This window comes from Strix aluco, chromosome 9, assembly GCF_031877795.1.
Source record: "Strix aluco isolate bStrAlu1 chromosome 9, bStrAlu1.hap1, whole genome shotgun sequence".
NCBI lineage: Eukaryota > Metazoa > Chordata > Aves > Strigiformes > Strigidae > Strix > Strix aluco.
In genome coordinates this window covers 8,809,692-8,881,780 of record NC_133939.1, presented here as the reverse complement: position 1 = coordinate 8,881,780, position 72,089 = coordinate 8,809,692, and the positions used below count along the sequence as shown (strand labels likewise).

General features: G+C 37.2%; 2 protein-coding genes across 7 annotated transcripts; both read left to right on the top strand.

Moving 5' to 3' along the window:
• The first annotated feature begins 20,563 nt into the window (after window positions 1-20,563).
• On the top strand, window positions 20,564-50,939 carry NMNAT3 (nicotinamide nucleotide adenylyltransferase 3). Of its 6 annotated transcripts, XM_074833670.1 has the most exons (7): window positions 20,995-21,115; window positions 25,132-25,245; window positions 30,173-30,290; window positions 31,935-32,071; window positions 41,341-41,524; window positions 45,682-45,791; window positions 50,156-50,939. In XM_074833670.1, the coding sequence occupies exons 4-7, from the start codon at window positions 31,963-31,965 to the stop codon at window positions 50,563-50,565; spliced, it is 813 nt and encodes a 270-aa protein (XP_074689771.1). In that variant the 5' UTR covers window positions 20,995-21,115; window positions 25,132-25,245; window positions 30,173-30,290; window positions 31,935-31,962; the 3' UTR covers window positions 50,566-50,939. The 6 variants fall into 6 exon arrangements, with proteins under 6 accessions (XP_074689769.1, XP_074689772.1, XP_074689774.1 ...); XM_074833668.1 differs by lacking the exons at window positions 20,995-21,115; window positions 25,132-25,245 and adding an exon at window positions 20,564-20,705; XM_074833667.1 differs by lacking the exon at window positions 25,132-25,245 and having other exon boundaries at window positions 20,986-21,115.
• A 255-nt stretch (window positions 50,940-51,194) lies between these two features.
• RBP1 (retinol binding protein 1) lies at window positions 51,195-68,490 on the top strand. Its single transcript, XM_074833674.1, has 4 exons — window positions 51,195-52,211; window positions 52,817-52,995; window positions 64,860-64,961; window positions 68,223-68,490. The coding sequence occupies exons 1-4, from the start codon at window positions 52,139-52,141 to the stop codon at window positions 68,274-68,276; spliced, it is 408 nt and encodes a 135-aa protein (XP_074689775.1). The 5' UTR covers window positions 51,195-52,138; the 3' UTR covers window positions 68,277-68,490.
• Window positions 68,491-72,089: the final 3,599 nt, after the last annotated feature.

The following is a 72,089-nucleotide window of genomic DNA, read 5'->3' as shown; positions in this document are numbered from 1 at the left end:
AAGAGAAGGCTCTGGGGAGACCTTCTAGCAGCCTTCCAGTACTTAAAGGGGGCTACAGGAAAGATGGGGAGGGACCCTTTATCAGCGGGTGTAGGGATAGGACAAGGGGCAACGGTTTTAAACTGAAAGAGGGTAGTTTTATACTAGATAGAAGGAAGAAATTCTTTACTATGAGGGTGGTAAGACACTGGAACAGGTTGCCCAGAGAGGTGGTAGATGCCCCATCCCTGGAAATGTTCAAGGTCAGGTTGAACAGGGCTCTGAGCAACCTGATCTAGTTGAAGATGTCCCTGCTCATTGCAGGGGGGTTGGACTAAATGACCTTTAAAGATCCCCTTGAACCCAAACTATTCTTTTTTTAGATTTCTTTGAATGGAAAACAAGTGGTGATTTTCTTGAGGTGAGGGGAAAGGCCAGCGTGATGAAAAGGTGATGAAATCCTTTACATTTTGGGGAGAATCCCAAGCCAGGCCAGCATGAAAGAAAAGTATACTGCCGGACAATGGAAGAGTTCCCTTAGGATCCTTAGAGCCACCAAGACCTGAGGCCAGACTCATCCTGCTGTATCCCACACTCAGAGAACAGAGATGACAACAGTAATCAGAACAGTGATTCAAAGTCTCTCTTACTCACCCTTATTAAATGCAGCAATATAAAATTCAGTGATCTGTCCTACCAGCTTTTCACAGTACCTTCCTCCACTTTCATATTAAAACCACCAACAAAAAATCTAGAGTGCAAATGGATTAATTTTTTAAGTGTTATTCAGCAAAGATAGGTATTGTGAAATCACTGTTTTCCAGTCGACACGAGCCACCTATTTATGGGCTATCACTATTTAGCTCCTATTGCTGAATTATACTGTGTCATTTGGAGGATTACATCCATCAGTTCCATCTGGTCTTCAACTTTTTTCTGTCAGAGGAACCAGGAGTTACAGAAATCCTCGACAATTATCAAAAGGAACATGAGGCATGAGTTACTTCGCAGTATAAAAATAAAGGCATCTATTTCTGGATTTGTTATAGCTCCAGAGATTATTTCATGGCTAAGGACCTTCATTTCCATTTCTAGCTTGAGTACATTTTCTGTGTCAAACTTCACTTGCATTGCCTCAGAGTATAAGAATTTTTCTGGCCCAGTTCTCAAAGAAAGGAAATTTCCATTGTGTTCTGCAGGTGTTTGGGCTCTGGTAGGACTAGCAACAGGGATCCTTAAGGAATGAGAATTTCATAGTCACTCCAATGCAGCCCCTCAGATCTGATGGGGACTAGGACCCTAGGACTTTAGCCTCTTTAGGCTGAGCAATTTGAGCTCACAAGTACTCCACCATCCTACCCAGTCCTAGGTTTATTATATCACTAGCTGTTAGAGCTCAGCATTCCAGTCTCTCTGGTAATACATTTCTTACCTCATCATTATGTAAAAGCATTAAATAATGAATAACATCATACAAAAATCAAGTTTTAATGTTATAATTAAAAAAAATCATACTAGTGAAAGACCAGCATGCATAATGATTTAAAGAGAGCGTTATGTAGGATTTCACAATGTGAGTGAAACAAGTGATGCAAAGATAATTCCTAACATAACCTAAAAGCAGATCTGAATCTGAGACACCAGCCATCCATCACAGTAAAACAAATGTTCTTCCATTTCACCTGCAAGACCTTGTACAGCTCATATTCCTGCTTGTAGCATACCCCTCTTCCTCTGGTATTTAGCTAACCAAGCTAACCAGAAGGCCCGAGGAAATATCTTATTCCTAGGGACCTGTTTCATTCAAAGTATTTTGACACAACATAGTGAAAAGCAGCAAACTAATGCCTGATCTCACATTAAGTGGAACTGTTCTCTACCACCAGCTGTTCAGAGAGAAAAATTCTTCCTGGCATAGCACAGGTGGCACATACAAAGTGCAAATTAAAGCCGGGGCTTCTACACAGCAAGGGTGGAAGTCACAGCAGTTGTGCTGGCCTAGTGACCTGTGCCCCTGACCTGCGCACAAGAGAATGATGAGCTGGGATGGATGAAAGGACAAGCAAGAACAGGGCCACAGAGCAAGCGTGAGCAGCACAGTGTGCTGCAGCAGCTATGCGAGCTGTAAACAGCACTGGGGCTTTAATTTGGAAGCAAGTTTCACTTCTGAACACATAACTTGTTTCAGTTAAATTCATTTAACCTTTTAAAATCTAAATGCTGTAGTTTTTGATTTAGCAGTATTTTACTATCTGTAAGAGCTATATTTTACTATATAAGAACTATACAGCTTATTGTTAATATTTATTATTCCCCTAAAAAAGCAGAAGCTGTCCAGACAGCTCTTTACAGTCAATACTAATGAAAACCAATCAATATCCAAACAAAAAACAGCTGCTGATTTCAGTTGTACCAGGACAACTTCATATAGGTGAGATTACGCCAGATTCTCTCTCACATCAGAGACATGAAGGATCAGATTTGCTGACATATTCCAATGGTCTGAGCCACTGTGGCAATGCAAACCAGCCATAAACTCTGATTAGCTCAGCAAATATCAAGGACTCTGGCTCCTCTGTATCAAAGAGGAGCAAAGCTGCAACAATATACTGATGCCACTGAGATAACATGCACTTCCTCAACTGTATTGTGGAACTGAATCCAACATGTAGCAAATGTGACATTTGCCACATTTTTTGTGTTTCATTTTTTGGAGTATAGCTGGAACATTCCTTATATTTTCCAGTGTGAGCTGTTCACTTTTGTAGGGCATCTAACTATGTATTTGTGAGACTGTCTTGTTTGCTTCTTTATCTCTTTGGTATCAGAAGGAATTTAGTCTTAGAGAACAAGTCTCAGGGAGACAGGGGTAGGCATACTGATGTGTGAGGGAAATCAAGAAAAACACATATTTTCAAAATATGAGCATGGCAAATATCTTAATAAAGGTCCCAAGAGTGAAGCTGAATCTTAAACTCTGATGTGCAGAAAGCAAAGAATTTTACAGATGTGAAGTCCTTCCTCCTCATGTGCAATGAGCAGTAACATTCTGACCCATGGGAACTAATAGGCCAAAGAGTATTACTTTCTACTTGAGAGAAAGAACTGGTTCTAATAATACCTCCAAAATTTAGAATGCAGAAATGTAACTAAACATGGTAATTTTCTTCAAATTAAAATAGGTTATTTTAATATCTATCTTTGTAGGAATCTAATATCTTTAAATATTCCTAGTATTTTAATTTCACATACATTATTTAAAAGCACAGGTCAGCATATGACATCCTTCCCTACATTTTGGGTTATTTCTCAGCTAGGATAATCTGAATGTTTTCAGTGAGAAATAACTTGAACAAAACATTATGTTGTAAAGAAATTCTGACTTTAAAATCCTGCAATAGACTTTAAGCATAATTAGACTTTGCCTGTTCATCTCTCATAGTAGTTGTTCTACAAAGGTCCTTAGCTGTGTTTATCACAGCTGTTACAGCAGATCGCTAAGGGATGGCCTTTGAAATACCTTGCAAAAGCTTTAAGGCTAAAGCACAAGATCTTCAGTTGAATCTAAGATCAGACAAAACACCACCACAGCACTAGGAACTACGCTGTGTGCATTTTCCTTAAGTCAGCATCTGATCCCAGCTTGTTGAGCTAGTTGTTTTCATGCAGTTTTTGTAACAGCCAAACATTCAGCAAGCTGCAACAGTAAAACACAAGTGGTAAAGAGAGGATATTTCCAATCAAAAATGACTGAATGTACAGGAAGGAGGTGGAAACAATTTCCCTAAGTGATGCAGTTTGTTAAACTGTTTTGGATACCTGTATCTGTAAATGTCCGTGAGAATCTGGATTAATAAAGCAGGAACATGAGCATATTCCAGTTTTCCAGATTCAGAGAAGAAAATTATATCAATCAGCTCAAAAGGGAGGAGACAAATATATCTATATCCCTTATGGCAGGACTGTGCTACGTATGACAACCCTTTGGTATGGGAACAGGGACTTTTCAGTATCAACTGTAAGTGAAGTTGTTAGCAGAATGGTCATGCGCATTTATTAGAAGCACAACATATTATTTGCCTCTTGGAATTCATGGGAGAAGTACATTTGTAACTGTCGTGCAAGAAAACTGTTAGTGATAGCAGTTTTGGGGAGAAATGGTAAAAGACCACACATCAAATAAAAAACACAGTATCTTTTGGTGGTATCTTAGCAGCTTTCTCTATTTAAAGGGAACATTGAACTTGTCCTATCACTTTACCATCCTTTTCCATACTGTTACCACTGTATATATGATAAGACCAGCTCTGGCACTTACACTGAACTGCACAAGCATCTATGTGAAATGCAATTCTATGACAAAAAAGTGGGACTATTATGCTTGTCCTGCTCACTGGGGCAACAGTAGTTTTACCTAACTTTTCATATCACATACTTCCACATGCAAACACCAGAACTGTGGTAGGGAACAGCACATAAGTGACCCATATGGGACTTCATTTTGTAGAACCAAAGCACATCCATAATGGACAAAGCCCCACAGAAGCTAACATGGCAACCCACAACGGGAAGGTTAGCCGTGTGCTCTTCTATTTTGTGTTGAACAGGAGGCTAAATGCCATATACAACAATCACCCCCTTACAAAGTAAATGTATTTTTTCAGACCTGTGTTTCTCATTAATTATCTTGTCTCTGAAGCAGCTTATTATTATGTTCTCCAGTGAGCGAAATCTAGCTTTTCCCCATTTCATATTTTCTTTACTTATGGGCTTTTTGTAACAATTGTATGGATTTCTTGTTAGTGGTGCCAATGTTTCATTTAAAATATTGCTAAAGAGAATTCTATTCTAAACTTATCAAAATCAAACTATACAGTACTTTCCAGGCTAATCCAGTAAGTGTATCTGAAAAGCAAATGATCACTCACTGGACCTTCTCTACAAGTTGCACTACTGGCACAATTTCAATGCTAACAAGGATTTTACTGATGTATAATTCTAACAAACTTAGACATATATTCCATTAAAGACCCTACAAAGAGGCATTCATAATATTTGATTTTTTTAGTGTTTTTTTTTCATTTGCACTTGCAGATACATCAACCAAATTACATTTTTTAGACCACTCAGTCTGGTAGAGAGCATATAAACTTGCAGAAGGGTACATGTCTAGAAAGTAGCTACCAATAAACTTAATCCTACAAACATTTGGTACAATTTCCTACTAATTTTGGTATCAGTTGCTTTAACTTTTCATAGCTTATCTCCTTTTTCAGTACTAATTATAGGTATTGCACACTGCACAGCTTAGGGATGAATATTGAATTATATAGATCCAGATTTCACTGCCTGTTATTACTGCTAAAAGGAATGACATGACTCCATTATTCTGTATTGTGTTACATATTTCACTTCTGTATCTGCTAGTCAAAAACTATTTTAACCCTTCCTTTGGCAAGACAGGGGCAGCCACATTTTAAAATAGGTGCATTATATTTTCTTAAATTTGTTCTTTCTTCTAAGGCCATACTACATAGACCCTTTTACAGATGGAATTTTAAAAAAAAAAATCATTCTTCATGACTACTGAAAGAAATTTTAGTTACATTGTGCAAAATTATTTATATTGTTTACTAAATAAATACAACAGAGGAAAGTGTGAAAAAAAGTATTTCTTACTGACACTGGTGGCATCAGAATGTCATCTTCACACAGAGAAGTCTGTTACTCTATAGCTGTAGGAGTTCTGCAGGGCAAGGATGATCCATTGCCCAGTAAGCTGGCCTGAGACTCAAATTTAGATTTCTATTATTTCACAAATTTTCTATTTACTTTGACCAAAATCACACAAACCTAGGCCTTCAAAAGTTACCCAGATGCTAAAGATTACTTTGGAGCTATCTACCTAAATAATTTTAAGAATCTGTATCCAATTTTTCTTCTCTAAAATGTAGACAGTATATCCTTACCCAATATGGATGTTAAGCTAAAAACCATTTTAAAGATCATCAGTTCCTTTGTAACAAGTGCCAATGATTGATAGGAGGAAAAGTTACCTAGGTTTTTTTTGAAGCATCTCTTTTGAAGATTTCTTACTGTAACTTAAGGGCAAATTAATTTCTTGAATAAAGCAGTACCACTGTCATTAACCTCACTGAATTGCACGTCTTGGCAAAAAAAACCCCAGCTTTCCTACTATTGCTTTGATTCAAATTATTCATGTTTAAAGAAAGCCAAATTAGTAGGAAATATGAATTCAGTTCTATAAAGCAATTTCAGAGATAACGAGCACCTACATCCTCACTGCAGAAAACTTTACAAGAGAAGTCCTTTATTGCCTATCTCGCAATTACTATGTATGGGTTCAGGAAACTCTGGAGGAGAATAAATTAATGTTCATTATGTTTCCTTTAACTTAACTCTCCTTTAATATACCTGTTTCTAGGAATATCATATCCATAGATGGCTGAACTGTTCTTGGGTTAAGAAGCTTTATTTTAGTTGTGAAAAGATTTAAATAAGGTATTACATTCCCTAGCTATTCTTTTTTTTTTTCCTGGGTATTTTGTTGGGAGATTTTTAAGACTTCTTTTAAGGAAAGTCCATTATCTTTGTAAGAACGTCAGGCACATTTTTTCTTCTTCAACACTGTTCACCTCGCTGTGCCACGTCTTGCAAATTGCAGAGAAATGGAGTTGTTCTAAACATGGCACTATTGAACTCACTCACTGCATTTCTATGTCAACATACATTAAAGTTTGGGGGTTTCTTTTTCCTCTCCTTTACTACTGTTTTACTTTAATCTTCTTCCCTTTCTGTAGTTGTTTGACTGTCTATATTGTATACATAAACAAAAATTAGAGGTTAAAGCACAAATGTTTTAACCTTTTTATATATATCCAAAGAAACATTGCTCCTCTCATGCATAATTGTAGTTTTATCTTTAACCAGTTCTTTATTCAATGCCATGCTTTACCTTGAAGGTTCATAACTTCTATCTTACAAAGAAATCTGTCATGGTTTCCACTGCAGTTTACAGTATTAGATTCCAAAAGACTAATAGTCCTGCAGCTGGCACTGAAGTGGTTCACTTATGCAACTCTAAGGGCTTTGTGCTGGCATCATACTCTGCTACCAACAAATACTACCACTGGGAAGAAGGCAGAGAGACTGAAGACGGGAAGGAATGAAATACTGAATTTCAGCAGTATATAAGGGGTACAGACTTACTGTAGCTTTAACAAAAATACTCATGAGCCTCAAACATTTGTAGAAAAGTCTGTGTAGGACAGAAGAAAGAGATAAAGAGCTGGTTTAGTTCATTCTTTTCTTCTCTTGTTCCATAACATTAGCAACTTGAAGAAATAACACTACAGTAATGTTACATCACTCTACATTATGCACTTACACAATCTTTGACCATGCAGGCACCAGGATCCAGAGAGCAGATGTGGCCCTCATGCAAAATGATTAGTCATGGACAACCAACAACAGGGTTGAAGCTCTGCTAAGGTAATGATGCTGCAGCCTGGAAAAGCTCAGGGGATGCTGGGACAAACGGAATTGCTGGTTTGTTTGTTGGTATTACAGATGTCTAAGGGGGACAAAGAAGCAAGCTAACTAGTCTGCTCTGCACATTATGAATATTTTCAGCAGAATTGTTGTTTCCTTTTCTACTTTTCTAATCCAAGCAGCACTTAGGAAATATCTTTTAAAATGGGCTGAATTTCCTTCTGCTGCTGCTGAAACAGCTACTAGTTTACACAAGACTTAGCTTATAATTTTGACAAATTAAGTATGCAAATCCTGATTTTTGTGTCTGTCTTGCTGTATTAAAACACACATGACATTGTGATTGCATGTTTGGAGGAGTTTTCTTATTACAAACATTTCATAGATTAGCATAAGCAGTCATTAGAGGAAACAGTAAAACTGCTCAGTAGAGTAAGACGAAAGTGAACCTGGAAAGAATAATACAGGTAACGCAGACAGGCAAAAACATAAAGCTAACTGAATAGACTTGGGCAAGTTGCAAGCAAAATGAGAGTTGAGCTACAGAGGAAGAATAGTAGTCCTTGCTCACTGGAGCCACTATGTTAGAATACTGCACTGTTTAAACAGGGGATACCGACATGTCTTTTCAGACTCTCTTGGTCTCCCAGAAACAAAGTTTTGTTCAGGGGCAGAACTCAAATAACCACTTTCCCCAAGACCCAAACAGGTAATAAAACCCGTGCAGATTTCATGTTAAGGTGAAGAGTAGTAACTGGTCACATCCTCCTCCCCCCTCTAAATAGAGGTATGAAAGCTAGGGCCAACATCAGGACACACTGTTCCCAAACATCTGAGCCACCTCCGGACTTAATGAATTTGTGAGTGGATCTGTACTTTTTCTTTCAGAGGACATGGTAGAATATCCATGAGAAAGCTTTTGGAACACTATCTCCCTCCTGAATGGCTTTTAATGTAAGAGACAATCATTACCTGAAGTACAACTAGGCAGATGCAGACTTATTCTGAGGTTTATATCCACTGCTTACAAAAATATGAGCAAAAAAGTCTCATTGGCATAAAGGAGCCCCTTCTTCATAACGAGATAGTTTCATATTCCAGACAGTTCTCACCGAATTCTGATCACATTATTAATCAAAAAGGCCCCATAGCTAACAAAATATCCTCTTCTTTGGGAAGAACAAAACAATACTGAAAGGTCAATAGAAGTAACAGCATGAATCATAATAGCAGGCAATTACATCTGCTGTGGTATCAACAAGGTGCTCAAAAAATAGCATCAGAAGTTGCTTGATCAATGACTGGAGCAGAAGGATAAATGAGCTCATCAGTGAAAGCCTAGCTGACTGACAGCTATAGCAAATTCCGTGACTACAGGTGCTTGAAATTCATTACTATTAATGGCAGGTTCCCACTTGGAGGCCTCAGTTACAGAATCCCCAGTGGAATAAATGGCTATGACAAAGATATTTCTTCTCAGAGCTTTGTTAGAACATTGATGCGCTGGGGGTCAGGATTTAATGGCGCGTTATATGTTGAGGATTTGGACTGGTAATTTTAACCACACTCATTTGCTAAGTTTTTGTTAAAAACTTTTGTTTAAAGTCTACTCCATTTGAGTTAACTTCAAGAAGTTATCACAAGATATCATGCTATTTCAGATAGCTGTTTGAAACAGTTAAGCATGACTGCTAAGTATTTCATATCATGAACAGAAACATGATACACCATCTTCTACACAATCATGGCACATTCTCTCTGTGTTTTACTGCAGTAAAAGCTCCCACCTGCATTATCCACTCGGAGATGCATTTAAATATCACATACAGAAATGGAGAAATGTTATCCCACCTCTTTTGCAAACTTTCCTTCTGTTCTTACATATCAAGTAACTCAGCTAAGAATTTTTTGTACATAACCATATAAATTATTCTGGTCTTGAGTGTCTTTCACAAAACAATCCTGCAGTGAAGGTCAGCATGTTTATGGAATACGCTAATGGATTACAGATTGCAGAATGAAGAACTAATTTTTGCTTTCAAATTCTAGCAGAAATTTCTGGAAGAAAAGGTATCTCAGAAAGCAATATATGGACAGTCTCCACTTCTGAACTTCTGCCTCTGAATTCCTCTACTTTCATACAGATAAACTAACTCTAACTTGTAATCTCATTAGCCAAGAAATTCTTGCAATATCTTACAGTTATGCAATTTCTTCTTTTTTCTTTTTGTTGGATATACCAACTTACACATATAAAGACCTCCACCATACATTTCCTGTTTAATATACACAAAATGTCAGTAATAACTGAATATCATCTCACATACTGTCCAGGTCTTTTTTGAAAATTAACTAACAGCAACCTGGTGAAGCTCACTAAGGAGGATTTTTGTAATTTTTATTGAAGCATGCAAATAACTATAATCACTTGTACTGAAAAAAATGTTGGTAGAAAGTATTTTTGAAAGCCACAGATCAGAAAATAATTTTTTTTTATAAACCATGAAAATATATATAGTAATATCTCAATTAACTGTACCCATAATTACATTCAATACAACCGAGAATAAAGTTCTACTAAACCCCACTTGAGGTGATACAACCAGCCCGACACACCTCTTTGTTGATTTAAATGGTGCCTTTAAACATACTGCAATAAATCTGCGGCTTGCCTAATGTTAATCAAAAATATGTACTAGGCCAGCGATCCAATGCATTAATCATGGCATATAATTGCAGTGAAATAATAAACAGCCACAGCCTGAATAATGTTTATTGTTTGTTGGCAATGTCAACTGTTAACGTCAATTGTCAAACTTTTTTTTCCTGAATAAAATCTTTACTATAGATTTAGGTGAATGAACAATATTTAAAATCTCATGCAGGTGACATTCATGAGATTCTTCTCATCATTCAGCAATAATTTACTCACTTTTTTTCTTCATTTTATTCAACCAAATTGCTACAAGAAGAGTTGCCAGGATATTTACGTTGTAACATTTACCTTCATGTGTGGTTCTCAAAAATGTTATTTCTCCACAGAATGGAACACTAAAAATTGGATATAGTATTTCTTGAGGGCAATAAAAATCATGTTGATTACTGCTATTTTTCTAGGTTTGTACATATAACAAGATGCTAAAATTAGCTCCTTGGGAGGGTAAATGAAGTAAAGTCCATTCATTGTACAGCAGAAGCAATAACTTATTTTAATCCCATGTTAATATAATTCTGCCTGGATTTTTTAGAAATAAACTGATTCTGTTCCATTCTGGTGCAAATTATGCACCCTAGGCACGTTCTGAGCATGCCTTGATAACCACAGATTCCATTTTGTGTTTAATAATTGACTATTCAATAGAGCATTGATGCATTTTTGTCTGGAACTAATTCACCTTTGTCTGTGTATCAGCATGAATGTACAGTGAATTACAGATATGGTCTTCAAATGTAAAGGCCATATGCTTTATTCATCTCAGGTTTTTTTAAACTACATATTCATGACAGGCACTGCTTGGAAATTAATATCCTAACTTGTATATGCTAGTATATATACGAAATGATTTATTACAGCAATAATTCATTGAAAAGCACCTTGAACCTTTATCTGGAAAACAGCACCTTCTGTAACAGGTCTGACCTCAAAAAAGGAATTATTCATTGTTGTATTTGCAGAGATGTGTGTGACATGTTGTATTAACAAATAAAAACAGTGGTTAGAGTATTTAAAACACCAAGTTAAAAAAAAGCCACAGACTATTGCTATTACTCGTACATACGAATACCTCTGTGGCAGAAAAGCCAGCATAAGAAAGTCCCCACTGTTCCATGCGAACCTGTTACCCCATCACTGCCAGCTCAGAAAAAAAAAAAAAGTTTGTAACAAAGTGTTTATTCACAAATATGTTCCATCTCACTAAAAAAAATAAGCATCTCCATCACCTCTGTTCTTACTGAGCAATCCTAACCAACATCAATCAGCCTTGATGGTTTTGAGCACAAACTTACTGATTTAGGCCACACAACCCAACTCAATTCAGTCAGTATTAGCAGAGAGTGAAAAATAAGGCTGAAGAAAACAATCTATTAAATTTTCTACAAATTACATTTAATCTCAAGGAGAAAGAGCAGTAATTCTTCTCCATTGGGAAAAATTATCTTTTAGCTGTACAGTAACCAAGCTACTTTTTCATCTTTGGAAGCTGTATGTCTAAAGGTGAAGTTGGTCTACAGTATGATAGTCAAGCCAGCACCTATAAAAGCAATAAATTCGCATAAAAACTATTCACGCCACTTTGCCATAGCTGCACTATCGGCCCAATGGCACTTTGGGACTTCTTCCAACTATAACCAATGCCTAATGCTTCAGCAGTAAAACAGCAATGCCCCGAAGTAAGGTATCAAGTTACTTTTATTCTGATTTGTAAAATCATAAATGTTAACATATTAGCCAGTTACCCAGTTCTTGTAAGACCCCCCCCTTCCCCTGTACACAGTGATAGCTCAGTGATATCCTATGGATGATTAGGGACTATAGGAAGTCTTACTGATTTAATTTACTTATTCCAAATTTGCTTGTCTTCACTATCACCTTGGGTTGCTTCTGGTCACCGGGGTAAAGAAAGATTAAGAATTAATTAGTGAACCCTTCATAGTTTTGATTGCATCAGTCAAATCTGGTGAAAGCTTGCTTCTGTATAATAATTCTATCTGTTACACTACCTTACAACATGTACATACTGACATAAATCATGTTATAATATATGGTAAACAAATAATAATTTAGCATATTAAGGTATTTCAGTTACAGAATGTACTATTGCTTTATCATTATGATTAGCAAGTGTTTATTCTCAGATAACTGCAGAGTATACTACCATTTCAAACATCTCTTGGCAAGCTTACCTTAATTCTTGCTGTCTTCCCAGACATCCATCCCAATTCTTTTTTTTTTTTTAACATCAAAGTGTTCACTCCAAACCATAACAAACTTTCTTCCCTTACTCTGCAGTTATTTATTTTCCCTCAGAGGGTTTAAGGAATGCTTTAGACTACAAAGTACCCCTTATTTTGCAAGATGACAAAGAGTACTGCAAACGTTTTTATCCACCAATATGCAGCTGTACCTTGAGAGGCATTTCATTAAACTGGATCACAGTTTTGCCAAAGCTGTGATAGAAGCCACTATGATGATTACTCTCCCAAGTTCCTATCGAAGTGCACTGTTTCAAAAGCCCCATTCAAAGGGCTGTACCATCACAGCAATAATTCACACTTACAAGTTCAAGGTATACCCAACCAGATACATTTGTTAAATTCTATTTTAGGGCTACCTACAGATCTTGTGTATTCTATTGAATAAACGACCTTTCACTACTGCTATCAAACCAACAAAACAAACCTCCTACACTCTGTTAAATAAATGCTGTTTGTCACCCACCTGTGGTTGCTGATGAGTAAGGTAATTCCTTCACTTATATGGAAGGGATTTAAAGTCTTGTCAGGTGTAAAGCTATTGGCTCAGCTGTAGCAGTGGGGCCGCTGCAAGTACCCCATTATCTTTTAGGTCAGGATCCTGTGTAGATTAAAAAAACCCCACTGAAAAGTCCTGACCCAGGATTTTTAGGAATTTATATTCATTGACTTCTAACACATTTGCAGTGTCTAAATTCCATTTCCCTGAGGGCTGCTGGTTTGCCTATGCAGCTATCCAAGCGTTAAACAGCTTCATTCTTGATTGGATGCTTGTCTGTGATTGTGTCTCATCTGTTACTGGTGGAGCCCTCAACAGGAAAAGTCAATTTAGCAATTTTCTGAAGCAAACAATAACTTACAAGATGTGGACTCAATTCACAGTCCCGTTAAAGTGTTGCAAAACTCCCCAATGATTTTTCTAGATGTTTAATGTGGTCCCATTGCACTTAAGAATATTTCTACTCTTTCACATCTTTCTTTGTTAATAATACCCTTGAGAAGTACCATTGATTCCCAGTGATTTATTTTACTTCATGTTTATTTAACAAGATACGCTCTTTACCTATTTATGTGGTGTGACAGCCCTGGTATGTTGCACTTTCACACCTATATTTCTGTTTTGGTTGGGACTGTGATTACAGATGCATGAGCAAAAAAGACACTGAACATTAAGATCTGAATTACAGAACCTGGTTTTCCTTGATTTTTCTTCAGGACAACTAATATTCATTTAGAACACAGAAAGCTGGGTTTGTACATAACAGTTAAGTTGTCACTGCATTTAGCAAAATGTATCTAGGGAAAACGATAAACGGGGAAAATGCTTTCAATTGAAGACTTTGGGAGATAATGCAGGTTCTGCATTAGCTGGAAAATTACTGACATTTCATTGCATGAGGGATGCTGTTTTCTAAGTGGATACTTCACCTTTTAAAGGGCTTATTACAAGGTTGGCTATATGCTGTACCATTACACACAGATTTTGTCTTTCATCAACAAAATGACAAGCAACAACACAGTTCTAGCTCTAGAGACATTTCAGCTGCTGATGGCTTCTAAGTAGTGAAAATAAACCAGCAGTCTCTCATTCCTGAGTTATTTTATGCTCTTCATAGTTTGGCTCTCTTGGTTCTCTGTATGCAGCCTAAATAACTTGTCAAATGCCCGACTTAGGACTAAAATGAAAATGCACTCCAAAATATGTGGAAAAGGGAGATCAAAACATTCATATCTTTAATGAAAAATAGACCAAGTCCTACTTATCATAGTTTTCTGTCTCTTTTTTAATATGCATATATTGTCAATTTTTAGCACATCATAGTCAGCTACTCTATTTTGCAATAATAACTAACAATGACAGTTACGGAAGATTTTATGGCTCTCCTGAAGGAAAGAATCTTGACACAGCAGTAATGAAAAGAAAAAAAAAACACCTTAGGTCTGCTTTTCACAGAGCTTCATATAAAATATTCTCTGCAAGGGTTTATTTCACCAGTGATCTCTGCAGGAAGAGCAGAGCTACATATAAGTCAGGCACTGCCGTCAGATTCTGATTTGCCTGTGTACGGACAAGCCAATTAGTGACTAGCAATAAGTCATCAGGTGCAATTGAAAGGAATATGCAATCTGGCTTTCCCTTTCTCAAGGGGCACTTATCTTCTCATCTATTGCAGCCATAACTTGAAACTCCTCTGCAGTTGCCATCTGGCACGTAAGTGTGGATCTGGGCCTAAATGAGAAACAATAAAGATGGATGAAAGCCTTGATGCTTTGCACTGCTCAATACTGCTTTGTAAAAGATCCTTTATATTAAATTATACTGAAATCAAGATTTTGAGCATTATATTTATGCTTCATCATATCATTTTAAAGTTTATATAAAACAGATTGAATAATCTTCTAGCCAAGTCATTAAAAACTAGACTGGTGGGGGCTGAGAGAGAAATTCCCTAGCTGACAAAGATAACAGAAACCAAGAAGAAGAACTATGTTAAAAAGTGGGTAAAATATGATATTTACATCACATTTAATTTTTATATTTTAAAGTACAATATTGCATGTTTTTAAAAAGTGTATAAATATGAACAAAACTTTAATTATTCTTTTTTTTCATTAAAACCATATTGTGCATCAATAGTCCTTGAGGATGGCAGTACCAGCTACACAGGAAAGGCAAGCATCTGACTGACATTAAGGAGCTGCAGCTGGCCATAACGTTTTCCACTGCCTTGTGAAATTATACGGCTTTCTAAAAGCATGAGTACCATCACCATGTGGGCACAGAGGGAATTCTCTTGTGGGAGGAGTGACACTGCAATGCTTCCTCAAAACACAAAACCCACACTACTGACCGCTTGTTTGTCCATAAAAATCCTGGTGTACTAACCCTAAAATCAGTTATGAGCAGGTAAAAACTCCCTCAATTTCCTCCTGACACCAGTAGGAGAGGAGAAGAAAAGGAGATCACATGGGGAGAAAAACCTGTAACTATAGTTTGCTCTCAGAAAATAGCAACCAACTCGAGCGTTTCAGCAAACTTGTGTGGCTATGGCAGCAGGAATCGAAGCCTGGATTACCTCCATTACTTAAGAGTGGGGAAATGATGAGCCTTTACAGCAGATAAGCAATAATGAAATCCACATATTATACCCATTTTTCTAGGTTACACAACTTCTGTGTTATGGAGAAGCTATTTTAAAAATTACAGAGCTCCCCAAGAGATGAGAGCTCTCTTTCACAACAAACCTTCAAGGTTTTGAAATTAGTCTTTGTTCTGCATTGAAAGAACACAAAATCCTCTCAGTATCTTTGTAGAATGGAATTGTGTCAGGTACCCAATTTTATGAAAACCCATATGCTTTCCAGTATTAGACTTGTTTTCTTTTCTCTCTGCCCTATCTGTGCAAAAGATCAGTGAGTACTATGCAGTCTAAACTTTATCAGAATAAATACGCCACCATGATACATTTAAATTTTGACTAGTGCTATATTTTAACTAAAAGTAATTTAATTATAATTATTCCAATCATTACAGGACTGTTCCCTGCACTTTAAACAGAATCTTAATGCCCAAAGCTTTGTTCATCTCACATATATCAGTGTAAAGTTAGAAAGGTTCTGTTCAGGCTATGAAGGCAAAGGGGTAAGTTACTGTCATCTATCAGTATAGAAGCAAATGTTTCTTTTCAATCCAATTTCATTCTTGGTAAACAGATGCAAAGTTTACACTTTTCTCACCACACTCTTTTCACTACTGTGGTTTCTGCTCTAGAGACTCCGCTGACTTGGCCCTCCCCGCGTACTGCTCTGCTCACAGGAGAGCTCCTACCGCCTTTCCCTCGCGAGGCCACTGCCCCACTCAGCACAGGGACGCACCAACACACAGAGATCCAGCAAGTGCCAATACTGAATCGCATCACTGAGAGAAGTTTTAACTCTGCTGGTTTGTCCATGTACCACAGTGGGGACATTAGCACTTTGCTGTGCAGTAACTTTGCTGTACAGAAACATGAAAGTACCCGTATTTTTTGTCTTGGCCCATTCTGAATTAGAACAGAGCCATACCAGGAAAACAGGAATGGTTTCCTTTCGATAACAGTATTACTCCCACTTTCAGTTTAGCAGAACTATTACATCTCAAACTTTCAATGATGTAGAGGCTTTAGGTACAGGAAAGCTGACATTTGACAAAAATGATGCCGTGGTTTCCAGTACAGAATAAAATAAAATACATGCAGGTAAAATTCTGTAGGTTACGGAGGAAGAATACAGTAGGATGCTAACATCCATCAACAGATACCCCAAAGAGTTTAAGAATTAAAAGCAAGGTGCCAAATACTTTTATAAAATCCACTTGAAAGAAACATTGCCAAGTTTCTTACATTAAAAATTGATTTTTAAATGATCTTACAAAAATTCTCTAACTGTATATAAGTTGTTGTTCTTACTTCCAGATACAACCCTGCACAATTTTTTGTCACTAAATTACCAAACATAACCGTAATGCTGAGATTTTATCAACCAGTAATACCATTGTGCTGGAAAGGTAATATGGAACGTTATCTGAAACATTGTGCAAACCAAATGAGCTATTTTAACTTCACTGAAATTCAAAATACAAGTAAGTAAAATCAACTACCAAAAGAAAAAGACAAAACAAATGGAAGACAATACCTACCAAGATATAATTGATATATATTGACAGAATTTTACAAACAGTGGAGAATTAAGGAAAAAAAAGATAATAATGCATGGGTGACAGACTCTTTAATAAAAGAGAAAGAAAAAATGAACCAAACATCCCATTCTGTTCACCTGTGACAAAAAACTGCTTTGATCATCACAGGGTCCAAAACAAGCAAGAAATTTTTATTTGTCTGCCTTTCAGTGTATTTTATCTTCTAGATAAGTCTTCCTTGCAGCCAAGTTAAAAAGCTTTATGATTGTTACTTGAGCCCTTTTAATTTGTTTTTTTTTTCTTAGCTTTCAAATAAAGCTTTTCATTCTGCCCTGTCTCTACCTCTACTCATTTATCTTCTGCAGCTTCAGAGGAACATAGCACACTGGAGCCTGCTTTGTTTTGTTTCTGCACTGCATTTTAGCCTTTTGATTTCTACCACTTGCCTCAGTAATAATGGATTTGCTAATGTTTGCCTTTAATTCTCATAGCAATCAAGTAACTGAATGATTTTCATTTGCAGGAAGTTAATATTTTCTTCTCCACCCGTATTTGTAATATTTGATTTAATGTTCAAACTAACCGTAACTGCAGCGTTTATGTAATTTAAAAATAAAAGCTTGTGTATTTACTTCATAGATTAAGCTGAGTGAATGATTGCTTCGTTGTCCAAGCCAAGACTTCAAGCTAATGCCTTCCAATTCTGTTATGGAGGGTATAGGTTAATGAACACTTCCTTCATGTTTGTCTTCTCCACCTCCTCCCAACAGAATTTTTCAGATCTGAACTACACATCAGTAAAGGCCAGATGCCAAGAACTAAAAGATTACGCCGACTTGCAGTGCTACCGTTTTGGCAGATTTTACAATTACAAGGCCTAATTCTACAGCCTTGATGTGCATAACTTATGTAAGATGCAGGGAGCTGTGTGTCTCAAGAACTCCAGCAAATGCCAAATTTTCATACAGCTTCTGATTCATAGCATCTGGAACAACTTTGGCTTGGAATTTATACTCGTAATTTTATACCTTGACATGGGTATTCTAACTAATGTTTTACTTAACAGTAATAGAAGAGTAACAGAATAGTATTGTTGCTCCAAACTCCTACTGGAACTAGTCCAGAATTGAAACCCATGAAAATAAGACTACTGCGATAAAGAGCAGAGGCTAGTCCAGTGATTGCCATTCTCTTTAGGTAATTGTCAGAATGTTACATGATTTTGTAGTGGTAACTTTGTCTTAATTTAATTGCTGGAAGACAGGTTTTAATTAGTTCATCTTTCATAATCATCTAGGAACTTTCCATGGTCGTTTGTTCTCCCCTTTGTAGTGCAGCATCTTGGTGCTTCAGCTCTTGAACACTTTCTTGTCCGATACTCATTTCTTCCCGTATCATCTCTTTTACATCACTGTACTTCAGATACAATTTACAATTTCATCCACTTCAAGAGGGCTCACTGGAGAACAGTTTAGTATCAGACCTACTGCTCCGTTTGTTTACCATTAGCAAATCATTCTAGATACAACTCAGTTCAAAAAGCATTTTATTTATTAAACAGTTTCTTAAAAACTCTAATTTGAAATTGAAAGCTTATATTTAAAGGCAAAAAGCAATAAATGCTTATTACTACAACTATGATTCAGTTTACAACAAAAATGGTGAACAACAGAACCTTGGCTAGCATAGAACAGTTCCCCTGGAGATTATTGGAGCCACATCAATTTGTGCCAACTCCAATGTTCACCCTTAGTTTCCAAGCTTGATGCACAAGATTTAATCTCTGAAATGGTCTTCTTTTTTGTAAATGAAGCACATTTTTCCTTTTATAGGGAATCTTATTTATTCCCAAAACACATAGTAATTTAGAATCTACAAATAAGAGGTTTTAATTCTAGCTACTCCATTTCAGAATAAGCTTTATATGTTTAGTAAACCTGGTCAGCAAAAATAAATAATCCATTACGCATTAGGATGTCAGCTTCATAAAGTTTTTTGAAATGGACTTTTCTCTAAGGGAGTTGGGGGAATTATTGTTTCTGTAACGTTGTAGATCTCTTAAGGAAGATTACTCATACGTACACATTAGTTAATTTCAAAACTGCCTATCTGGCTTTTCACCATTATCTAATCCCATAGAATTTTAAAACTTCAGCACCTATAGTCTAGGTTGCTTATATGTAAGGAATTGTTTGTGTAGTCTTTTTGTCCAATATTTTTCCTGTATTAAATGATGAAAAAAATCACTCCACCACTAACAACAGTATTTCCCTAACATCTTAAATTATAAATTGTATTCTAAAATACAACTTCATGGGAACAGGGTGGGACCAGAGAAGAGCAAGGAAATGTCATGGAGAAATACATAGCCACACAGAGGCAAACAACAATTTCAGCACTGCCCACACTGCCACCTTTATCATCCTGAAGTATCAGCTGCAGGGATCATCTGCTTGTGTGAGAAATTTAGCATTAGGAAGACCCAAAATCACATCTATATATGCTTAAAAGCAAAAGTCATGATACGTTATATACTTACCTTGATATTTTCTTTTTTTTTAAGCTTGTGCTTTGTTTTGGGAGTCTAATTTATGATTTCAGAGTTATGCCTGAAAAGTATATATACCCTGCTCCCTGTCACAAGCCAAAGACCTAAATGCTGGAACCATCCCTTGGCCAGCCTTCGGCAAGGCCAACCAAAGGTCTGAAGCACAGCTAGTGGTCTCTCACATAGCAGTGAAGTTTTATCATTTGCATGTGTATTTCACACAGTAAAGGTGAAAAATACAATCCACGGTCCTTTTATTTTTTTACCACAATGTTAGACAAGAGGAATAGTTGTGCTTCCCTTTAACATTATAAAAAACAGGAGATTTTGGGTAGATTCTACAACTAACCGGTCACATTCTGACATTTCAAGAAACTGAATTTTACATGCCTAAGAATTAAAGAGAATAAGCAAATCACTTAACTCTCTGGACTTCACTTTTTGCTAGAACGTACTTAACGTTTTATGACATTTGTGTATTTTGCAAAATGAGTTCAATAGCTGATGGAAAAGAAGGTGACTCTACAAGGCTATTCATCAGAGAAAGCCGAGCTTCGTTATTCCAAGCCTTTGAGAAAGCCACAAGAACTCACCAACTCTTTTCGGCGGCAAATGGCTCTCGCCACCCTGAAAGCGCAACCCTGCAGCCGCAGAGCCCATCCTTAACAACAGAAATAACAGCAGGAAGCCAAAACTTTGGAACGTCACCTAAGGCAAATAAAGGAGCTCAACCACCACCTTCCCTGCTCTCTGACAAGAGGAGGGCGCCTGACAGCGCTTGCCAAAGGGCAAGTGGCGATGCCCCAGGCGCGGCGCTGGCCGAAGCGGGTGGCGGTGCGGAGCCAGCCCGAGGGCGAGCGGCACTGGAGCGGGCAAGGGGGAGGCAGAGGCAGCAGCCGCCGCGGCAGCGCCGCCCCCGCCTGTCCTGCACTGCCGCAGCGGGCCCGGCAGAGGCCGACCCGACCCGACCCGACTCGACCCTGGCCGCCCCAGCCCCGGCACCCCACGGCCGCGGTGAGGAAGGAGGGAGGGGACAGGAGGGAGGGTGGGGGCGGCGGGAAGGAGGCACGGGGCCGCGCGTCCCTGCGGGGAGGCCGGGGGAGGCCTCCGGTAACCGCCTGCGCTCGGGCCTCGGCCCTCCGCAGGCAGCTGGGGCTCCCCGCAAGGGCCTGGGCCTGGGCCTGAGCCTGGGTCTGCCAGCGCCCCGCAGGGCGAGTGGCGGCCGCGGGCGGGTGTGCCTGGCCCGGGTACCCGGAGGAGGGGGCGAGCGGCTCCGGGGGCGGGGGCGTTTCCTCACAGCCCGGGGCGGAGCCGAGGAGTTCCTGTCAGGTTGAGCCCGTTTGTCCCCGGAGCGCTGTGAGAAGACGTGTAGGCCTTTCAGCTCAGGGGCTGAAGTCTGGTGTACTCTCTACGTCAAATACACGGTAAACCTATCTCCAGGACTATATATATATATATATTTTTAAAATAATAAATTAAAGCTCCCCCCCCCCCCCCGCCAAACACCTACTCAAGTGCCAGTGAGATTTAAAGAAGATGAGAGGATATATGGGGGTTTTATTGGGTTTTTTTAATCTGTCTGGCTTTCATTGTGTAACTTACTCATCTTTCTCCTCTACCTCACTTTAAGAGGTTGTTTACCCCCTTGTGCAACAGCTGTTGTTTGGTTTTATAAATGATCCCTGATGTTTGTTTTCATTAAGCTTTGTAGCAATACAATATACCAGAGTAGTTCCTTTTTCAGGCATTATTATTTGCTACTTAAGTCTAGTTACATTGTGTGATTCTAGCAGTAAATTAGCTTCATGCCTTTAACTTCAGAAATGCAAATTTTAGAATTTAGTGTAGATATGATAAGCTAATTAGTGCTCAGATGATCTAAAAGACCTTTGAGAAGCCCAGAGATATGGGGGGGGGGGGGGGGGGGGGGGGGAGGAGGGGGCACTAAGGACACAATAGGTGACAGTTCTGTCAAAGGGGAAGTTGAGCTATTTGAGGTCTTGCCTTTTAAAATAGCTTAATGAGACAAATGGGATTCCATTGCAGTGATGATTTCTAAAGTCTTAATTCATAAAATGTTTTAAGTAGCTACTGCTGCATCTGGCATAGCCGATTAAATAGGCTGGGTGAAGCTGTTAACCCCAGCTGTCTGCCCTGTCCCTGGCAGGGCCCTATCGCCCTGAAGGAGGCTGCCTGAATCTCAAGAGCCAACTTCACAACTGTATTTTTTTCCCCCATATTGTTGGTTTAGTGCAAGGCACCACTCAAAATGCTGTAGAAGCCCAACTACCCACTAAGCATTAGAAGAAACTAAGAAATTAGCCATATAGGCTTACAGAGCATAGTGGAGATCTTCAAAACCATAAGAAATGCCATACTGTGTTGGACTAATGGCCTGTCCAGCCCAGCGATCGGTTTCAGGCAGTGGAGAGAGGAGATGCAATTTAGGGAAACTAACCTGGCCGCTTGCTTCCCCTTGTATTCCCAGCCACAGCTCCTTCCCTAGGGACACTGTACATGCGTGTATCCTCCCAGTGTATTCTTTTGGCATAAAAAAACCCCAATTTTTTGTTGCTTTCACTGACTGCTCCCTAGGTCTAGTATTGCAGGGAAAGGCTTTGCATTCACTTTATCTAATGCCTTCATCATTTTATAACACTCAGCTGTAGCCTCCCCCAAGCTCCTCCCCTCCAAACCATCCCAGACACTTTTTTTGCCTCTCTTGAACAGTGGCAGCTCCATTCACTTGACCCTTTGAACTGCCCTTTCTGAGCTGAGACCAGCACTGCTCACAGTAGTCAAAACATGGGCCTATCCACGTTTTCTGTAGTGCTAAAAAAATACTCTGTGTGATGGGCTCAGTACTTTTCCTTGTGATGCCCAGCATTTTATTGGCTTTTTGGCTGCCACCAAAAAACAGAGGAGGTGCAGTCAAAGTTTCTGAAGATGGTATAACTGTATGGTTATTAATGTTTATTTTCATTATTATAAGAACTTAAAAACATTTAGGGTGATAGTTGCAATGTGATTGCAGCTACAATTAGGTACCTAATTTCAGTGTAGTTGTTTCAGAATCTCACTTCTTTTTCTTGGGATAGATACAAATCCCTGTGCAGGTGAGATATTCTTAGAGCAAACAAAACATCTTGGACAATAGGCAGGGCACATGCATTTTTGTATCATTTCCTTGAATTGTTTGGTTGTACAAGATGAAGCAAGTAGAATTCTAAATTAATCATTTAATTAAAATATAAAGATAACAAGCAATGTGAACTCTTGAGCCTTAGGAGCCATTTACTTAAACTACCTCATTGCTATGCAAAATCCTCAGTGTTAATAGGCAAATTCATATACTAGTGTAAGAAATGCACATAATGCTTTTCATTTTGATCGCTAAAAAATATAATTGCAAATAGCTTTCTCACTGTCAAGTATGCAACACTTAGGGATACTGGCATGCTACTGAATTGGTGCAGGAGGGCACATGGCTTCAAACAGCAGCTTTATATATTCATTATTAACATCAACTGTTGGGTTGGGTTTGTTGCTTCTGGCAGTAACTAATAGGTTGAATTTTAGAGGAAAATGAGAAGACCTATCATGCACTTAAACTGAGGAGTTCTATATAGTGTGGAAGAATTCCTTCTTGCTTTCTGGAGGTGGTCAGGTAAACCTTGAAGCATAGAAACATAGCCTTAGTCAAGTTTTTCATTTTACCTTAATTCTTTTCTTTGCTAGAAGACCTCTTCCATGTAACTGTAGAGCTAGTGAGATGTTCTTTCCTAGGTACACAAACAGTGTCAGGAGTTAGTTGCTCCTAACACAGGTAGATAGCAAATAGTTATCCCTTTTTTGAAACAGAAAAGTAAGCAGTGGGATTATGGATGTTGATGTTTTAACTTTGGTCTTGCTGGATGTTCTGGAAATCCTGCATTACCCTGTGGTTGCTATATATGGTTATTTTGCATTTCAGTGTTCTTCTGTGTCCAGTAGTACTTTCAGGGGTTTCATTAGTTTGCTACCTTTTAAAACCAGCTGTATAAGAACAGATTTTAGTAACTGAAGATGCCTTCTTTACCACATTGATATCTACCATCTGTGTGCAAACCGTATTTCTGTTACTAGATTTGCCTCAGGTTCTGCTAAATGTATTTTGCTAATTATAAAAAAATTGCAGAAGATGTTGATAGGAAAATCACTCTAAATGGCTTCGCAAAAGGAACTCTTGAAGTTTTAGTAAGAGTTTGTTTTGACAGACAAGTTGGTGCTTTCACTAAATCAGCAGTTTGCTTAAAAATAGCTCCTCTAGGTTGCAGTTCTGCATGTATTCTCTTTTTCTGGAAATCTGTGGATAACTGACTCATAAATGCAAATAGAAGGATGACTATTGGCTACTTAGTTTATCAACTGTAGAAGACAAAAAAGCTTATTCATTAGTGTGGTAAGGACACAAGGAGTAGGAAAGGAGTTGAGTGTTAGATGTTGAGAGATCACTAGGGATTATTGGATAAGTAATTATAAAGATCATACTGCAGTGAATACAAGAAGATGTCAGGAGCTGGTTGTATTCTCTTGACCTTGTTGAAATGCTACAAAAAGGTGCAGGGACTGCTGTTGTGTAATGCATGCTGAGATCCTGCACTGCCCAGCAAACACTGAATGTGTGTAGTTTGCCAAGCTGGTCTTTTTTTACTTATATCCTGCATAGGTCTGGGTTAGTGTAGTATCATCGGCTTTGTAACCAGATGAAACTGCTACAGACCTATGTGTCTAAGCATCGCTGAATGTCTTACGGGCAGTTAGAATGAAATGCCTTTTTTACAAAATGGGGCTTATTCCATGATTTTCCCAGAGAATACAGAGAAGGAATGTAAGAGCGTTCTGCTGTGGTTTGTCTTTATATTTTTACTGTTTAAAGACAACAGATAAATCCGACAATGTCAAAATGTTTAGTAAACACACATATATATGCATGTTAACAGTATGGGAGTTTACTGTTGATGTGCATGAATGGTGGTGGTTTTCATGTTGCTGAGTTGTTGATTATTTTGTAGGATGAGGGTCCAGATTAAGAATATTAAGAAAAAGGTATTTTACAGAATATTACCATGGAAGCATCTCTCTGTCCCACTGTGTAATTCTAGTTATAAACCTGCAAAAACTCACAGGCTTAAAAAATTGTTGTCATTGACTTGAATTCACTGATACTGTTTTGAGTGTGTTGAGAATGCTTTTTTTTTTTTTAAGGTTGTGCTAAGGAATTACTCTGTTCAAATTTTTTGCACTTGAAAATCATTTAAGGTGATACCATGTTCATTATTAACTGGAAATTAAATTTTAGCATGTATTTCAAACTGAGTCCTGTGGTCATTTGATTATTTTTATTTTTCATGTTTTGTCCATGTGCACTTTTTTATGGTGATTTTTTTTTTTTGTTTAGTGCCTTTTGACTGTGGTTTCTTTTTATGAAGCAGAAACAGTGGGGAACGGAAATTAAAACCAGAGAACTAGTTTTTATTTGGAAGAAAAAAAAACATAAAGGGACAAAACAAGTGTAAGTCATGTTTAAGTTGGTTTCAGAGATGTAAATAATGAAGAGGTCTTGTTGGCTTTTCTGTGAACAGGGATTTCCCCACTGATATATCCTGAAATAAAGAAATTGCCGAAGTATCATACTGTGATTTGGAGGATTCTAATCTCAGGAGAGGGAGACAATTCTGCTGAGGCTGCCTTCTCTGTTAGCTGCCAAGGCACTTGGAATTTGGGCCACAGACATATTGCAGTTTTCTGTGAGGTAACTTGTCCGTGAGTAGCTTTGTGGTCACTACCATTGGCTGGGAAAATTGCTGCCTGGACAAAGCTGAAGAAAAAATGGCAAGTACCCCAAAATTAAGCCAATCTTCTATCTTAAGCAAAAGAACCCTATGCATTACTAAAGACAATATTTGTTGTGCTTTGGGCCATTTTCACAGATACATATACAAAAGCCCAGGTGATTTTTATAAGGTTGTAGAAGCTGCTGCTGTAGTGAGGACTGCAGTGAGCTTGGAGGTGATTAGATTTGGGGGTGTCTTTGAAGCTGATTCAGAAACTGTTATGGAACTTGCATTTTCTGACTAAAAGTCTGGTGTGGGGATTGGAAGGGGCAACTTCATACTTTTGATGTGCTGAATCTGATGGAAAATCATGTATCCTATCATACACTTTGTTTATGGCTTTCCAATGAAAGTCAAAGAAATGAAGTGCACCTGAGTCACTGGAATTTAACAATAATATGATCCATCATGTGGCCCTGAAAAAGCTATTTTAGAGGATTAGAGTGTCATATTAGGCTATGTGTAATATTTATGTGCACCTTGTAAAATTCTTCTTGGCTGGGGTGAGTAACTTTTTGATAAGCAAATAAAATATCACCCTAGATTATACATTTTTCATTTTTTCTCTCACCCAGATACTTATGTTCATTATTAAAGTGGAAGGTGGGGATATACAGGTAAATATTTGTCATTTGTGGAAGATTGATTTCAGTGATAGCACATGCTGGGAACTTACTGACTGGAGTAACTTTTGTTATCACAATGACTCTCATTAGTAACTGCATGAGAAAATCTGATATCTCGTCATATTTTTAAGGGATATTTGTGTACTGTGGTTTGCTATGATTTGGGTCAGCTACTAAAATGTACTTTTTATTTTCTGACTTTGAAAATGTGTCTTGCAACCATAACATCTTTAATGTCACCAGGTGTAACTCAGCTGGGCTCAGTGCAGCTACATGAATTTATATGAGGTAATGATGTGGCCTAGTAAAAGAATGGATGTGGGCAGCTTTGAACTTGTTCAAATCTAAATTTCATCTAAATTAGTCTAGATCCACCCTCACAGGAGGAGATAACACTTTTATCCTGTGCTAGGATTCAGTTTATTTCTGCTCTTTGCAGAAATTTTACCTGGAGGGTGAGTCTGCCTCATAGTGTGCACGTATCAGCGTCTTGTCCTCCAGTTTACTAATTTAACAGCTGATGAATCAGACTGCACAGCTCAGCACTCCATTGTGCTTCTGATAATTAATCAGATATGGCTGTAATTACTGACTTTCAGCAGAACTTAACTGTGGTCATCTGTAACGCCATCTATTATTGACATATTGCAGGAATATAGGCAACAGAAAAAGAACTTGCAGGAATTTTATAATGACTTTTCCATCATAAAGTATTTTATATAGCTTAAGTGTGGCCTCCTTATTTGAAGGAATCTATCTGCCCTTTTATGTACCACGTAAAATGCGGTACATATGTGCCACATGATGTACCATACTGTTGCAAGCTTTCTAAACCGCACTCACGTGTAAGGTAAGTGGTGTTTATGAGACACACCTGCTTGGCCAGGGCTGTTGGTACATGTGCCCAGGACAGAGCACACAGACTCAGAAGCACTCACCAGAAGCCGTACACAGTTATTGCATGAAATGGGAACACACTGCAACTTGTCTTCTTTGAACCTTATTCTTATATAAAGGGATCTCTTTCATCATTAAAAACAATACTTATAATGTTCCAAAGCAGAAAAACTTCACAGTCTCTGGTCAGAGCTGTGATTTCTCTTGCTTCCGTTATTTATGAATTTTGAAGACAGAAAAGATGACAAAAGATGTGTTATCTTTTAAGATTAGAAGTACAATAAAAGGCAGTGTCTCTCATGTCAGGAGGAAAGCTGAACTAATAGGAGATGTATTTACAGAGCTTACTGACTTTGTGCAAAAATCAAACGCGGTTGTTTTAAAACCAGAATTACATTTAAAAAATTAAGTCCATTATTATACTCTTAAAGTAAACATACAAATCTTGCTAATACTGCTCAATGATAGTGATGTTAACTGACTTATTCCCAAGGTTTCTGTCAAATGCTTTTAAAATAGTTGAAAGTAGAAGGTGCAATCTTGCTGTAGAAATATCATAGGCAATTATTAAAAATATTAATCATCTCAATCAAAAAATGCTTTCATAGCTCAGTCTGGTATCTGTGTCTCTTGCTTTAACACACTTTTTTCACTGAATATTTTCTTTAGAATTCTGAAATACAGTTGTGTTTTTTTCTCCAGTGGGATTTCAGGTGCTTGGAATTTGATTTCATCCTTTGAGGTGCACACATAGACATCGTACTGATGCAGCAAACACTTGAATAGCAGAGCAAACTCTGCTAAAATCTTGCCATTTTTAAGCAAGGCAGCAGCAAATTACTTCAATCACATGAAGATAGTTCAGAGGTACAGGAGTTATGGCGGGGTGGGAGACCCTCAGTACAAATGGAACTTTTCAATGATTTTCTGCCCCTTCTCTCAAGAAACTGAGGATTTGAAAGTGGTTTGCCTAGTGAATACCTGATCAATATAAAATGTTACCATACAATTTACTACTTCTGCTTCTTGAATAAGAATTTGGCAGTTGCAGTAAATGAAGAATTGTGGGAGGTTGTCTCTTTTAACACCGACATCTAAAAATTACTGATTAGTACCAACAAGAGAGAGAGACTGTAAAAGAATAAGGTTGGGGTTTTTTCATATAACAAATTTGATTTGTTAACAATACCACTTTATAAACTCAATAAGAGAATGCTTAGAAAATTATATGAAACAAAGTGCCTGTTCTTGCAAGTTTTGGTTGCATTCCTTTTCTGGAGCCTGTGCTTAATGTCTAAATACCCTGGGAAGGTACACAATGCTGTTGGGCAGGACAGAAGAAGTCCTAAAATTCCACGTGCAGAACAATGCATTGTTCTTTGCAATGCATATAGTATGTTTATTAAAATAGGGGTGATACCAGTATTGGAATTTCTTCAAAACAAATACTGCCTGTTTACATCTAGATTTTTCTCTTCCTTTCAGTTCCTGGGTAGGTAGAGTATTTTGATGCAAGAGTGATTGTAAGTACAAAAGTGATTCCTTTATAGAATTAGTCACCCTCAGAGGCTTCTTGAGATGATCATTTAATGATTATGGAGCACTTGCATGTATGTAGCTTATACATAAAAGCAGTAGTTTGTCACAGATGTTATAGGGAGAATTAGGAAGAAGACGTAAAGAAGGTGATATCTACAGGTCTGGTCACTTCAGTTAAGGTATGTGTGAAGCCAGGTCCAGCCTCTGAAATAGTTGAACATTAGTTCTGATTTCACAGTTATGGAAGTGGAAGCACAGAGATAAGGACCTGAATTCTAGAAGTGCTGAATAATTGCCATTTCTGCTGATTGATAACATCATTACATTGCAGCACTCCTAAAAGTTGGGTACCAAGGAAATCCCAGGAGAAAGTTTGCTTTCTTGGTTGCAGCCCTCTTTTAGACGTGACACTCTGTCCTTTCTTCCTGTGCCAAGCTACATGCATCCTGCATTTTTAATTCTCCTTTCCTGTTAGGGATCAAGATACATGTTTGCTTTAATTGGAATTTCTTTTTGCAGCCTTGCAACAAGACTGGATTAACAGTTGAATTATCCATGCACAACTTCTTCCAAAGTACTTCGTATTTTAGCTAGACTTGAGAGCAGCAATAGGAGGAAACACTTCTATGTTTTACGGGGCGCCAGTAATGGAATTGTAGGGACAATTGCTAGGGAACAAATTAATCCCTGATTATTTATTTAACAAAGTACATTACTGATGTTACACTTGGGTGACTTTTTTGCAAACATAGAGCAACTAATAGGTGCAAATTGGTATTACCATATTTAAAATGGTGCAGAAACTACTGCTTTCTTGGTCTGTAGGCCATCTGGCAAGAGAGCTTATTGAAGTATTCAGGACTGGCTTAATGGCTTATTTTTATGGAACACATGAAATAGAAATTTATTCCTCTGGCACAAGGTGCACACTTAGTAAATGCATGATAACAGCATGGTCACCTACTTGTTTGTAGCTTATATTCAGTGGGTGAAACTAGTTAAGGACAGTCTGCTTCATGCATGTAGGTAGAATGCATATGACTGAACTGAATGTTCACAGCAGCCTGTAACTGTAGGAACACTGGTATGCTGTAGCACTCTAAGGAAGTGTGGCTGCCACTGCATCACATAAGACGAACAGGTGAAGAGGCTTTCTCTTCTGCTTAAAGCTTTGTATTTAAACTTTTCGCCTCTGATTTCTCAAGAGAGCTTAGCTGAAAAATCAGTTATGTCTCTTTTTTTTTTTTTCCTGTTATTTTGGGGGGTGTTCTAATGATTTTAAACCCTTAGTTAATACCAGCCAAGATGGCAACTGAATTGAATAAGTTTAGGATACACTACATCAGGGATAGTAGGAATAAAAACACTGCTGTTTTAATTTTTATTTACATGTATAGACATTTTATATATATGGGGGGTGTACATATGTATAAAAACACCTTTTCAAACGCCTCTTTACTACATGTTTACTATTAGTACATTCTTGGTTTGAAATTTTTTTTCTTTTTGTCTTTTTTGTCGTTGGTTTGATTTGGTTTTTCAGTTTCCATGAGCAGTACTGTCTGGTTGTCATTAAGAATTACAGGTTGAAGTCTTTCACTAGTCTCAGAGGTATAAATGAGTAAGAGCTGCAATCAAACCATCCAACACATCTCCTTCAGGTGAGAAATAGAGAAGTCTATAGAATTAAAAGCTTCTTTAAAAAAAAAAATCACTTTATAACTTTCACGATGGCGAAGAAAAGAACAGCAAAGGAAATGTAAACTACATATCATCAGAACAGAAGAGAGCGTATCAGAGCTAGAGCTGCTATTGCTATGTGTAATAGGGGAGAATGGGTCTGTGCTTTTCCCCCTGAACACGCATTTGTTTACGTGAAGTGCTGACTGACACTGCTTGGCAATTGGGTAAAGTTATATGACTGTGTCATTTGTTTTAGGTTGTCATATAAGATTGTATAAGCCTGTTTGCAGGGCTGGATGCTGAACAACATCATTGCAGTTATGATTGCAAAAAGTTTCTACTTCTAGAAAATTCTTAGTCTGGAATTAATTGATTTATCATTTAGAGTTCAGCACTGACTAATCTATGGCAACAGAATTTATCTAGCAAAAAGTTGGGACTATAGGAGAACACTTTGATGTTCTAGTAATGATTTATTTTCCAGCTAATCATAGCTACTAATGTTTTGCTACCTGTTTCAAGGCAAAAAGACCTTTCCTTATACAATGAAGATACATTTACAGAATGGCTGATATTGAACAAAAGAACACTTTGAGTTTGATTTTTCTGAATAAAGAGCCTGTAAAGTTTGCATAGTTTTCACATACGAGTTTGTTAGTGTCTACACAGGGATAGTAAATCAGAGGAGAGAGTGCTGTGAAATGTGCTTCCTACAGCTGCTTCAACTGTAGATCATAAAATCATTGCTAACTTTCAATGGCTCTACAGCCAGCAAGTCTTTTCTCCCCCAGTATATCTCCCTTAGTATGATGGGAGATACGAGAAATGAGTAAAGTAAAATGAAAATATTACAAAAGAATCTTTATATGTATATTCAGTACTAGATGCTCAAGGTACAGATAGCACGTATGCTTCAAAGAATTTTCTCTGTAAAAAGTTTGCAAACTACCAACGTCACAAGTGAAGATATTAAAACTTGTTGCCAGGTGCACTGAATGCTGTTAAATGGTACAGTCTTCGGAGTTATAAATCCTCTGTAAGGAACTGACAGAGCTGGCAGCTATAAAACATCAACTTGACATTGCTTCAACCATTATCGTTATATTTTTCTAAGTTAGAAAAGGGGAAAAAAATAAGGGAATATAAGGACTGGGAACAGTGAGAGGTAGGCTCTGGGCTACAGTGCTTTGGTACAGTGCAGATGGAGAACAGGATTTGGCTAAACAGAACACAGAATCCATACCAGATTCAGTCTGTTAACCCAAGACTGACTTCTGAAATTTGGGATGCAAGTGTCTTCTGCAGGAAGACTGTTACACTTGATGGAGAGAGCTGGAGGCCAGGTCACAATATGAATTTCTAGAAATACTTTCTAGCCATCTCTGTATGTGAGGAAACAGAATTTGTTGATGGTCTCCGAATTAATAGCAAAAGCACGTGTTTCTGAGCTAGTACTTCCTGTGTGCTGTGATGATACAGAGGACTGATCTTCTGATACTTTATTAGCGTTCCAGGAATGCAAGGGTCTGAAAACAGTGCTCCTTTAGATTGAGGAACAATGGGCAGACTGCTCTTTGCCAAGTTTGTCTTTTATTTTAATTATTTTTTAATTTTTTTTTTAGGGTGGAGTTTTAATGTTCTGGTGTCAGAATGAAGAGCAGGATACCTCTCATTCTTCTAGCCTGTGGCTCCTTTAACCCCATCACAAACATGCATATGCGTTTATTTGAGGTGGCTAGAGATCACCTGCATCAAACAGGTCAGTAAGGTGTGTTAGGACCACGCACACACATGTTTTACTGTGAAAAGGAGGAAAGATTTTTAACACTCACTATAGATAAGCTGTCACTTTACAGCTGGCTTGGTTTTAGTATTGTTTATTGATCATTCAGGATGAAGCTTTCATGACATACTCAGTATAGAAAGTCTAGTATTACCTTTTCCTTTGACTTGGTACATAAACAAGTATCATAATGACCATTCATGCAAATAAACTGAAAGTTTTATCAACGGTTTTAGGATCATATTCATGGAACAGGCTGAGCCTTGTGAAAGAGTACACTTAACAATTTTGAAACTGAGAAGAAATATTTACGTTCAGATTTGATGCTTTTGTGATACATTGTGTTTTAATATGAAGAAGTGTTACAGTTAGCAGTTTTGACAGCTGGCTGAACCTGGAGAAAAGATGAAACATTAATTATTCATTATCCATCTTCACTAAGAGGTACAAGTTATCTCCCCTAGCAGAATAATTTCCTCATAAAGGAGATCAGAAAAGCAAGATGTCAGCAGGCTAGAAGGTTTCGGCAACAAAGGAGAAAGGTGGGTAACATCAGGAACTTAAAGAAGGATCAGAAAAGCTACTGAGAAGCATTGAACTCTAAGCTTGATCAGCTACTTAATTGCTGAGACTTTTATTTTTTTTCCATCTGGCAGCTAAAATATACACATATGTTTCTGGAAGAGATTGGAAGGAAATGATAGTTTACTGGAACCTGGCAGAGAAGTTCGGAGGGAGGGAGGAACCTGAACAGAAAATAATAGTAAAAGGAGTTTAGTTGTCAGATTGTGGGGAGGAGAGAGAATCTAGTGACCCACTGATACCACTGTGCAGTAAACGCAGCAACTACATGCTTGCCATATACTGTGAGAATACTTTGACTTTAATGAGGAAGAATTACACAACTGGCTCTGAGGACTGCCTCTATGAATCTCTGTTGTAACTGTAAAATGATTTTGTTGTTCCTGCAGAATGAGAAATAAAGGGTTAAAAAGGGATTTGAATTGGCTTTTCTCACTGTAATTTTATAACTGTTTTTACTGCGTGGGTGTGCATGAAGTAGAAAAGCAATGTGAGACCAATTGGTACTTCTGTTTAAGTCATGTTATTGTCCAGTAACTTAATTCTTTACCTTGAAAGAAGGATTGAACTGGGAAATGAATTATGCTTCTATCTGAATCACAATTCATTGTCTGGTCTGCTCTAGGGTCTGTGTGATAAGACTCCAACCCTTACTCAGAGCAGTTTACCTAAACAAGTCTAGTGAAAATCATATTAAAAATGACATTTTGAAAGGTTGAAATGAAAGTTGTGCATTACATTGCACCTCTCTAACGTTAGTGTTTAGTTCTGGATGGGATGTGACTTGCGTTTTGACTTCTTAGTTTAATGTGTGGAGTCTTTCTAGTCAAACTACTTCATGCATTAAAGAAGGGGACTTCATTTGTGTCTGGGTTGCCTACACTGTCATCATTGTGCTTTCTGAATGCTTAACCCAGGATGTCTGGAAACCAAGAATCCTCAGTGAGCCTGTGGAAGCTTTACCAATCCCAAGTAGAGATAGCTTTATTTGAAGTAACTATAAATGTAGATGTGTGTTTTATATGTATGGATACATACAAATCTGGTATATGGTCTTTCTTGCTATGGTTCAGACAGAAGGGGTTGGCAACATGCTATAAAAATGATCGATTTTGGATGCCTGTTTTATGGCAGAACCATTCCCACCCAGATCCTGTTTCTGGTTCTGCAGTTACCCAGGGAAGGAGAGGAAAAATGAGAGCTTATTAGCTAAGAAGAAGCACTAGTTGCAGACTGGGAGCTGATGGTGGGGCTAGACGACAATGGTTATACATGACTGAACCTTGTTTGAAGTGAGGTAGTGGTCTGCCATATTCAAATTGATTCCCTTCTCAGTGAGAACAGTGCACTTCGGAGCTAACGTACACACTGAATGCCTGAAAATGTAACTAGCATGAATGAAAAAATAACTATCATGAGGGGTGATGTTTCCTACCTGTAAGAATGAATGACTTCTGGTGCTACTTCAGTATTTCTGCTCAATCAGAAATCGGGCAGAAATGAGGAGTTGTACAATAGCTTGGCCGGAGTTGACTTCACAGTCAGGTTTTACTGCTATGAATGACATGACTATCCCTGATGTGCATCCTGGCTGACATCTCCAGTAATTTTGTCTGCCAGCTTTTTGCACATCACTTCAGTTTCAGATGCTGTCTAATCTTATTTTTCATACATCCCTATTTTAAGTAGGGAATTTTATTGAGTTTCTGATACTTCAAGCTATATCAGCAGTTTCATTGCCACATGTCAGTTCATCCTTTTTCTGTTAATATCGGTTGACAAATCTTGTTGTGCTGCTTTTTAAATACAACAGACGTAGCTACATGTGACTGAAAAACTCTAATGATTCTCTTTATCTGAATTTTGTGTCTACTCATGTGAATTTGACTGTTTACAGGTCTTCACGCATAGCTAGAATCTTGTTTTAAAAATGTTTCTTGAAACTTGCACTGACTGTGGTAAATGCCTTTCCAGTCTGTTGATATCTGCTGCCAGATGCTTTTATTTCTCTTTGACTGCATTTCTCATTTGACTGTAAGATCCAAAGAAATAGAATCAACCTATGTAAGATGTTTAAAACTTTGTTTCCCAGGTATTGCCAGTGGAGGATGCTTACATCACCAAGTCTCCAGATAAGACCAAAAGGGATAGAGGGCAAAGGAGGGAAGTATGAAATGCAAGATGTTTCTATCTGTGACAAGACAGGTGCAAGGGAGAGGTGAAGGACAATGAGTTACTATCTTACGAAGACTTGGGAAAATGTGACGCAATCAGTGTGTTGTGTCAGATGCAACACTGGGCAGCAGAGCTGAGAAGTTCAAGGAGTACTTAGCCACTAACCAGCCTTGGGAATTTAGAAGTTTATGTTGTTCAAGGGCTGCATCTGATTAATATGGACTGGTACTTTCAAAAAAGGGATGGGAACAGATTGTGACAGCAGCAAGTCAGCATAAATGCACAGACTTTGAGTTGTTTTCCTCCAACAGTTCTGATAAGCAGCATTTGAAACCAACACAAAATAACCCTGGTTTGATCCTACTGTTTTGGTAGTGTGTCTAGCAATACAGATACATGATTGGAATAGGATCAGATCATCAGTAGTTACTACCTATACAATATACAATAAATATACATATACAATAAATATTGAGAGACATTAGTTAAAATTAACTGAACTTAAAAATTGAAAATGAAACGATTTTTTTTTTTTTTACAAGATTTGCAGCAGTGCTTGCTGAAATAGAGCAGTACTTGGTTATTTCTATTAGGCTCTACCCTTGAAAGACACATGAAGAGGAGAGGGATGCATGTGTGGCTTAGCATTCAGAAAGAATTAAAGCTATAGGGCGCACTTTGCGGAGGTGCAAATTTAAGCAGCAAAACCATAAGTCTTAAGATATCTCAAGATATACCACATCCCTAAAGAAAATGCTTTTGTTACATAAAATTCAGTTTTCTGAATACTGTTACCAGTGCATACAGTTCAAGTCCTAGCTTTTTTCTGAATTTAAGGAATGCTTTTCGAAATGGAAGAAGTGTAGGCGTCTTTCTGTTTCACAAGTTTTGTTGTCTTACTCTGAAACCCAGCGGAATAAGGGGTGGGCGTCCCCTGCTTGCAGTGGTATTCGGGTTATGCCCATATATTTGACTTTGGAATCCTAGCCATCTGGTTTGTAGCATCTCTGAAGAGAACCATTGCATTGCAGTCATGTTACATGGCAAAAGTCAGCTTGGATGAGAGCATTTCAGAGTCGGGTGTCCTGTGAGTAGAGCTACAATCCCTTATTATTCACATTTTTGCTCTCAAGATAGCGGTTTTAGCCTTCCTTTCTGGAGGAAATACTCATTTTCATAGCTGTCAAGAAACTGCCTTTCCTTCTTTTTGTCCAAATCAAATGAACTCTGTAGAAGTGAAGCTGTATTTGGAGGTCTTGATACAAAATGTTTATTATAGATGTGATGTGTGGAGATCGTTCAGCATTTATTTGAGGACTGATCGTTGTGTACGCTCAGTTACTCAGCTGCTGGAGGAGAGTTCCTGAAGTTGCAGTGTATTTGAGTGGCTGTCTGACTACAGAGGTAAATCTGCACCTTCAGGCCCTGTAGTTCACTCAACCAGGTGGATATGATTTATGTTTGTCTAGGTACTCATATGACATCTGTCACTACAATTTTTGCACACCTCATCTAATTTAGTGAATACATCTTTCAAGCACTCTGAAGCAGTGAAGGTAAAGTCATCCATCCTATGGGAGCTATCCTAAAAGATTGTCCCTTACTGCTTTGATGTATTTTATGTTTATGTTGACTTTCAGTGCAATGATTGCTGAACTGTTTACCCCTTTGATTTTCCTTCTGTTGAATTCCCCTCAGAGAAGGTGACTGAACATGAAGTTAAAAAAGTCTTGCCTATTTTCTGTTCCTTTTTCATGCTTAGGAATCTCTACATACATGTCATGGGAAGGTAAGCATAGGATCTTTTTGATATTTAGTTTGTAAATTGTTTTGAACAACTCAAATTTGGGGATTACTTGTATCTAGTCATTACGTGGTGGTTTTGTTTTCATTTTCTCCCCTACATGTCATCTGAACAAAGATGTTAGATACCCCTCACTCCACCCCAGTTAATTATAACCTATAAATAAAATTAACATTTTGGTTTAAATGGAAAAATGAAAAATCCTTGTATTTGTTTTCCTAGCATCAGTAGGCTGAGAGTTCTGAGAGGAGAACTGCTGATTTCTTGTGAGTTCAAGGGAAACCATTACTGTTACTTCAATACAGAATTTTATCATGTGATTTTAATGTATGTGTAGTCACACACAGAAGGCTGATAAAAGAAATTAAATAATCCAGTTCACTAACCATATTCGTAAAAGCAAGTGTACCAGTGGTTATTTCAGTGAAGAAATGAAAACTTACGTTAATGTAAGCTCTTGTTGCATCATAGATGGTTAGAACATGAGATTGTATTGTAACTATTTTCCAACATCGTTCACTTCTGATAGGAAGTTTTACATCATTTTGCATTTTGAAATAGCTGCCACTTTCCTCATGAAGGAGGACTGACTCCTCAGCAAAGTGATTTTTGTTATTTATGTATTTGATGTTGCATACATACTATGCAGTAAAATTTAAACTGTTCATCAGCCTCATTTTGTTAAATCTTAGATATGTGCTTAACTTTATGCCCTTACAACAGGCTTAATGAACAAACCAAAACTTTGTAATCCTGTGCCCTGCAATTGTTCACGTTAATGCACTAGTATACAGAAGTTAGTCTCTTGTCCAGTGCTAAAATGGAAACTGGGGCAGTATCCAGAAAAAAAACCATGAAGGCCAAGGAATTTTCTTTGGCTCATGCTTACAGCCTTTAGATACATAGGACAGAAACCTTAGGCAATGAGTTAAAAACTGTAATTTTTATTAAGGTGTGTGCAGTTTGCAGAGAGGTTTTTTCTGGTGTTTGGTTTTCAGTGTTTTGTGGGAGGTTTTGGGGGGTGTTTGCGTTGGTGGGTGTGGGTTTTGGGTTTCTAGGGGTTTTTTTGGTGTTTGGGCTTTGGAGGAATTTTGATGGTTTTTTCATGTTTGGGGTTGTTTGGGTGTGGTTTTGGGAGCGGGTGTTGGGTTTTGGTGGGTTTTTTCCCCCTGTCGATGACAGCTATATGGTCTTTAAACTAATGTCCATATCCTCAGGAAGGGAAAATTTGCATGTTTGGGTTGGTGTCACATTTAATTGATGTCACCAGTGAGTCTAACTCTGTTTTTTTTCTATTATAAAGTATAAGTTGAGAGCTGAATACTGAATGATAAGGAGTTTCATTGTAACCTAGAGATGAGATTGGCATTCATCCGTAATATTTTTATGTAAGCCTACCTACAGCAGTGAAACTTTTAAAGCTTTGGAGTTTTAACAGGAAGGTACCAAACTGCATGAAAGTAAGTGTGTTGGCTCATCTGCTGGTTTCAGTCATATGAAACCATAAAAATCTTCCACATAGTAAACTTAGCATGAAACATTCATCTTTTGACATGGTCATTGCTTATGACTAACGTACATTGGTACTGTGTGTTTGAAGTGACGTGCCGTAAATCTAAACTTTTATCTAGAAGATACTACTTAGGGTAGTTACTTTGGTATAAGGAATCAGACTGGATAAACGGATGTGCCTAAATCTCAATTGTCACAGAAGCGCAGAAGAGGCTTTTGTCGGCAGTGTTCAACAGGGAGTAAAGTTTCTAGAAACTCTGTTTATCCTGAAACACTACTGTTCCATAATACCTATTTAATAGCATCTTGGAAAAGCAGTGAAGTAAAGCAGCACTCGGGCGGAAAGCCCTACTGCAACCTGCTCTGGAGATGACCCAAGGAAGAACAGCGATGGGGTCATTCCTGCTCGCTTGGTAGGATAACACCATAAAACTGCAGAGCTTCCCAGTCTGTTGTGGATTTTCCTATGACACTGAGAGGAAGAAGAGTAGTGGGCAAGAGTTAAATGTATAGAAGTATTTCTTTTATTTGGTTTTCTGTAGTGGTTATTCCCTTAGTTTTGTGTAGTTTCTAATAGTAAATCAGACTTAATACTAGACTAAATTATATCTTTAAAAGGCCTGCCAAAGCACACATATAATTTTTTATTAAATTGGCATGTGATAAATTTGATTTAGTATTAATAAACTAATTCAGCATTACAATTTGTGTTAGTGTTTGTGACAATTTACAGTGACCTTTATAACAGAACACTAAATACATGTTTGCATTAATAATACTACTTGAGGGACATTTTTTGTTTCATCACTCTTGTTATTTTAGTTTTTTAACCAGTTATATTCTCTAAGAACTGCTTAGGAAAAGTTCATAGCAAGAGGAAATTTTCTGCTGCTTTTGATAGGTATGTTTTGAAAAACAAAGCCATGTAAGGGCCTGGAGAATTTTTACACATACTTAGGACAAGCAACAATAACATACTGATGATGAAAACAAATAACATTCCAAAGAAATAGAATTTGAAGATAATTCTGGATCAAGGAAGGTTTGAAACTACCTGTAATAATTTATGGGACAGAGAAGAGAATTGTAGTGGAAATTAAAAAAAAAAAAAATTAAAAAAAATGGCAGAATTTAATTATTTATTCTTTGCATGCCTGACAAAATTGAGGGACATATTTGAATAGGTGAAATTAATGAAGTGAATTTGAATAGGTGAAATTACTGAAGAAGACACAAGTTAGAGCCAGTAATAAAATATTCTCCTATATTTTGAGCGGTAAAGCTTGTATTTTTAGGTGGAAGGTTCTCATGTGCATAGTTCAGGGTTACTCAGTTGTTGTGAATCATCTCAAACAGTTATTGTATTTGACTTTTGGTGCCTTAGGTATTAGCAACCTTGATTTTTCTCTTCCATTTGGTTTCATTTATGCTTTGGAACAAGTTGATGTGGCATCAGAAATTCTTATCTCATCCAATTTGTGCAGTTCTAGGCCAGACTAGAGACTGCAATCTTTATAGCTCACAAGGATATGGCAGAGTTGCAGTCATTCTTGGCTAGCATGTTCTCACACAGTTTTAAGTTTTATATTTAATGTATTCATTTGTAATACAAGGGAACAATTTGTATCTGTAGAAACTGAAAAGAAAGGAACTGAAATGTTGAAAAGAAAATTACTGTGTAAGAAAAACCTTCTAATAAGGGCAACATATTAATGAATTCAAACTGTAATTTCCCTTTAAATGAGAATTTGTTATAGCATTGTATATTATCAAAGTATCAGAGAACAATTGTTGTTCATAAGTCAAGTGAAAATATTTCCAGTTTCAGGTCAAGAGATGAACTTAATTTTATGCATATCTTTGCATGTTTCTGCAAAATTTTATCTTGCTCTGTTGACCATTTTGCCTATAATGAGAATTTTTTGAAACAGCATAGTTTGGACAGACATTTTAACAGGAGACAGGCCTGTAAATCTCACTGAGTTCTGATGCTGTTTTTTAAGTCCAACTTGCTTAAGTTCTTTTGAAACTTTTACCTTATTACATCAAAATAAATGTGAAATTAGTAAATTGTCATTTTACAATATTAAATTGTCATGTGCCAGTATCAGAAATTATGAATCCAGGGTATCATTTTTGTTACAAAGCAGCAGAGGGAACTTGCTACCTTCTTTAAGTTTCTTTGTTGAAATAATTGAATTAGGAAAAAGGAAGATTTTTTTTTTTTTTTCCTTCTTCAGTATCATATTTATCATAGTTATTTAAAATGCATGTGTTGCATTACAAATAATTTTGTTTCATTTCTGTTTATTTGAAATACCCTTTCTCTGCTCTCTGTTTCTTGAGGGATGCAGCTCATATCAGTGCTTTATTTCCCTGCTGATTCATTAAAATGAGAGCTACATTTTTGCTTCCTGATTTGAGGCCAGAACTGCAAAGTCTAACAAAAAGGGCTTGTTGTTTTAATGATTACATTATGTTACAGGAGTAGAAAAATATGGGCATATTTTCAAATTTAATTAACATGATCAGCCAGATAGAAAGGGTCTTTAATGGCTGCTAAGCTGATGTTTGGAGCATAGTGCTGTAAGTCTCATTTTAGACTCCATTAGCCCCATCTTTGTTCTTGAATCTTCTGATTTGTCTGAATTGCATTAATCACAGCTGCAGTAATATGCTGTAATTCTTGCTTTAACACAATGAAAAGACACAATGATTTTGATAAATAACAAGCATCAGATGATTAAGAGCAAAGCAGTGGTCAGTTAAGTCATCCATTGCTCTGGCTATATAAAAGCTGTACTTATTGGAATATAAAACTTTAATTCTATCTAGCATTTTTGATAGTTTGCATCATAAATCATAAACATTTCTACTTGTTTGAAAATTGTATGTTCAGCTATCCTTTTTGAAACATCTAATAGGATAAACATATTGATAGTAATTGTGAGTAGTTCACAGAGGAACAAGAAGGCTGCTTTTTAACTTTTTAAATTGCTGTTTCTGTATTAAAAATAATACCTAGATCAGGTTGTTCATAGCTGCTTATAACTTTTAAGTTAACCACGCTTTGAAGAGGTTGAACGAGATGAACTCCCAAGGTCCTGTCTAAAATTTTCAAGATTCTGTGAAGATTACTTATTTTTCTTTTCTTCTTTTCTTTTTTCAAAAGGAAGGTATCGGGTGATTGAAGGCATAATGTCTCCTGTTAATGATGACTATAGAAAGAAAGGCTTGGTTTCAGCAAGGCACCGGATAGCAATGGCTAAACTAGCACTGGAGACGTCTGACTGGATTCGAGCTGATCCATGGGAGAGTGAGCAGGAGACATGGACAGAGACAGTAAAAGTATTAAGGTAATCACTTTTTCCCTTTCTTAATGAAGTTACTGATTGCCAAAAATCTCTCAGGCTACCAGATCAGTGCACAGAACTCATTCTGCTTTGCTTGGGTGTTTTACAAGGACATGTTTGTTTATAGCATCATCTGCTATGAGATAAAGTATTAGATCTGTGAGCAATGAAAATTCACATCACTTTCCTTCAGAAAGGCTGCTCAATCAGTATGGTACTCCTCCTCTGGAGTCTTTCCTTTCCTAGTACAAAGCAGGTAGGCTTTCCCCACACCTATGCAGTACACCACAGTATTGCGCTTGTGCCATTTAAGTAGTTAGATGCATGTGGAAAGCCTCTGCCAAGAAAGGGTCTTGCAAAATTATAGTCACTGAAAAGTTCCACAGCAAAGTTCTTAGCTCATGTTATTTCTCTTGTTTTTAAGTCTCTAAGCAGGTAATATAGAGATCTTAATCAGAAAGTAAGAGAGTTTATAAACAAACCTATTCTTCAGGAGCACCCCTATTCCAGATTAGCTATCTTGGCATTATTATGCCTGCAGGTTTACCTATTCATGCATCCTTGAAAAGTTTTCTTATTAACTCTAATGGCAAGTTAAACCCAAGCCCATAACTGCTGATGTTTTCTTTAAAATCACTGACTTTGCTGTGGTTTTGTGCTGGAAAGAAAAACAAAACAATTTGTCCAAAACCTGTTAACTTGATGTAAGGACCATGAAATGTGTCTTTCCCCCATATGGTTGGTCTTGGTAATAAATGCATTATGGGGCAAGGTATGAAAACACAAATTTCATGTGCTAACCACTTTTTGGAAACATAGATGCTACAGAAGTCAACAGGTACTGTTAAAAGTGAAAAACTTCATGAATGTCTTTCAAGAAAGCAAGTGTGCTGTAGGAACTATCAATGATTCTTCATTTCTATCCACATTTTCTAGGTTACTTTCTAATTGGAAACAGTTGTGTGTATAGCTTAAGGCTCTAAAATGTGCCTTCCAACAACTGCCCAGAAAGCTCTTATGGCTCTATTTGAAAGCAGTTAAAAACCAGACCTGTTACTTTACAAAAACATACATAAGAATACCCTGTGTACTTTCAAAAAAACCCCAACTAGTAGAGCCTTTTAGTTCTGCTTTATTTGCTTTGCTGACTGAACATAGACATCCAGTTGCTTCTTTTGCCCCTTCTCTCCAGCCAGCAGAATAGGATCAGAGTGGCAGGAAGACTAGGCAACACTACCCTGTCTGCAGAAAACATCTCTTCTCTTTTCTCTAATCACACTTGTATATTCCAGTGTGAGAAATCACAGAAAGGTCTGTCCTGCAGTATTGGTTGGGCATGGGATTTTTCACTTGAACTTCAGTTTTGTAAAACTGATTTTCTCCAGAGAAGCAGCCACAAATCTTACAGATCAGGTGATCCTACTTAGAAAGGCTTTGATCTTGCACAGCTCCAGCTGAAGTGAGTACCACTTGCAAGACTGGGTTTGTAAATTGTAAATCCACTTCAGAGTCCTTTAGTATAAGAGGTACAATAAATAAAACCTGTATGTATAAATTTCTGCTCAGAGAAAGCAGTATCAATCTGGTATGAACTGCCCAACTTCCTGCCACTCTAGAAAGTGAACCCCTAGTTTTATAAGTAAATTCACAAAACATTAAAATGGATACCTGTTAAGGAGACAAATGAGCTTAAAGCATTTTTTTCTCAAATGAGCTGAACCAGTGCCATAATCTAATGCTGAAACCTGTCCCCTGAATGGGGAAGCAGCATCCTGATGAAATAGCATGTGCAGATACTTAGGCTTTATATTGTATTTTAACTGTCACATGTGAGTATTAAAAAAAGAGGTGGCTACATCCTGACCAAGTATAAATAGGCAATAGTTTATTGTGAAGTTGTGCTTCTTCACAGGTGTTGAAGGTTAATCTGTAGATTCTTCCCTGGTCAGAGAACTAAGGACCAATTGCTGCCTTCACCATAAGCTCCTTCAGGTAGAAAACTTTAGTACCAATAGAAAGAGATTTTTCTATTGCGAGGCAAAGGCAGAAGATATTATTGTACCTAAATGTCTCTTCTTATCAGTATTTTGAATTATACACTTAACTGCAGGAGAACATTGTGTCCTGAGACACATGAATGGCCTTTTCCTACAGTACTTGTTTTACCTGAGTGCAGTGAAATTGTCACATTTCATCAAAATCTGTGGATTTTGCAGAGGCTTCCAAATAGTTATGACATAAAAGAATTTTAAGCAGCAAAGCTCATATCCCACTTGTGGTGGTGCTGTTAGTTGCCTGTTACATTGAGTATGGAAATTTTGGGAGACTATCTCAAGGCTTTTTTTAGAGAGTAGTAGAGAACATGATAGAGCTATTTCCCACTTAGCTTCTGTTCCTGAATATTCTTTCTAGACAAGAAAACAGTATTGTCAGTAACCAAAGAACTACATTCATTCCTCTGGTAATTAGATTTGATTGTGGTGCAGAGATAATATGAATTAATGTAGAATTGGCAAAGATCTATCTTACCCAACTTTTGTTGAATTGTGCTTGTGATTTAATTAAATAGTTACTCAAAACTTCATACAGAGTTCAGAAGATGCTTGATAAACTGACAGATTGTTTTGTCCCTTTTGGTGTATCTTTAAAAAAACATAACCCTCCCTGCCCCAGCACTTGAAACGCCTGCTGAGCAGACCTTTTGGCAGTTAAGATTTTGCAGTACTTGTAACATTAGTCCTGCAGTGAGCTCTTTGCCAAGAGTTCTTATTTTTGAATCGTGGCCCAAGAATGTCAGTCCATGATACGAAGTTAGTGTACTTGACTATACATAGCGTCAGCCTGTTTACAACAAGGCAGGATTAAAAATAGAAGGCCAAGCTACTGCTACCTACTCTCTACTACCATATGTCCCTCACCTCTTGTCTATGTAGTTTCTTTAGCCAATGGCTGAGCATCAAAAATTGCTGGAGATAGTTATGCAGCCTGTCTAGGTGTATGATCTTGACACTTGTGCAACTTATTCCTGTGGCTAAAAGTATTTGCATGATTTGAAGAGTGTACATTTAAATCGCTAAACTATGAATTCATTCCTTAGGGCAGTCGTTCAAAGGGTTATTATCTATGGCTTTATACGCATACTGAATTTGGACTGTACAACTCATAATCTTTGCTTTGATACAGTTATATAAGACCTGATGGTCACTTTGGCTATATATGCACTAGACAGAGATGAGACACTGGCTTGAGTCTGTGTCTACCTATCCTGTTTAACCATGAGCTTGTGTCCTGAAACAATTACGGCTTGTGCCCAGATGAGCAATGCCTAAGCATGGCTCAGGGTGGTGCAAGTCACGGACTATTCTAAACAGGCAAGGCCATGCTGATTTGGAAGGAAAGGAGTTTAGGTGTTTGGATCTGAGATTGGCACTTGCACTCTTGATTAAAGAAGGGGCCACTACCATGAGGTAATAGTACCACTATTGCAGTGGGGCAGCAGTGATCAGGAGCAGCGAAAGAATAAATTAATAAAAACCTGGAAAAACTGACAAAAGGATCCTTGCCTGCCTTCATGGATCTGAACTCAGTAAAATTAGAAGCATAGTGGATGTCAAAAATCTTATGACAATTGTATATTTTGAGTTTCTCAGGATTGTGATTCTTTTAATTAAAATGAAAGGGAAAAACCACAAGGTGAAAACTCAGGGAACATGTCTTTGTGGAGAAGAGGATGTGAGAGAACAAGAATGTCTCCTCCTGAAAACTTCTGAGCACATATTATAGAAACATCATCATGAGGGGTTGTATTTAATCAAGAAATTAAATGTAGTGATTGAAGTGTGACTTAATCCTTTTTCAAGCAAAAACCTCCACAATGTTTCAAACGTAATGTTGCTACCAGAATTGCCATAATGGTAGAATTTTTAAAAGGAATTGAAAACCAGAATGCCATTACACAGGTTTCTTGTGAATTCTGCAAAATGTTAACCACATTGATACTAATCTCATGGTAGAATGCATATGCTAAATTCTTAACAAATTATGTTTAAATCCAAAGTGCATAAAAGCAGACTGTGTTCTTGAATCTGAAAGTGCCAGGTAATCGCTTTGTGCATCTCTGAGAGGATTACCTCACACAGAAGCCTTTATTTTAAATGCAGGCACCATTACAATGAATCACTCAGATTGCTCCAGTCCAGGAAGGAATTCATGAAAAACAAACGGCCCATAGAAAGATCTACAGAGGATTCCCTTTCTTACCAGCACTCAGGTTGGTTCATAACTATAAAGACAATTTTTTCTTTAGCATTAAAGACAATACAGTTTTACCAGACTAGACTAATTGATGAAAAAGTCAAACATAGTAGCTGGTAAGTTTTGAGGGTTGGAGCTGCCTGCTAAAAACAAGCCATGCCAAATGCCAGCATGACTGCTGGTGCAGTTATTTTGTAGTAACTCCCACATAGATAAGAGACTTATTTTGGGGTTGTATTAATTCTTGGTTTTATAAGCATCTCTTTAGCTGTGTCAGAGATGTATGTTTTGGCCCTGCTGGATTTGCAAAGTATAGAATATATGAATAAAAAATATCAAAAAGTACAGGGATTACTTAAAATTGTAATTCTAGTGTTAGACAATGGACAAAGTGTGTGGATACCACACCAGCAATGCTGATGCATTGGTGTTTACTGCATTTCTGGACATAAAAGTTTCTAGTGACATTAGAAGTACATCAGGTTCTGGAAACACTGTCAGTTTTAGGTTCCCTATTTTATCATATTCCCTAGCCCTGTGACTTGCTAGAATACTGCTAGACTTTTGATACATTACATTTTTCATGTAGTATTGCAGCACTTCTTGGACATGAAGTTTAAGTTGTTTGTGGTTGTACAAAAGTGTGCAAAAGATGAGTTGTCAGATCTTTATAGATGGTAGAAGAAAATAAGTCTCAAGGCATTTGGACTGTAGTGGAATCTTGTGTCTGATGGGTTTAATGGTTGTTGGCAAGTGATAAATCAGATACTCGACATTGCTACACTGAGGAAAATTAGTGTAAAAGTAGTAAAGATTATTTTAATTTTCCATTACAAAAAAATATTTTACTATTATTCTCTATAGTTATTTCAAGCTTTATAGCATTTTGTGTAAAAATTATCAAGAAAACAAATGTTTAAACTAGTCTGTCTTTCCCAATAAAGTCTAGAATTAATCAGTTATCATGGGTTTCCTCTAAAGTCAAAAACAGAAGGCATAGCAAAAACTGGGTGAGAAGGACAGCAAGAAACAGGTTTCTCTGTCTAGTACATAGTGGCTGGATTATTTTTTTTTTAATACGACCTGGCAGCTATCCACAAAGAGCAATCAGTTTCTTTGAAGAGAGAAAGGCTAGTATCCTCTTGTTACTTACTTTTTCTGCCTTCAGTACTTTGACTGACTGGGCAGTGATACGGATTTGGCTATATTAAACATGTCACTCACCAAGAAGGAGTGCAGTGGTTTCTCCCCACTTTGGTCACTAACAGAATGGCATGGGGAATGACCAAGAGCTACCAAGACCTCCAGTGCAAACTTTCTAACGGCAGGCAACTGTTACCCACCCAACCCTGAAAAAAAAAAAAAAAAAAAAAAAAACCAAACCCCAAACCTCCCAACAATGAAATCTGTTAAATTGGGGTCTTCTGTGAAGTTTATAGAAAGGCTGTCACCTAATGGAATCTTTCACAAAGATCAGCTTGATGGCTGAATTTAGCAGTGGCAAAATTCCATAATATACTATTTTTCTACTAAATGTATGCCCACTAAGGCTTCTTTGCATGCTGCTGAACCTCGTGATTTTGTTCCATATGTTTTGTTCCACAGTCAGGTCACTTTAATATATATACTGCAAATAAAAAGGTTCACTGAGGACAGGTATAGACAAATGATTGCAGTTTTAATAAACTTAGAATAGCTTATTGGTGCTAGTCATTCAGGACGAAGATGAAAATGACAAGATTACAGAGTTCTTTTTCTCTGTTTTTCAGTGTCCAGGGATTTGCCGTCCCTCTTTGATTCACCCAGTATAGCTTCATGTGCAGTATTTCTTCTCCTGCTTACAAGAGATAGTTGATTGTCTTCATTTCATTTTTAATTGAATTCCCTGCACTTCAAGTCTCTCAGTTGCCTTACATGAACAACTTTGTTGTCACTTCTTGAATGCTTTTCCCTGGCATAATCCAACAGCAGTCTCCCTTAATTAGACCTTAAATCCAGCTGCTTCCTTTGTGTTAATAGTTATTTCTCCTTTAGCTTACCCTCTCCTTTTCCCATGAATGACACTTCAAAGAATTGCAATTCATTTCTGTCTACCATCATTGACTGAGTTAAGCCAATCAAAAACAAGCAAAAATTTCCCTGAACCAGAAACACCATGGCCTGAAATAAAGGCTATTGTACTTATCAAAAAATGAAGCACTGCAGCAGCCATTTGGGTTTTATATCGTTCTCTATAGTGGAAGCTGCAGATCATCATTTAGTAAAGTGCCCTTGAAAGGCCAAAGACATTTTTCTCATTGGCACAAATGTGGGGATATGCAGAGATGTATTTGTAAAATTGACAGCCTTTTTGTAAAGCCTACAATCTGTTAATTTAGCTTCCAGTAACCTAGAACTGCAATGCATGTACATTCAGAGAAAAACCATCAACACTATAAAAGGTCTGGTGTAATATTAGCTCCAGTACAGCTTGGGACAGAGTACTGTTTTATTGTGGAGGTTGCTGTTAAGTAAAAAGCAAGCTGTGACATAAAAGCCACGTAAGGCCCTGGAAAGCAGGGGACAAGGAACTGGAAAGGAAGAGTAGAATCTCTGGGTAAAAAGACAAGAAGATTAGAACTGGCATGAGGAAAGAGATAGGCAGAGGACAGCTTGAAAGGGATGAAGCAGCAAAGATCAGCTTTATCATGATAGAGCTTTCAGGGTTGTGGGAATCCTAAGGTTCTTGGTGTCTCATTGTGCATCAGCTGTCAGAAGTATCTGGGACATTCATTCAGAGTTTCATACTCTTGTAGCCCTGGTCCACACAGGGGTCACAGACAACTTTTGCAGGTACTTCTGCACTAGCTCAAGTGTCAGAGCTGAGAGCATTGAATCTAAAGGTTCCAACCTTGCAGATGTGGGTATCAAAATAAAATTTACTGGGTGGTTTGTGAGGGAGGAGGCTATTACAAAAATTTCACATTCCTACCAAATACACTAATTATAAACTCTCAGGGAAAAACAGAATTATATTTTTAAGTATGTGGACAGTCTATGGTGATTCTGTCAGGCATTAATGTTTCAGGGAAGCCTTGTCCCTCCTTCTGTAGTAATGCTGCATTCAGAGCACAGGAAGGTGCAGCACAGTACCCCTGCCACCATTGTTGTACGGGTTGGAAGGTATGTAGTGAGCGGTGTAAGAGAAGTGCTTGCTGTAGTTAACTCAATGGTATATACTAAACCTCTGCAAAACTGAGTGTATCTTAAGGCACTTAAGGTGTGCTTCTCGTGCATCATCACTGGTATGTTTCTTACTTTTCAAATGGCTGATTTAAGGTGTTTGTATAAGACTTGCAGATGTGCTGACTGTCTGCAACCACAAATAAATGTAAAATGGAGACAATATCTCCATCTTTCCCCTTCATTTCACATGAATTCAAGGCTGTGAAGATACCTAGTCATTGTTTGTAAAATACTTGGATGGTATAATGATGAGTGCTGTAGAATAGACTTTGAGGAAAGAGATAGTTCTGTACTGGGGCTTAGGCAGTGGGCACCAAGTAAAAAATGGAGAGAAAACAATAAATAATGTACTAGTGAAGTATCATTGTTGGTCATTATTCAAGGTACGGCAAATGTGGCTTTAGATCTCTTTATACTGGAATGAAAATGCCATGGCCATATGACACAAAATATTATCTGTATAATACTCTACTGGTTCATATTTCTCTAAAAATAAAATAAAAATTAATAGGTCAATTAACTAGCTTATGGTACCAGTAAGAGTTGTTAAATTAGATACCATCCGACATGTTTTAGATGATACATGTGCACAAAGCCAAGTGAAATTCTAGGTTGTTCTCTGGCTAATGTGACAGTATGCAAACATAGTGTCTGTGTGCCAGAGTGCAGCAGGGCAGCCGCTCCCGACGGGCTGGGGAGCCATCTGCGGTGACACCGCCGCTGGCAGGGGCCTCGCTAGCAGGGGTTGCTCCCACAGTACCCAAGCAAAGCAAGCAGGGAAGGCTGGACTGTAGTAGCCAGGTTCAACCAAGTCTAGTCTTCGTGCTAAAATAATTCTCTTCTTTATTTGCTTCTTCCCCTTTTTGGCTTGCTTGAGTGGAGGAATAATGCTCCTTTAACATTGTACATGTAATATTTGGTATGCTGTGCATGGAGATGAAGTAGGTGATAAAGTAAGTGTGACCAGACATATAGAATCCAAGCTGAATTTTTCTTGCAACCTTTTGAAAGTAAACTGGAGTAAAGGTAAATGATGTTATAATAGAAAAAAACACAAAAAGGAACAAAAATTGATGAGTTAAAACCAATTTAAGTATAAACTTCCTAGAAAACTGAGCAAGTATAGAAATCTCTCCCTTCCTTTTGTCTTTCCAGTTCTACCAGAATTAAAGCTGCTCTGTGGGGCTGATTTTCTACAGACATTTAAGACACCCAATCTCTGGAAGGAAGAACACATCAAAGAAATAGTAGAAAAGTTTGGTTTGGTCTGTATTAGCCGTGCTGGCTCTGATCCTTCTCAGTATATCAATGAATCAGACCTTTTAACTAAATTTCAGCACAATATCTTTCTGGTGAAAGAATGGATTCAGAATGAAATCAGTGCAACACAGATACGCTATGCCTTGTGCAGAGGATTAAGCGTAAAATATCTCGTACCAGATTCTGTTATATCCTACATTGCACAGCATAATATCTACACAGAAGAGAGTGAGCGGAAGAACGAAGGTGATTTGCTTCAGCCTCTTAAGTTGCATAACACAACAGTAAACCCACTAAATGACTGATGTCTGTAGTGTGTGAAGTGGAAGGACCTGGCACTTTTCCATGTAAAGTTCTTGAGAAAGTTGTTTCTTGTTAATGAGGGGAACATACATCAGTCCAGAATTTCTTGAATTCATGTGGTGTTTTAAATTCATGGGTTTGTGTGTGGTAATGCTTAAACAAATCGGGATGCTCAGGTACATAGCTTAAAATATATAAAGAATAGTTTCCTTGTGAAAATAAAAGATCTAACAATAAATATTAATCTCCAGTAATACTTAAGGGTCAAACATAGTACTTTCCTGAATTGTAATTCTGTAATCCTACAGACAGTTTTAGCATGAAGATGCCTTACTATTCTGAAGCAGCAAAATAAAATGAACCATAACTTTTTTTAATATGTATGTATATCTTTAAATATATATTACTGCTAAACTTTGACTTTTTAGGGCCCTGAATAACTTTTTGTGTTTTGACAGTTTGAACAAGAGATGGAAATAAACCTTTCTTTCATGCAAGCACTTAGAACTGCATGCACCGTTCATATCACTTTTAAGCCTCCAGATTCACAAATGACAGACAGTCCTCATCCCCAGAGTTAAAGTGGGTTTCTTTGCTTCTCTGATCCAGTCTTCTATAAGAGTAAGTAATTGCTAAAGCCCTGGAGTAGATAACATATCCAAGAGGAACTTCAGCTGTACCATTTGAAGATACGCAGTGGAAAATAAATTAAAATAGCTAAGAGGCTGTCTTGGTATTTGAGCCCTAATGTTAGCCAGAAAAATCCATTCTCTTATATGTTGGTTGCCTATTCTGCCGATTCAGTCTATCTCATTTTTGACAGAAGACACCTTCAGAGAATATAGAATCTCTATAAAGTGCTACTTCTCTGTTTCAATGTTGCTTAAATTAACTGAAAGCATGCATTCAATAGTGATGTAGCATTTATCAATATACAGAATTAACTACTGCTTCTTAATACAAGTTTCCACTTTACTGGCCCTTTTTGAGCCCTCAGTTGGCCAAACAGCTTCCACTCTAGTTCTCTAGAAATAAGGAGCTTGTGGAACAAGTTAAAGTAGTGCCAGACACAAATTGCTTTCACTAAAAGAGTCTGTCTGATGATTTTCTGAAAAGAAGGTGGCATAAAGTAGCTGGAACATATGCAAGGAAGAAGGATTCACCTCAGAAAGCATACAAGATAAGCACTTGTATAGCTTTGGCTAATATCCTAAACTAAAGCTATTTAAAAGGGTTTTTCTGAGTGACATGAAAAATGAAGAGTAATATGGTTAAAATGGATCCCCAGATAATCAGTACCCTTCCAGAAGTGTTATGGAAGGTGAATGTTTCATTCTGTTTAAATCAAGTCATCCTGCTGTCATTAGAAGTCTCAGAGGTTCAGCCTTGTGGAGGGATTTAAAGGCAACACTTCAACAGTAATCGGATTAGAAGGACTTGCATAGCTACATGGTCTAAAAAAGAGATAAAAGAAACTAGAGTTCAAACTCACCACAAAGAAGGGCAGTGAGCTGTGTGGTGCGGAATCAACACACTGTTCTGAGACTTTGATTTTGACAATTACCTAAAGTAGGGATGCCTGCAGATTTCAATGGTTACTGGAAAATGGTCAGCAATGATAATTTTGAGGAGTATCTGAAAGCACTGGGTAAGGTTCCCTTCATGTTTCTTTAATAAATAATCAATAATTGCAACCTGTCGTAGTCTTTACATAGATCTATTTTTTTTTGTACAGTCATAAATCATTTCTGTGAGAAACATTTTTTTCAGGAATGCACTCTAAGAATTGCCTTATGCAAAATTGTTTTGTCTTAAGCAGCCTCTACTTTTTATGATCTTGAAGTTTACATTAACAGAGATTAAACTACATAGCTTAAAGAGGTAAGTGGCAGACTTCAAACTTTAAAAAAAAAAACATAATTTGAAAATTTTTTATGCATAATAAGGAGACAATAATGTATCTAATGCAATTTTGTGTGTTTGCATTTGATGTAAAGTGATAGTATTTCGATAGAAATATCGAAGGCCTTATTAACTGTCAAATACAAATGGTATTTTTTAGGATTCCATATAATCACAAAATATTAACTTATTAAAGTTAAAATAATTAGGTTATGGACTCTTTCCTGATGTGAAAGCTGACTGGAAAGATCTGGACATTTATTTATTTGTTCGTTTTAGTTCTCCCAAGAGCTACAAGCTTCTTTTTGCAGTAGACTTTTCTAGATTAAAATAATTCTTTTTCTTTTTCAGATGTAAATGTTGCTGTAAGAAAAATAGCAAACTTGCTAAAACCTGACAAAGAAATCCTTCAGAATGGGGATCATATGATCATTAAAACGCTAAGCACTTTTAGAAACTACATCATGGAATTTGATGTAGGAAAGGAGTTTGAGGAGGATTTAGCTGGGGTGGATGATCGCAAATGCATGGTAAGAATTAGAACTGTAACAATGGACAAAAAAAAAATAATAATCTGAGGCCTTTCACAGACCACATCTGTTAACCATTTTGTGTGGCTATTTCTAAAATTATTTCTGTACTTCTCAGTTTGCCAAGAAGTGCACACAGTTTTTACAATGCGTTTACATTACAGGAATGCTAATTTTAATCAGGAGCACCGAACAGTTTTATCAATGAATGAATAGTAACTTCGGTGAAACATTACTCAATTATATTGGGATATTTGTTGGTCAAAAAGACATTTAGGTTCAGACTTTCAGAATCTCTTCACTGAGTAATGTTTCCCAGTAAAGGAAATCCATTGATTGCAAGGTCAGGCACTATTCCCCATGTATTAGAATGCCTAAGTGCTTAGAAATTGCAGCTTTTCTTTCTTGTGCTTGTTCCTGTGCTCTTTTCCTTCCTGGGTGTATTCATTAGAGCAGATGCATTAATTAGCCTACTGGAACAAATCTTACAGCAGTCAATAAGCAAACACTGAGGACTCTGCCTTATGAGCTCTTTTTGCTTGCCAGAGAGACAATATTTTCTAACTTATGGCTGATAAATACCAATTAACAGGGGAAAAACTTGAGAATACCAAGTTCTTTCCTGTTAGTTTGAGAGCATGACACCTGCAATATCCTACAGTGAAGAAGTTGTTAACGCAAAAGAAAATTATCTTGGGAGGGACTGTAAAGGAGAAATTAATAGGCCATTTAAATAGGGCCATTTAAAACCAATACTATTCTCTTACACTAGGATATGCAGAATTGCTTTTGCTGGGGTGATGGCAGGAAAGGGAAGGATCACGAAGATGAGAAAAAAAGAATGGCGAACTAGTGAGTGCCTCAACTAATCCTTCTGTACTCCTTGATAGAGAGGGTAGAAGCATGATAGAGTGCAGAATGCAACATTCATGGAAGCAGTGTGTATTTCTGTATAGAAAAGTGCCCCAATGTCATAATGCATTTTTGACTGCTGGAAGGCTCTTAATCAGGATGATGAGATCCAAGTCCACTGAACAGTTATGAGCCCAAAGCAAGACTTAGACTTAGGTGGCTAAATCACTATCAAAGATAGGAGTGTTCAAAACATCTGCTCAAGTGCTAAAAATGTCTGAAGTTCTCAGTGTTTGAGTCGGTGAAGTACTAGTTTGTGTGTATACAGAACTGTCTCCATCTAAGCTTTATCTACTTAAATACCATTAAACTCCATCTAAAGGAGGACTAACACATTCTCTACATGGCAGAAAGAAGTAATTGTGCTCTGAGGCTGTCTAGCATGTGCCTGCAATGAGTTCAGACAACCACTGCACTAAAAAATCAGATTCAGAGGACCTGGAAATGTGGCCCTTGCATAGTCCTGCATTTGAAATGCTGAACAGATTTAACACACAACTCTTAATTACCGGACAAATACTCTAAATATTTTATTGTCTGTAACAGGCCAAAATTCTCAATGCTATTTTGCTAAATTGAGTGATAGGGAAGAATTCAAATTGTTGAACCAGAAAGAAGAAATTAAAGATTATTCTAGTCACTACAACAGCTATTTGATTTGGAGTGGAACCTAGTTCACCCTACTTCCAAGGGTTGCTTTTATCTATTGGCTGTTTAGTGCAAAATGCTCACTCAGCATTGGAAGCAGAAAGTACCAGTATCTTCTTGCCTTTTCCAAAAGAACCCAAGGAGTAGTCACTAACCCTGTTAGTTTTGTTAAGAATCACTTGGGCACATAAAACTCCACAAAAACGTTCAGAAATCATCCATGTCCCTTTATGGCCTCCAACAACAGATACCAACTGCAGCTGTACAGTTGGTCACTGATCACTGGTTCTCTATTTGCCTGTAGCAATGTATCATACTTTATAGTTTAATTTTCTTATTAAAGATTTCTTTTTGACTTGAGACCTCAGTTTTCCCAAAGGCAAAACAGTACAAGAAGCTGTCTTTCTGAAGCCACTGCAGCCCAAACCTGATAACCACGTCAGGCAACACTTGCAGTTGTTAAGCAGCAAAATAACTCCAATGGTCCAGAAAGACTCTTGTCAGAGAAGGGTCATGGAGTGATAGAAGAGATACTGGACCACTCCCTGAGTGGTGTTATGAAAAAAACTATCATAAAAGCAAAGGTTGGATATCATTCTTGGTGTTTCCTTTTCTCATCTATAGCTTATGAGACTGCATGCCATAAATCGTTAATAGTCAACCTGTCTAATGGGAGAGATTGTGAATCAATTATTGTTATTTATGTTGTGGACTGAGCAGACCACTGGGCAAGTTTTATCCAAGTAGCTCAATGTATCAGAAGTACAAAGTAACATGGATAAGACAAATTACTCATTAAACATTAATCTGTATAGCAGAGCAATCATCAGGAGACTAGCAAACATAACCTTAGAAATAAGTCATCCAATAGGTATAGATCACTTTTTTCTTTTAATGAAGAATATATCATCTAAGTAGAGTTAACATATCAGTAAAAATAATATTAGAACAGTGAATAGGTTAGATGTTGTGTATAATTCACTGAAATTGTGCTCACCTTTCAGTTGCAGAACATGTCTTTGAGTCAGTCAGGGTAGAGTATAACTACAGTAATTCCAAATCGATACTGTCTGTGATGAGTAAAGGCTAAAAAGTTTTGCTGATACTTATTTTAGAAGTCGAAGGTTTGACAGTAGGAATTGATACTCCTGTGATAGTATAGGCCCCCTCCTTCATTTCAGTTAGGATTTTTTTCATTTTTATAGTTGGTCACTCCTGGAAGCCTATCTGAACTTTCTGGAACAGTGAGTTAATTGAGCTGGATAAAACTTAGCAGTCTGTCCAAAACAGTCACTTTCTTGTACACAACACGTTTTTAGGTGATTCTGTTTTCTTAAGGGATATAGGTAACAGCAGTTCATAACATCAGTTCCTTTAAGGCTTTGTTTCTGATGGGAAGTGAAAATTTGCTACTTTGAAATCTCAAGAAACTCAAAAGTCCTGCTAGTTTAGTTAAAGATGCAATTTCTCTGTTGTGTAGAACCAAAGATTAGGACAGCTGACAACATGGGAGAGATCACTAATCACAGTGCAAGGCAGTTCCAAGAAGACAGTTGATACTCAATGCATTCTAAGCATTGCTGAAACCATGTATGGAGTAACCTGCAGCACAACCTGGTCTCTTAAGAAATGCAGACAAGACATCTGCATTCACTTAGTTCCCATAATGCTGTTGTGCTTCTCCTGGAGCTTTTCCCCAGAGATTTTATCTCCTAGATAATAGTTAAATAAGAGTTTCTCTATTTGTTTGTAAATTTTGTGAAAGATGTGTTTCTACAAGTTTAATCATACTTAATATTTAGGGTTGTTAAAAACCCTAAATGGCAGTGTGAACTATAAAGGTAAAATAAAAGTTTACATATTCAAGAGCATCTTTTATTCTTTGCAAATGTTACAGGGTGCACATTAGATGGTGTAGAAAGACATCCCTTAAGAAAGACATTATTAAATTATTTCTTATATGATGTGAAGTTTGAATCAGACCGTGTGATAAAGTTTCTACTACTTCAAAGAGTTTGTTCATGGTTTTAATTGGCAACATCTATCAGATATATAGTGTACAAGATAGAAATTAGTTAAGTGGATAACTATGGCTTTGGTATTTCCTGAACCGAGTATTTGATCCTGATATCTTCATTCTCAGTGAAGCTCCAGTCTCATCATGAACTTTCCTCAGTTTAAAGATAAATTCTACAGCCTCTAGTTGAGATTAATTTAATTAACATCTCAGGTGTTCCACTAAGTATAAAACCTTGTTTCATGCAAATAAACTTTACTGTGGAAAAAATTTACTGTGCACAAAAGCGGCAAGACCTGATTGAAAAGCATCTCCAAAAGTACATTCATCACCAGATAATTTTGCCTCCCTTTTCACCATCAGTAATAAACAGCGAAGCCGAGGAAACCTCTGCAATGCAAAATATGTACCAGTATACATAAGAACAGGGCAGAATCTGACACTAAGAAGAAGAGTTAGCCTTATGTACCTTCACAGTGTATTTGCTCAGTACATCAGTCAAAAGTTTGTAAAAAAGTTAAATGAAAAAACTTAAAGGCTGAAACGAAGGCTGAAGTTTCATGTTCCAAGTCTTTGCACCCAGTGAATCAAAGCAGATTGATAATGGGATACCTCTGATGCAAAAATTACTTCCCTAGAATTTTTACTTTTCTAATAATTTTGCTGCTAAAGTCAGAGAGTTTTTGCATTATAATTTTTCTCTGCTGCTCAAGCATTTGAATGAGACTGAATTGCTTTAGCTCACACTCTCCAGAATGAATCTCTCTTTTGACAGAGACTAAGGGCAAGTGATCTGCTTAAAAAATCAAGGAAGATTCTATGTTCTAAATATAGAACAGCAGAATTTCTTGTATAACTGAAAACAGCCTTAGTTGTGTTAGATTGAATATTTGGCTAAGCAAGTGAAGGATGCTTCAGTAATTCAGAGCCTTGTTGTGCTCTTTGGCGTAGTACTTTCCTTCTTACATTGAAGCAGATAAGGAAATTACAATGACCGGGGACTGGTAAATAGATAAAACAGCAAGAATTTGAAATTGAAGTGGGAAATCATACATATTAACCATTTAGTTAACCAAAACAGAATACAAGCAGAATATAACCATGGATAAGTTATCAAATGGGTGTTTACAGTTCTATCACTGGAAGACTTGCTGGGATGGGTTAGGGGGAGGGGGATTTGGGAGTTGTAGAATTCACTCATCAGATCTATCATACATCTTACCATATGAAATATCTTCCTGAAAATATATAGTCATTTAACGTTTAAGACAGCCACATAAGGATTGTTCATAGGCACCTGACCAAGCCTGTCACACAAACCAGTGCTAGTTACATGTGCTGTATCCTAGTGAAAGGAGGGAAGTTGTTCGAAACTGATCATGCCTCTGTTTTAAATAAAAAACATGTCTAATGTGAAACTGATTTCTCTCTAGTTTTGTATTCAGGAAAAATGCAATGAAGTTTAGTTGTTCTGGACATAATTTGGTTTATATTGCTGCAAGGTCAGAATAAAGCCCTGTTATAAAATCACATGGCTCATGAAGCTTATTTAACTATTTAGGCAGGGTTCCTCTCTTCCACGAATGGAATTCACAGCTGTTAATCTAGTTTAGAGTAGGTACTGGAATGAAGACTTGCTACCAGAACAACAACCAACAAACAATATTCCAATACTTGGAATTTCAGTAGGGATCCCCCACAGGGTGAGAAGACTCCATATCAATTGCCTGTCTAGAAAGACGCAAGATCAGCAGTATGTCTTTACTTGATCCCTCTAATTCAGCTATTTTGTTTCTTTACCTCTTCAAATGCTGTCCTTTTCTTTTTGACTTGGAAGTATTTTCTCATATACTTTGTTGGAACAAGCTTTGTTCTAGAATGACTGTTGCTGGGAGGTGTTTGTATGTCATTGCCTGTGTGTATGTAGTAGTCTTTTCTCAAATCTAGTGCCCTCTCTTTTTGCAGTACTGTGAATTCCCCAGCTCCTCATTGGAATAATCTCTGACTTTTGAGGGGGTTTAATTGAAAGGAGGTAGTCTTTATGTAGTTTTCTGTTGCTACTTCTGACCTTTTACAAACTGCTGTCCACAAGTGAGGAAGAGCGGTCCTCCAGTCAACCCCTCTGAAGCTCCAGAGAACAGAGGTCCACTCTTGGGTCTGTCTCAGCCTCTCTAAAACTCTGGTTCATTCAGTCTCTGTGCCTCAGTAAAGTGGAAGTTTCCTTTTCTCTGCCTTGTTTCACACCTCATGCTCTTTTGGCATTACTGCTTATTACATGTAAGTGATACGCTCAGCACATTTGCAGAGTGATATCAAATGAGATCTCTAGAATCTTTTGCCATATAATTTAAGATGTCATTAACTTCAAATTTTGCAGTGCTGGATTCACATCTAAAACCTGAGACTAATCAGAAGCTTTGAGCTAGTTATTCACGAAACCACTGCTAACATACTGAAGCTTTGTAGTGGAGGTGGTTTTGGATGGGCTTAGCATTTCAGCTTTTTGTGAATCCTAAAAAGCTCAGAGATTTATGAATGCAGAAACTGAAATCATAAAGAATCAGCTATAAACCTGAGAACCAGACTTGCCAAATCCAATTTTAAATGACAAATCATTAGTGTTATGTACAGTTGCATCTTGCTAAAATTACACAGAGGATAAATCAATTATACACATTAATTTAAACAGTAAGTGTCAGAATCAATTCTCATTCTTGCACAAAGTGAATTGGATGTGCTGTTTTCTACTTTTTTTCTGGCATAGGATATACACGAGTCTATTTTTGTATTATTTGTATACAATTTTATTTCAGTAAGAAATAAAAAATCCACCATTCCTAAGAAATAAAACAGTATGCACTGTCAGAAATATTGATTCTACTACTCCTCCCACATATTGTCACCTGCATAGCCTGGAGCTTTGACACATTTACTTTCCTACTCCCTGGAGCATGTCTCTAGTCATTGCTTTCCTTCATTGCTCTTATGAGCAAGCATTCAAAATAAGGAATTTGAACATTTAAGATCTGATCCTATCTGACAGCAGCTTACCCTTTGATCTAAAATTTGTCAATCCAATCCTAAGCTCCTTTGGTAGCAATGGAGATGCTGACAATCACAGAAGCAAAATACTGCTTTTGGAAGTGTCTCATCTTTTGACTACAGTGAACTTCAGTAAGCTTATCAGTCAGGTACAGAATGCCCGCATTATAACCAGCTTGTCTTTCAATAACAACCTGAGCAAGTCTGTAATGTCATGAATATGTTTCAGAGTCCTGTAGCTATAGATGCCTATTATGAGACATCACATCTGCAGCCCCACAAGCAGCTGAGAAATTAATTGTATTGTTCTACCAACCATTTCCTATGAGTTAACTTTGGGAGTTTGTTGATGCACAGCTAAAAACAGGAATGATGAAATGGGAGGTTAGATTTATAAGTGCTTCTACAGGGTTAACTGAAATTAGTAAGGGAAGGACAGGTTGGTACAGACTTTATCATTCAACTTAGCTACAGGGTGGCTAAATATGTATAGCCTTTGTCCAGCAACAGTATCTTGAGATAAAGTCCAAGAATCCTACCACTAATTTTTCTGTTGAGTTTCTTGTTTTTTTCTCAGTAGTTTATCTGTCTGTCATCAACCTGCCAGATGCCAATTTGATGAGATAAAAGGAGTTAGAGGATGGAGAGATGGAAAACTCTGAACATGGTTGTAGCCCTCCTGTTAGCAGTGTGCAGCATGCCTCCTACACAGAAGGTCATAGGTAGTGACTACATTGCACAATGCCCCTTCACAGTTACATTAGATTTTGTCAGTGATATCAACATTCATTTATTCCATTAACACCTCATTTGATGAAAATTTCCCCTGCAGACTGCTTACCAGAGATTTTTATATCACTTTGATACTTAGTGCAGATGAAAATGCTTTATCTTGAGAAGCTGTTAAATACCTTGTTGGATATATTACTATGTTTGACCAAAAATTCTAGGATATTTTCTTCAATGTTATTTGTAAACACAATAGAGGACACAGCTCAAATTGGGTTCTCCTGTGTCATCTGACCTAAACAATTACTTTCCATTGTTTAATCCTTCTTAAATCATAATTACAGTTGTAAAATGACTGGTCATTCTCATAAGCAGAGAGTTACTGGACTGAGATGGAGCACAGAGCGTGTCATGCAGTTTTAGAGCATTGCAGTCATTTGCTGCACCATAATATAGAGACAACACTCTGAAGGGAAGTAGAAGAAAAATAGAACTGGTACTGCTGTGTTTCTCCTACAGATGAGAAATTAATATCACATTTTTGATGAAAGATGGTAGCTGCAATTCATATTTGTAAATGCAATGTGTTAAAAATCTATGTAGCATTAACAAAAAATGTTCATGGACTACTTAAAAAAAAATGTTATTTTCATTCATTCATGTGTAAAATGCATTATGTATCTTCAACTGCAGAGCATATGACACAAGCAAGCACTCTAGGAATAGCCAACATTGGAATGAGAAACATTGTGCAAAGCCAGCATGAAACGTTTTTGCATTTAGACATCACTGGGAAATGCAAAGTTCTCTGATAAAATAGTTTGATGACTGTTTCAGTAAATTACAAAAGTCAGTATCTCTGGCTGTGTGTCAGTATGACTTGCCACTAGAAGGTGGAAGTAGTATCTGTTGTAATTCTACAATACTTCACTACTGTTGTTGCTACTAGAGAAAATGCAAATACATAGTCATTTAAATCTACCTTGTCTCATAACTGAAAACAGTAACAAGAATACTTTAATTATCATTTCTTCTAGCTTTAATTTTCAGGAAGATGGTGTTGCTATGCACATGTATTTAAATCTTCGTAACACAGAGATTAAATCACTAACAAAAGTATGTGAATGGCCAAGTAATAAAAGGAAAATATCTAAGTACACCAAAAAAGTGTAGGACTACAGAAATCACATCACACAACTAAAGAAAATTTGAACATTTTTGTGTTCTCAGGCTTCAAAGACTTCTTCACCTCCCAGAGGAGCTCCATTCTGTATTTATTACACCTCAAGAACAAAAGAGTATATAAGCCAAAAGATGTGCAATACTGCTCGTTAGAATTTTTGAGAAAAGTTAAATTGAGGCAAGACTCACTCTTATTTATCTCACTCCATTAACTTTTCTTGTGCTCTTTCAGTATTTTTAATCACACTATTGACTAATCGCATTAATCTGTTTTCTATTGAAGTTTCCTACAGAATTATACGCATTTGATCTAAGAAGTATTTGTCTTAGGTTTAAGTATGGTCATGTAAGTAAGCAAAACTTAAGCTTGCTTATGTTATGTACTATGTAGTTGAAAGGAATAAATGAAGTCTTTTATTTATCCTACAAGTAGTACAAGATGCTCAAAAAGGCAGAAGTCCAGTTTTAGAGAAATACTATATTTTCATTTAGTTCATTTTGTTACCATCAGGAGACTGCTGCTTTCCAGTGTCCTCTAAGTTTATCTACTTCTCTTGCTTGTGGAGGAAGATGAAGAATAGGAACTGTCTGCCCGGGGATGCAGTGCTCCCCAAACCCTGGCAAAGATTTTCAGTCATTGCAGATAGGAGACAGTAGCTCCATCTCTGTAATCAGGCAAACCTTAGGTCATGCTATAATCAAAATAGTGGCAAACATGGTTAATTATAAAAGCCTATTTTTCTAAGAAAAGTGGCTTTACATAGAAAGTAAAGCATTTCTTTATCTTGCCTATTAGCAACACCACTGCTTATATAACAGCCATGGCAACTCCAACCTCAGCTAATACTCAGTGTGTGTCTCAATAGAGATATTTGGAATGGAAGAGCTTCAATCTGTGTTGAGTTTTGTCCTTTATTATATGAGACATTACAGTTTAACCTAAAGAAAGAAAAGATAAAAATGCTACTGATTAATCTTACTGTCATGAAGTGGTTGATCCTGCTAGCAAAGAAGAGGACATTATGTTCTCCTGCAATATATTCTGTGCTTTATAACCTTCATAGCAAAATAGCTACATACAAAAAGCAGTAACTGTATGGTTTACTCATATCCTTTCAGTATTTATATTTCTCAAAGGGAAGGCAGAGGATGATAACCGAGAATATTGGCTGATAAAACAGCTTGGTTAACTGTATGTGGTACTATACTCTTTTTGGTTATTACCAAATTGCCAAAAGCAGTATCTAATCTTGGCTGGAAAAACAAGAGAGGCAGAGAAAAAAATGCGTTGCTTTCTAAAATGAAACAATTTCAATCTCCCTTAGAGACTGAAAAAGATGTTTCCTTGTGCTGCTACAAACATTCTCAGTTGCCCCCAAGTGTCCTAAACTAGTGAATATTATCAAGACTAGTAACTTTCACAATTGACATTGAACATTAGTAGTACTAATAAAGTTGGATCTTACATGGTATATTGCCTTTGAATTCACATATAAACCCTCAAAATTTAACTGTTAAGCTAGTCTAATGATTAAACTATGCTGAGCTAATACTCAATGGACAAAAATAAGTGCGGTTACTAAGCAAGTGGCTTCATTCCACAGTATCCCTCCTATCTACAAGTCATCAGTAGAAATAATGTTCATTTTCTAATATATTCATTTTTTAGAATCATCAGAAAATCTTAATTTGTTAACTTATAAATTAAACTTTTTTCACTTTTACTAGTAGTATTTGTTATCTTCTGTCTCCAACTGCATGTCTGCTGATTAAAAACAGATATGGAAGAGGATTTAAACTATGATGACCACATTTACTATGGCTCTACCCAAATGTGCTGTTCCTTCCTGCATTAGCATTTTATACATTAAAAGGATATGGCTTTTCTTAAATGTGATCTACTACTTGGTTTAAATACATCATTTTACAAGAGTGAACAGAATAATTTGTGAATGCATTTTCCAAATTCAAGAGATTTTTAGCAAGGACACATGAGTTTCTCTTTCAGAGACCCCATATGGTGCAAACAGACTATATGGGATCAATAACAATGCCTTGCCCAGGATTAGCTATGCTGGCACTCTTTCTAGTGATTCATTTTCCATGCTTGTTTAGTCTAAAGCTCCCCAGGGGTGGAGACTGCTGGCTGTACTCATTTAAAGATAGTGGCTATCATGGTTATCATTTAAGAATTAATTGTTTGTGACATACACAAATTAAATAAATAGGGCTGTGTAGTTCTTGAATGTTGAACTGCTTTTAGTTCCCAGAATGACAAATGTAGGCTGACTTCTTTTCTTAGAAACTACACAGGATGGATGCAGTAAGTTTTCCTTTAATGATAGATCAGAATTCATCTTCTCTCCACATTTGACAACTCATACAGGCAGTGACTGAAGACTTTTACAAGGTAGACAGTAATCCCATATTTAGTCCTCAGATTCACTTCAAACAAGCTGGTTTAAAAGCCATATGCTAATATTGATGTTAAAGTATCCTCATAGAGCACAAATTGTCACTGCTCTTCCGCTTCCCTCATTAAATATTTTACAGAGTATTGCTTCTCTTTATCTTAGGGAGACGTGAAAGGCAAATTGTCAGTAAAGGCTAACCATAGTAACAAGCTGTAGGATGCACCCTCATACATTTAAGTAGTTTTTGAATCAAGTTCTGCTGAACTACTGAGGACAGCATCAATATTCACAAAAGTGATATGCTGAATCCTGCAGCACCTTACCCTTATTCTGCCAGTCCTGGCTCAAGTAGTTCTCCAGCTACAGTTATACAAAGTGGGATGCTGGCAAAGATACCAATTTGCCGATACTTCAAAACCACTCTGCTCGATGACGGAAGCTAGATTAAGACATGGGGAAAAAACAGCTCAGGATTTAAAAGCTTTGTTCATCCATAGATGCCAGTAGATGGGTACTTTTTTCAGGTAGAACAGCTGAGGAATCCTTCCATGGTGGAAAAACAAACTGAATCTCAAGTTTTCAGCTCCTTTTACAAATACAGTGTTAGGCTGCACATCCATTCTGCTGCTCTATTTGTCCACAGGGAGAGAGAAGTGCACTCTTACACAATTATTTTTATGATATTTTTTCTTGCATTTAAACAGCTTTATCTCATCCTTCCAGGTTTTGACAGGCAATTGGGCAGCAACTTTCTATTTAAGCTCATTTCTTTTGTAATTATCCTGTTACAACACTCTACAATTATTCCTCTTATGAGATACATTAATCATTTATTATATTAGAGAGAAGTTTTAATTTAAGAAAACTAATCATAATATCAGAGAATACTACAGTAACACTGAACATGTCTATTTTGTTAGACCACTGTATCTTGGGATGGAGATAAGCTTCTTTGTGTGCAGAATGGAGAAAAAGAAGGTCGTGGTTGGACTCAGTGGATTGAAGGAGATGAAATGCACCTGGTAAGATCATGTAACCGGTTTTAAATGCCACTCTATTAAAATGGTTAGATGTAACGCAGCAGGCTGTGTGCTATGTTATCTTGGCTTACTTTGACATAATTATGTATTGGTATGGCATTTGACTTTTTTCTAAAGCAACAATTTCATTTGGAGCCATTATGCTTTTATGTCCCTTACAAAGACTGCCTGATTTCAAAGCAGTACTCTTTCTGTGTTAGCTATCTGTCCAGACATACCAGTTTGAAATGTTTACACTGAGGAAAACATTTAACAATGTCCTTCATACAGTCTGTGAAATACACAGTATGGGAGCTAGTGAAATTATGCATCCAACAATAAGCCATAAGGGGAAAATAGACCATTGTTCTTTTAAAATAATTACAGGCCAGACTGCATTATAGCCTAGAGAATTAAAACAGCAATTAAGTTTTTGAAATTTCATGTTCTTTCAGACCATCATTTTTATCTTTCTAAGTTAACAGGACCTGAAAGAAGATGCCTATTCTTTTCTCACATATCTCTTTATAGCATCCTTACTCTCTCATCAACGTGAGTAAAAGGCAGTCTTTCTGCTGAGATAATAAAATCCAACCTCCATTTCTGTTCACTGTTCAGTACTATTAGCATTCAGCAGTCTAAACTGATGTTCTCTAAATATTCAAATCAGTAGCAGAGCTATGAAATCTTTGCAAAAGTACCCCAAATCCCTTATTACTAAGCACGATTTTCAGGAAGTACTGGAAGTCCCAAAAACCACTTCGGGAAAGGAATGTATATGACAGATCTTACCATCTGGACTACATACTTGATATAACACAGGTAGAAAGTTACTGTGTAAGTGGTCACTTTATAGCTGAGGTCGTGGGCTCACTGAAGGTAGGGGTGAAGCAATAAAAAGGAGACTCCAGAATTTTCTGTATATACATATTCCCTCTATCTATACACAGACACACTACAGTATTTGCACACTATCTCCCAGCTTCACAACAGTTGGTGCCATGACACCAATCATCAGCCCTCTCAGATTCTATGCTATCAAACAGGTTGCAATTAGCCATACATTGTCCGGCCTAGAAGTTCAACTTACACCTTGCTGCACTCATCTGCACATATATGAAGCCATAGCACTAGTTACTCTTAGATTTCTCTGTATTGGCATCCTGGTTTCTGTCCCTTGCTAGCTCTGCAGTCATTCTCTCTTCCCATGTCCTGTCTGCAACACCAATTTCTTCAGCCCCAATTTCTGCTATCCTTACTCTGGTTCATGCTCTAGCCGTACAACCTAGCCATGGACCTCTAGGCCAGACCACTTTCTATACTTGACCCTGTCAAGAGTTTGATTTTAGAAGTCAAATTCAGACTCAGTTGCTCAAACATATGTGTTTAGTGCCACTTTAGGTACCCCAAGGTAAACTGACTGATCTGAGGCTGCTTTTTCAGAAGGCTGTGAAGAGTTCTGTATCATACCTGCCAGCTCATGCAGGCATCCATGCATTGATTGGCACGTGTACAATTTATCACAATCTGTCTCTCATGTACACAACAGTCAGTACAAAATCACTTCATGCAAAGGAAGTAATGAAGTATTTTAGAGGCCAGTCCCCAATATTTCAATTTTATCACTCTTCATGTTTCATGAACTTCAAAAGATGTCCTCTTTATTTCTCTGAATCCTTGTTAATGTAACTCTCTCCATTAAACATACAGTAAAACAGTCCCATTTAGTATCTTATTTTTGACCATCTGAGATTACTGGGTCCTGTACTCTTGAGAGTCCTTTGATTCAATGGGAAGTTACCTCTAAAAAATTGATACTTCGATAGCTTTATGATCCTACTGAACTTTACACAATGAGCCAAGTGTTAATTTAATTCTTTCCACAGTTCTGTAGAGAGTAGTACCACATCCTTTAGTAGTTTATTGCCTCCTATTTTCTCCATTTCATTCTATGTTCTGTACTTCATAGTTCTTTTTCCTCCTTAGATTCTGTTTTATGTGAGTGACTTATTTGACCATTCTCCATTTCCTTTTGAGTTTTATTGTCCTTTTCTATTGTATTGATTGCCTCTGCTCTGTAGGTTTTTGTCACTGTCAGCAGATCTCTTAGCCCTTATTGCACAGTCCTGCGTCGGGGTTACCTATACAGAAGTGAACAAAACACGTCCTAACTAAAATCACTGTATCTGTCTGCTTGTTTCATCAATTCATCATGAAGAACCTTCTCTTACTAGGGACTAGCAACATATACCAATACGTTATTTACTCAGTGTAAGGTTTTCTAAGTATGTCATTTTATCAAAGTCCCCTATAAGAAAATATGCATAACTTCCCAGGATACTCTGCCTCCTGTTTCCTCAGAATATTCTGACAGCTTTATTAAAACTCTTATTTTGAAATAGAAAGTACATCCCATCTGCCAGGTCATACATAACCTTTGTCTTTATGTCCCTTAAGAAGTTCCACCCCTTTTTACTTCTTCCACTAAAACCAGTCAGCACCTCCGCACATCCCCACACATACTGTGTGAACTTCTCAGGTCTAACTTAAATAGTTTCAGTAATGGAGAAGATTAAACTGCATCTTCAGTGAGATTAGGTAAACAACTGTAGGCCTCACAAATCAGTGCCAAAGATGTAAGCATCATTGCACCTGCTTATGCACCATTCACGATGATCCAATGACTAGCACGTAGGGATTTTTGAAAAGCTCTTATGGAATGCAAAGGAGCAGCAGACAGCATTAGGCATCCAGTGTGGTCAAGTTCAGTCAAAACTCACTGCTGTGCTGTGATTTATAGACCTAGATCAAATCTTTTGTACACAACTATCTGTCCTTTTCTAGCCATGACCACTGTGTTGCTAGAGTGGGCTTTTGTAGGTTTGAACTACTAGTCATCCACAGATTCAGAACCAGTTATTCAAATCCATCCCCAAATAACTTAGGTGCCCAAAACAGAGAATGCCCATTTCAAAGACCTAAGTAGTTGCACGCACTGCAAATAGAGAATAATGTACCAGGAACATATTTGGCCCATTAAGATCTGAGATCCCAAAATAGCTTCTCTTACTCCACCTTTCACCAGAAAACAAACCCAGACCAGCTGGTTTCTTTAAGGATTAAAAATAGGCTAAAATATGTATAAGCCACACAATCTAATTTGATAGAAACTTGTGGATTCAAATTAAACTGAACATACACATGAATGTATAATGCATGGGTCCTATGTAAAAGTTGGGTTTTTTAATTATTTTCTCTTCCTAGGAAATAAGAGTGTGTGGAGTCAAGTGTAAGCAGATCTTTAAGAAGGTACAGTGAGCCTACTGCTGATACAGAAGTGAAGAACAGTAGAATTTTCAGACTTACCGCCAAATCTCTGAATGCTAGTAACGAACATCATCAGTGACAAGAGCAAACACAGAAATGAAGATCACATTATAACTGTAAAATTAGAATTTTTTAACAAATCATTTTAAAGAAATAACTGCAAATAAAACTTTTTAGAAATGCCAATTAAAGATACTAAACACTATACATGTATGTGTACCATAATTCTTGACTATGCCAAAACAGCACTGTTAAGTGCAAAACAAGATAGTGGACCTTATTGTAAGCTCCACTATTGTAAGCTTATTGTATTAGTTTGTAAGCTAATTTTTTTACTTACAATGGAAATCACCCTTCCATAGCCTTAGCAAGAGGCCTCCAGGCAGTCTTGTTTTCAGCTGTTGAATTGTAGTTGTAGGGAAGCGATTGAAAGCTGTAGCATGTGGCTTACACCTAAATCCTGATTTCACTGAAGCCAGTGAGAATTTTACCATCAGCTCCAAAGGAGCAGTACTTCACTGAAAGTATTCCACCAAAACTAAAAATCTGATTTCTCAAAATAAATAAACGTATGGATTAATAGTCTGGAAAAACAGCACTTACGGAAGCATGGCCAAGGGGCAGTTCTTTTGCTTTAGCCAATATGTGCTCATTCATTTTGGTTTTTTATTCTGGAGAAACTAATAGGTCATTACTAGAAACTGTATATAACTGTACACACACCACATAGAATATATGACTAGCATTGCTTTGTACAATATCATTTGCAGATTCTTCTAGGACCCATCATAGTCCTCATGTAACAAAGCATTGGCCTAGCAGTTTCCAATGCTTATTTAATCACTAGTTATAGTAATACTAATTTGCAAACCAAATTGTCATATTTTCAGCCTATCAATATGCAATTAGCACCACCGCTTCACATCAAGTTCAAAAGGACACAAGGATACAGGGTGCCTGGTTGGATCAGACCTCTAGCACGTGACACAGTGTTACAAGCGTTTCCTGAAACAACTGTTATTAGCCATTTTCAGGGAAGTGGGGCAGTTGCTATGGCAGAGTCTGAGGTGTTCTAAAGTAGGAACATACCTTTCCCTACTCTGCTGCAACTCCTGTGCATGGCTTTGATTTTGACTTCGTTGGGAACCCAGTGCTGAGACTGAGAGAAATTTTAGAGATGTAAATGGGAACAAATGTCTCCATTCTCTACTAACCAGAGATATTTTTAAAATATGCACTATTATTAAGCCTGTTTAAAAAAGCTAGCAACCTGATCTAACATGAAGAAATGGAGGTTCAGAAACAGTCATTGTAAACTATAAAGTTAGTATATCAGGGATGACAAATTTCCTGAGCCATGGTATTTCAACCGTACTATATATATTGTGAGTGTAGCACCAGATGTGCTGTAATGGACATCTAATTCAATTTTGTAAAATTTTGGTTTTTACTTTACATCAGAAAGTACACAGAAATTATTATCCATGAAGACTTAAGCATCCCCATGTGATAAACAGGTGAAAAATACTCCCTCTCCGTGTAAATCCTTGTGTTACTATTGCAACAGCTGTGGCTCATACTACTAAGAATTACAGACATATGGAATGCAATTGTTTAACTTAAATTCCCTTGTAAATTTTTTCCTTGGCAATATGTAATACTCATTCCTAAGGAAGAGTCTGGGAATTATACTTGAACCTAGTCAACCAGATACATGCAGAACCTGTTTTTCCTTCACGTGTTAGCCATCTAGCTATGTTTCCACAGCTAAATGGATATCCCTCTTGGCCGATATACAGACCAGCAGTTAATGCTGATTAAGTTTTCTTGTATTTGGAGCGGGACAGGTCAAAACTGATTAAGAGTTAAGTAAGATAGAAAGGGTGTGGAGGAGGGAAAAGAATACGAAACCTGTGTATCTCAGGTTAAAAATACTGCTCTGCTTAAGTGAAATTCCAAATAGCTGTCTACTTAAAATGTTATCTATGACCTTATACAAGGTTGGGGATATCCCAGTTGCCAAATATCCATGCATCAGTCATTTGTTTTTCTTGAAAGATTACTGGATGCAGAAACACCTTTCCTTCAAGTTTCTAAATTATTGATTTCATAACCATGGACACCCTCCAGATATCTCTCCACTCTTCAGCCCCAAGGAAAGCAAGAGAACAATGGAAAATAAGGAATGAACTCCAACTTCTCATTTATAACAGATTTTAATTTTTCAGACCACCTATGTTTTCCTTCACATGTGAAAACTGAAACTACACAATAAGGAGATGGTTCACACCACTATCCACAGTTAAACTTTGCATAATTCTTTTTAATGTTCAGCACTGACCGAGACTCTTTTTGAAATGTGATTTTCCTTCAACAGAACTTGGCAGTTCATGACCCTTAATTCACCAGATGTCTTCTAATTTTTGCCTGCAGCTCCCTGCAGTCTTGTGTAACATTCACAAACTCTTCTTGCAGAAGGTTGTAAGTGGATCAATTAACATCTAGCTAAGTAAATCCAATTGTTAAAAGCTATTATTATTGTAATCAAACAGACAGCTTTTCCCCTTTGGGTCATTTGGTACAAGGGCAAATTTAGCACCATACTAGTAACTAATGGCTTATCAACCAGAAACAATGTAACTTGTTTCTAATTATGCAGAAGAGGCAAGCTCAGGAAGTACTTCCACAGTTCACACACATAAAATACAGAAACTTCAGAAATATTTAACTTTGAATACATTCTCTTCAAATCATCTCAATTACTTGTCATTATAATTGCAACCTCTTATCTCTACTGCAGCAACCATTTCCCTTGGAAAAGGAAATTATGTTCGTTCATTGCTTCCATGATGATGCTCTCCAAATAACGCGTATAAAATTAGCCATGCTGTTTCCATAAACCTTTAACAACTTGTTATCATAAAATTTAATTTAAAACTTCCTCCATAAAATAGCTGCTTACTGAATGCATAACATCCAAAAATTCCTTGACAAAAATCAGCCTCCCTGACTACTTTCAAAGCTACTTAGTAGCCAATACCTTCACAGTGAATTCATATCCAGATTTGCTTACTACTCAGGAATCAAACTTCATTTTATTGATCTTCCACAGAATTTCAGCTACAGTTTCCCAATACCAACCCTGTATTTCTGCACAACTGCATTAGTTCCAGATAATGGACATTTTTAATTTTGTAAGGAAAGACTGAGGTGTAAATTAAGGCCAGTGCGTTCCATGAGCATGATTGTTCTAGTACTTCAGTTCGGGCTTTACTTTGGGCTTTTGTGTTCATTTTCTAGGTGGGTATGATCTTCTGAAGATGATTGAGGAACTCACTGCCGCATTTTATAGTTTTGTGTCTTTTCAGTGAAGGGCACACATGGAAAGAATACATACTTGTTGTCTTTATAGCACATGGAGGTATGTTGTGCATATGAAGTTTCAGCTTTATGGAAGAAGTAAAAGAGAGAACCATGTTTTTAGCAAGCATGGTGCCACAGAGCAAAACAGAGCCTGAAAGTTCAGGGTGGCCAAACTTACTGTGAAAACAGAAGCAGCAATGTATAATACAGCTATGAGCAACCTGCTTAGCTTTGCTGAAGCTACAGAGAATTAAACATGAGGGATAAACCAAACTTAATCTACCTGAGGTATGTAACAGTACTATAGCTATAAGCTCATCCAAAATGTCTCAGATATTCACCTGATTCCAGGAAAAAAATTAATTTTGGTTTGATAATGTCAACTTCAACCTTCTGCAACATGGTTGAAATATTTTGTGCAGATCTGTTCATTATAAACCC

Bases quoted from the DNA above. Each gene is read 5' to 3' on its own strand.
- RBP1 (XM_074833674.1), top strand. From the start codon at position 52,139: ATGCCTGCAGATTTCAATGGTTACTGGAAAATGGTCAGCAATGATAAT. The intron at 52,996-64,859 runs GTAAGAATTAGA...CTATTTTGTTAG, and splicing joins TGGATGATCGCAAATGCATG to ACCACTGTATCTTGGGATGG. The intron at 64,962-68,222 runs GTAAGATCATGT...TTCTCTTCCTAG, and splicing joins AAGGAGATGAAATGCACCTG to GAAATAAGAGTGTGTGGAGT.
- NMNAT3 (XM_074833668.1), top strand. From the start codon at position 31,963: ATGAAGAGCAGGATACCTCTCATTCTTCTAGCCTGTGGCTCCTTTAAC. The intron at 41,525-45,681 runs GTAATCACTTTT...TTTTAAATGCAG, and splicing joins GAGACAGTAAAAGTATTAAG to GCACCATTACAATGAATCAC. The intron at 45,792-50,155 runs GTTGGTTCATAA...TTGTCTTTCCAG, and splicing joins CCTTTCTTACCAGCACTCAG to TTCTACCAGAATTAAAGCTG.